The 71,263-nt window shown below is 43.2% G+C and overlaps 2 protein-coding genes across 6 annotated transcripts in view; one reads left to right on the forward strand and one right to left on the reverse strand.

The window, feature by feature from the left end:
- Positions 1-687: 687 nt before the first annotated feature.
- On the reverse strand, positions 688-32,180 carry PCYT1B (phosphate cytidylyltransferase 1B, choline). The gene is made up of 8 exons (XM_050905591.1): positions 32,064-32,180; positions 19,413-19,512; positions 17,904-18,020; positions 14,536-14,687; positions 13,507-13,585; positions 8,958-9,100; positions 6,582-6,770; positions 688-894 (listed from the first exon to the last, which is right to left on the reverse strand). The coding sequence occupies exons 1-8, from the start codon at positions 32,178-32,180 to the stop codon at positions 688-690; spliced, it is 1,104 nt and encodes a 367-aa protein (XP_050761548.1).
- A 16,384-nt stretch (positions 32,181-48,564) lies between these two features.
- Positions 48,565-71,263, forward strand: part of POLA1 (DNA polymerase alpha 1, catalytic subunit) — a 207,725-nt gene continuing 185,026 nt past the window's right edge. For 2 of the 5 annotated variants that reach the window (XM_050905538.1, XM_050905530.1), the window contains exons 1-12: positions 50,274-50,396; positions 51,404-51,500; positions 51,996-52,076; positions 52,862-52,977; positions 53,234-53,296; positions 54,775-54,873; positions 56,756-56,951; positions 57,171-57,360; positions 58,263-58,441; positions 62,506-62,618; positions 63,079-63,195; positions 70,788-70,862. In XM_050905538.1, the coding sequence (XP_050761495.1) occupies positions 50,274-50,396; positions 51,404-51,500; positions 51,996-52,076; positions 52,862-52,977; positions 53,234-53,296; positions 54,775-54,873; positions 56,756-56,951; positions 57,171-57,360; positions 58,263-58,441; positions 62,506-62,618; positions 63,079-63,195; positions 70,788-70,862 (1,449 nt within the window). Of the gene's footprint in view, positions 48,596-50,271; positions 50,397-51,403; positions 51,501-51,995; positions 52,077-52,861; positions 52,978-53,233; positions 53,297-54,774; positions 54,874-56,755; positions 56,952-57,170; positions 57,361-58,262; positions 58,442-62,505; positions 62,619-63,078; positions 63,196-70,787; positions 70,863-71,263 lie in introns of those variants that run through there. The other 3 variants (XM_050905507.1, XM_050905517.1, XM_050905524.1) reach the window with 3 other exon arrangements.

A 71,263-nucleotide genomic window follows, 5' to 3' on the forward strand; every position in this document is an offset into this window, starting at 1 on the left:
AAATACAGCCTGACTCTTTACATACACCCTGTACAGAGGCTTGGTCAACAAGCAGCATTCAATAGCTTGAATATATTAAATGGATTTCCACCAACTCAGCTGGAGAGCCCTCCATTTGACTGGCATGGTTTGGGGTCTGGGGCAGATTTCATTCAAAAAGAAAAAAAGTAAAATTTTATTTCCTGTTTCTGAATGTATTTGCTGCAGCAGTGCCATTTCTTCACGTGCCAGAAGAGCTCAAGGTTAGCAGGGTCCAGTCCGACTGCATCTTCTCCATCCGCAGGCCGCAGCCGTCGCGTGCCTGTGTGCCGGGTCCGGACTGGGAGCCGACAGGGCTCCTCCCGCCAGCCCCACTCGGTGCAGAGTTCCCCGCCGACCCGGCCTGGCTGCAGCAGCTGTAAGCAGCAACAGGAACTTGCACAAAGGTGTATGTTTTTCTGTCAGCCCCCAGTACTGTGCCTGGCAAGCACTGCTGGCCGGGCCTCCAGGCACCGCGAGGGAGTGGGGATGGGATAAGCTCTTCCTGAGATCTCCCTTGCTGTGCTCCAGTCCGTTTTCAGCATCTTCTCCCAGAGCACATTCCCTGCTGTCAGAGATACCCCAGATGTTCCTCACGCTTCTCCCCATCCAGCGGTTGAGTTCATAGCTTGTTCTTCTGTCTCATGGTTAAAAAAATATATCTTTATTTTACTTTTCATCCTCATCTCCCTCGCTCATGCTGCTGAGGGAGGCAGAGGCAGCTTTTGGAGAAGAGGGAGGGGAGGCTTTATTGAAGACCCAGGGCGGAGATGGAGAACGGGATGGAGAACGGCCTCGCGTAGGACTGCTGTTTGGGCTCTGCCGGGGAGAAAAAGCCTGGAGCATTCGGCCGCTTCGTTCCTGGAACATCTGCTTCTGCAAAAGCAAAGTGAAAAGATGCTCTTGGAGTAACGCACAGAGGGGAAGGTATGTCTGTGGGCAGGCAGGCAGGGGCTGCGCTGCACTGTGCCTCCCACCTGGGAGAGACCAGGGAGACAGAGGATGGACCTCTGCTCTGAAGCACAGCCAGTTCAGCCCGCACTTAGCCTTTGCCGCCTCTACTGTGCTCGTAATAACCCATTTTGTACATGACAAGGTTTGTTCTTAGATCGGACACCCCTAGTGTGAGAATCCTGTGTGTATTGTCCTAAGCCAGCTAGGGGAAACTCCCTTTGGATTTTTTGCATGTGTTGGTCACACTCTGTCTCAAAAAGTCCGTTTTCTGCCTGAACTCCCAGTGCTCCTTGTTCCCAGGACCTTTTCCTTTTAGCATGCTGGGATGGACCACCCGTCTCCTGCTGAGCTTCCTGGCTGGCCCAGCCTTTTGTCTTTTCTCCTCCTTCCCTTCTCAAGGGAGGCAGCCCGGTGCCTGCCAAATACTGGCAGCCACTTCCCCAGCTACCTGGAGCAGGCACCACCCAAACCCTTAAATTGGGGGCGGAATGTCAGAATCCAGGTGTCTTTGTTGAAAAGAGAAACTCGTGCAGGCTCTATGTTCTGCTTTGGACTTTATTGTCATTTTTGCTTTGTAAAGCTGCGTGGAGGCCTGCCAGAGCTGGTGGGGTGGAAGAGACCACCTTTTCAGTCCAGCAATCTGCTACACCAGGGCAAATGCTGCTGCTTGTTAGTGCCTACATGGCCTTGCATGTGGCTGCCTGGCTGGGTTACAGGAGATCTAGCACGTACTGCGTGGCTGCTGCAGGCTTCGTGTGGAAAACACCAAATGCGAGTGCCCTGCTGCTCCTCCTGGGAATGGGAATGTCTCAACCTTGGCTGGCGTACCGGGAGTCGGATCGCAGGCGATGCTTGGCTGGAATGGAAGAGCCAGCCCGGGCAAAGTTAAGTTGCCGCTCAGATCTGAGAGCAAAATAATTCTGCAGAATGTATTCTGGGTTTGCCTGCTTGGGCAGCTGCAGTCCACAGACTTTCTCAGCTTGAGTTTTCATTTTGTTCCTCCTCCCCTTCCCCCTGCAGCGACTCTGCTCTGTGATGACCTTCCTCCCAGCCAAGGAGCATGTGGCTGCCCATCTTGCTCTTCCTCCCCCTCTTTGAAACTCAGTATTCCCTGCCAGCGGAGGGGCAGATGCTAGGTTTTCCCATCAGGTTTCTGGTGTTTGCTAATCCCGGGGGTTAACGATCGAGCACAAATACCAAATTTAACTGTTCCTCTGTGAGCTCCCTCACCCAATTCATATCTTTATCACACTGGCCTTTATTAACTTAGTTTTAGAGCCTGGATGTCGCTGCAGTGCAGAATGACAGAACAGTTCCTGCCTGGAGCCACGCTTAGCAATGCCCTCATGCATAAAGACCCACCGCATGTAACCTACCCCTGCACTACTGCTAGGTCCAAAATAGTCAAGACTTCCTAAAATCTCAACAGTTAGCAGATGGTGGTTGCTCCTGATAAATGGTGCCAGGAAGCATTCGGATGGGGGAGGTTTTCTGCTGCTGAGAGCTGTGAGGATCTCACCAGGGCTGGCAAAGCCCTGGAGCCTGCTGAAATTCAGTGGTAGGAGTGCAAAATTTCTCTTTAGATCACAGAAATCGAGGTTTTGTTGGCTTGACTTAGTTTGTTTCATCCTCTCACTGAAGATAACCCCCAACAAAAAAGTGATGCTTGATATCAAGTATCTTTTTCCTGGCCAAGCAAAACACTTTGACTCCCTCCTGCCCCTGGTGCCTTACCAGCCACTTCAAAAAGCTCAGTGACACTGCTGTGCTTCATGGTGTTGTGGTACTGGTGCTGGGGGAGATCGAAGTGTCCCAGCTTGGCTGGTATCCCACGTGGCAGGGAGTACTTGACTGTACCTTGGGCCACACGGGCCAGGGATGGAAAGGAGAATCCCACCTTCCTGCTAAGGCCCTCAGCCAGGCTGTAGGACATCTGCTTCCCGGTCCCTGCTTCAGCAAAGAGCTTGTTGCTTGCACAAGCTGATGTACTCATGCCTTCAGCAGGGTAAGTACCCGGCCAGTCCGAATTGCCTCCTGCCTCCTGCGTTAGTGCTGTAACCACCAGATTGCTGGCTATAAACCACAACTGCTGCAGGAGGAGAGGGTGGTGTAATTCACCTGCCTCCAGAATGACTCTTCCCCTCCAGCTGTGCTCTAGCAGGGTCAGTAAGTCATGCCCTTCGCAGGCAGGGTCTTCATAATGGGGGGTGCTCCTCGGGCCGTTGGGTGCTGAAGTAGAACAAGCGTTAATGGCTTCCTTGAAGTGCCGGAGGGTTAGACAAGGCTGGGTGTGCTCTGGACCTTTACCAGAGGTGGGAAAATAATTTCAAAGCCTCGGTTCAAGCAAGTTCAGGTACATCCAACCAGTTTAGGGAGATAACGCTTTGCTTTTGGCAAACTTGCTACTGGGCAAAAATATTTTGCCTATTTCTGAATTTTATTGCCTACATGTTGATACTCCTTTGCTTTACAAAAAAAATGCCAGCTGGGCGTTACAGAGGACTGCTGCTTTTGAGCTGCTGATTCTTTCAAGGCCGTGCTCAGGTCCAGGCTGCGGATGCACAGTGTGGCCTAAACGCCATCCCTGGGTTCTAGTTGCAACCTGTAAGATTTATCTGAGCCCCTGCTGATGTCTGAGGTGATGCAGCCGTTTCCCAGTGCAACCATCCCCGACTCCCTCTGTGCACTGAGTAGAGGGAAGCTGGCCCTTTGAAGGGACACCTCGTCTGAAGAGACACTTCTGAGGGAGACTGGCAGGGAAACCCTGCCCTGTGAGCTTTGCTTTCTCTCCGCTGACCTGAAGTTCAGCTGCCTGCTCGTACGTGTCTGAGAGGAGGTGGAATGAACCCTGCTGCTTTCCGCTTCCGTGGAGCGGCGTCTCTGCCATTAGGGCCTCCGCACCAGGCTGCGTGGTGGTCCTCTCTCACGCCAGAACAAAAGTTTCACGCCACAGTAATCGTTGTTTCTGACCCCTCTGTGGCGCTCTCACAGAAAAAATACATACAGGGATTGCACAGGTGGGCAAAATTGCCAATGAGTTATAGACATCTTGAGAATTGAAAACTGACATTTTGACATTTTTCACAAACGGGGTTTTTTTTGTGGGTTATGTGGCCCTTACTTTTAGAAAATTGATGCTAGCATAAAGCATATTATAATAATTATTTGTGAAATAATAATAGCATATTAATGGCATGCAAATTACTGATCTAGGAATCCAGCATGCCCATAACGATTCCTGTACTTTTAATGTCAACATTAAAAGCAACTTCTAACTAACAGTCATAAAGCAAATTAATGTTAATAACAGTTTTGATACTAACAGCAAGTTATCATTATTTTAAAAGTCTTTGCTGTTGCCAAGGCTCAAACTGATTTTTAAAAAGCCACACCACCTGTCAGCTCGCTGTCACTGATGCTCTTCCTACAACACTGTGAGGAGATTTCACTCCTCTTGTTCTTAGCAAAGGTCTCTGCGATTGCACCATATTTCCTACTCTGTGGTCAAACACTAACTTCAGAAACAGGAGGCCACCCACAGCTCCTAAAAGACCTTTGCAGAGCAGCTTTTCTCTAATCGAATTTGGTAAAATGTTTTATTAGCAAAGGGTTTTTAAAAATGCCATCAGTGTTGCAGTGTTGAGTGGGTAGAGCCAGGGAATGGGATCAAGCCTTTGAAATTCTTTTCCTCTCTCTGCACAGCCAAACTCATCTTGCCTCCTGTGGGTTTCACATGCTCTGTTAGCATTAGTTTTATTTATTCAGCACCTATGGCCACAGGACCATCCCATATGGGGAACACTTGCCAAGCTCTATGGAGAATAACTTAGAGATGAAGCTTCGTGTGGATGTGGTCAATGCAGGTAAACCTGGGCCTTTCATCAGAAGAGTTACCCTCTTCCCAAGGAAAATGATACTGTCAATGAACAAATTGCTAAATAAGCTATTTGTTTATGTGGCTGGGACCGGTGTTATTCAGAGAACACCTGCCTTTGCATGGGACAGACGTAGCTGTAAGGAGATTTTAAAGATGCAGTCTCTGTTCTGAAGCCTTCACAGCCTTATCTTAAGCTTTTCTCAACTCAGTGGTAATCAACACGGCAAGTCACAGCAGAGAAAAGGTGAGAACACCAGTAAGAGGCAGGTACTATGTGCTTTGGTGGCATTGAGTTGTGACACGGCTGTGATGTGGGCTACTTAATTCAGCAGGGGTCTGTGACTCTTCCTGAGGGTTTGTTTATAAACAAAAGCTCTGCTGAGATCCTTTCAACAGAAGGTACCTTTCGTGATGGGAAGTTGTTCAGGTATGAACTGATAAGAGTGACCTGAGAGAACATTATGTGTGTGTTGGCTCTTTAAAAATATTCCAATAGTATCTGCTTCATGCTAGTCCTAAACTGTTTTTTCTGGCTTGCTGCCTCTATTGACATTTTGCCTCAGACTGTAATCCATGAGCAGTTAAAGCTTTGCACAAGCCTCCTGCAAAGGGTTTGCTTTCAAGTGAGGAGGGAGCTGCCTGACTGTCTGCGCGCCACGGTCTGAAAATGTACCTCTGAAGCATCCTGCTGTTCTGCGAGATTATTTGTCTAGCTCTTACTCTGCTCCCCTTAGTTCACCCTGCACTGCTTGCTGCTCTCCTCCGTGCTTGCTCACATTTCCTTGAACTGAGCAAAAGCTTCACTTGGAGCTTGCAACTAGAGCAGCACGTCCAAGATGATGCCTGTACTGGAGGGTCTGGCTGGGGCCTGGGCTTTCACCAAAACACAGCTAAGCTTTGCTACTGGTTTCAATGTAGCAAAGGGAAGTAGTACAAGAAAAGAAAGCTTCTCAAGGTTTGGCAAGCTATCGGAACTGAAAGATGGGGGCCAGGACTCTTTTGGGGCTCTGAAGCGTCACCAACTCACCACTCAGTGCATGACTTCGGTTTGAGCAGGTAAGGCCCTGGGGTTTCTCCCCAGAAGGATGCTGTTGCAGACTCTCAACTGCATTTCCAAGGCACCTGGGGACCTTTGGTAAATGGGCTCTGTGGAGCCAGCACGTACCAAGGAGAGCTTTGAATGTGCTTCAGTTCCACCTGAGCCTTCCCCGCAGTCAGTTAGATGAGCCTGGCCACTCAACATGTAAAATCATTTCTTGGAACTTCAAATCGCTAGTTTTTGAAGTTAGAAAATTGTCATCTTCTACTGCTGAGTACAGAGCATGAAGAGAACTACTGAAAAACTTTTCAGTGGTCCTGGTTCCCTCACCACCTCCAGTGTATAATTCCTCCTGATGTCTGTGTGGTCCCATTTAGTGCTAATGGGAAGAATAGACTGTATTAGCCTGTTTGCTCGTGTGTTGCTGTTACGCAGCTCTACTGAATGCAGTATTGCATTCAGCATCACACCTTCACAAAAGACAGAAATTATCCCAAAAAAGCCGCAGCCAGAAGTGGCAAATCCTCCCGCTGCAGTATTGGCATGCGTTATTGGATTCAGCAAGCAGGTTTGGCGTTATCCTACTGTGCTGGCTTTCAAAACAAAGACTGCAGCAAAAGAATCTGCTCTTGATCTGTGTTACAGAGGAGAAATAAAAACCACTCAGACTTTCTGGGATGGCAGAATACCTACCCAGGCTCCATCGGGTCCAAACAGCTCTAAAAAGTTGCCAATAAATTCCCTGGACTTTTCTTCCCATTTCTGAATGAGGTCATGGCTCTTCTCTTCCACCTTGTAAACAAATTCTTTTGATTTTTCCTCCACATTCTTGACTTTTTCTTTCATTTTGTCCACTTGGTTTTGAAAGCGGTATTTCTTCTCCTGTTTTAAAAGTGTGAACAGAGATTAATATATAGGGACTTGGAAATAATTAGCCACTGACAGTTGAGAAGAAGAAAAAAATTGCATTAATGTATCTTAATACATATGGCCTTGGTTCACTATTCCCATGTTATTTTTATAAATGCAAATTTAACATTTGTGGAACGAAGCGCAGAAGGTACATATTGAAAAGACTGTCTTGTGTGATTACTGTGTTTAATCCACTACATGAATCTTTCCATATTTTCAAACTGAATGTACTTTGAAAATTATATGAATCTTGTGAAGGATACAAGTGAGAAATTAACAGCTCGAACTTAGCAGTAAGCAAAAGGCAAATCTCCCTGGGTTTCCTAGCAAACGCAGCCCACTGCTGACTTGCCCGCCTGGATGTTAACTTGGACCAAAATGTCTCTTTGGTTGGATTTCTGCAGAGCAGAAGGAAAACTCTCTTCACCTCCAAGCCTGGCCAATACAGGAGCTTCTGGCTACAATAAAGATGTGCGTCGGCTAGTGGCTTGTGGCCAGCAAACTTCACAGAAAAGAGAGCAAACTCCTAATTGCTAAGTCACACAGAAAAAGAGAGGGACAGAGAAGGTAATATTAGGGAGCTCTCATCAGGCCAAGCTTCTAAAATACTTCAGAGTTAAAGGGCTTTTGTCTTGAAATGCTTCTGTGCTCCGCAAACGTACAGTACACCCAGCTAATTAATGCTGTGCCCTTGAAGGTGTAATGGTCTCTGTAGAAACACAGATCACTATCGGCTTTTAATTTCCTGTGAACTTCATTTAATGGGCACTTGAATTTACCTTTAAAACAAATACTGTTTAGTGCTGAGGTGGGTTTTATTCTAGCTCGTGAATCACTAGAATGGTCTTTGCAGGCCACAAGGCCAAACAAAATCCTCAAGGTCTAAAGAAACCAAACTCACTTTGCACCTAATAGGTGGTCAACCCTTCCTTTAGTGAGGAAACCAGCGCTCTTCTGCCTTAGTGAAATCCTGTGTTTTTAATTTCAAAACACAAACAGTCTCTGGTGCAAATTAGTATTTCTGCATTTAAATTACTATAAGCTAAATAACCAAACGCCAGGAGGAACTTCAGGATACATCAGTGTCTGAGACTGGGGGAAGCAGACCTTATGCAACAGGATCTTAACCTCAGAGCCGCTAAAGCATAAATTTGAGAACCTCCAAGGCATCCAGCATGCCTTAATTTAACGCATATTTGCAGTAGTGATCCTTCTGGGTGGAGTACTTACAAGCAGGACTTTTTAGAGGTGTAGAAGACTGAAAAAAAAGCACAGTGAAGTAAATATTTATGCCTTGTGATCTGTGATTTATCTGCCAGACTTCAAAATAAGGAACAAGTAAACAAAACCCTCATGAAATGACACAATTAAGCCCTTCACAAGGGGGTTTCCCAGCTCCAGGGAAGGAGGTGGGAAGTCCTGCTGTGAGCCAGCCCAATCCAAGAGAGATTTCAGTTATATGGGTTATCTTGAGGCCTTAAGTTAAGACTTGAAACGGAGAATGAAGGAAAGTAAACTTTCATTTCTGTTAAGTGTTTATTCATCACTAGAAGATAAGGTGCAGTTCTGTACGTGGAAGCTGAATAATTTGAGCCATCCTTTCAAATGGCGCTCTTGCCCTACCTGTTGTGGCTTCTGATCTCTTCAGCATCATTTACATACCAGCTTCCTAACACACTTCCTTGTCTTTTAAAAACCATTTTTGCTTGCTCTAGTAATCTCACTGCTCAGCGGTTGGTTTTTTGGGGGGGGGGTTATCTTGTCACATTGTAGAGAAAGTTTGGATATCAAAATCTTTGCTCTCCGTGCTGCCTTCTCACAATGGGAATAAAGAAAGAACTCGTGTTTTGGGTGAGTGGCTGAGAAGCCTGCGATGGGGGGATAGGCTCCTTCCTAGTGTGTCATTAAGTCACCTACAGCTCAAGGAGGAAGGGGAACAGCAGCTTTGTTACAAGCGTGAAAGCATAAGATGGAAATTAAGCTGCTAATTAATAGGAGCAATTAAAACTACCCTCAGCTTACCAGTTTCTTTTAAATTAAGTTCTTCCCAGCTCTTTTAAAAGCAGCAGGAGAAAGGTATCCTTTCTTAAGCTTCACTCTACATTCGAGGTCCTAGGAGAGAGTGTTTCAGAAGCAAATGCAGATCAGTGTACTTACATTTATAAAACTAACATTCAGCTCTTTGGCGGTGTATCCTCGTTGGAGGTTGCGCCGGGCGTACACATCATAGTCCCGGACAATCCTTGTGATGATATCCGATGTGGAGATACCTTCGGTTCTCTGCGTTGGTACGAACATTCCTGAGCAAAGTGGGAAAAGAAAGCCCGCTGAGAAAGCACGGCAGGACCAGGCGCTGCGGCAGGTAGCTGAGGGTGAACACAAAAATGCCTGACCAAAGGTAAGAGACTTGCAATTCTGCCTGTCTTATTCCTAATTCTTTCCTGTTGTTCCTGTGTGAGCTTAGGGAAGGCACTAGGTTGCTACACTGTTCATTTTTCCTCAAGTCTTCAGAAAGGCTAAAACTTGCCCTCTTCGCAGTATCAGCTGTGATGTGGAAGTTATTAGACTGACAGGGGCTCCCGAGCCAGGAAGGCTACACCTCACAGTTGTGGCAATTCACTGAGCAGTTCTTTCCATAAGTGTAGCCCTTATTTAATGTTATATAAAGGAGCGGGGGGGGCTGGCTTCCACTCCTGCTATTGAAAGGCCATTTGCGGCTCTCCTGTGTATTTCCACTCTCCCCTCCGCTCCTGTGCTGCACCATCTGATGGTCTTTGTTCTGCTGAGTAAAACAGACCAGCCTCTGGCCTTGGCCAAAGCCAGGAAGTGCCTTCAGGTAAAAGATGCATTACAGTAACTGGAAAACACCCTGGAGGTGCCAGTAGCTGGTAACAGGAAGGTGAAGCGTAATGGTAGTGTGAACAAACATGGATATACCATGGGGACTGAGGGTATCAGTCTCCATAGCCCCCATTTCATGTCCACCTGGCCATGTCAGTGGCTGCATAACCACTCTCCCTGCTCCAACAGATCAGTCCCTAAGAGAACTGGCCATTTATTAATACTGCTTGTATTGTCCTCAAGACAGCTGAGGTATATATGGCTTTTTAATTGCTCCTCATCAAGACAGCATCACTTGAACTGTTAATGCAAGTCACAAAGGCAATAATAGCAGAGTGCTAGCACACCTTGGTTTAGTAGTTATTTAGGGCTACAAAACATTACTACTATCACTTATACGTAATTGCAACATCAAGCTGCTGATGAGAGAGAACTGTGAGATAAGACTGGAAATGGTTTTGCAAAAAAAGTAGTGCTTTGTCTTAAAAGGGTGTTACAGCTACTGGCAAATTAATCCTCACATGCTCACTTGAAGCAGGCAGGCATTGCTAGCTAATTTCACAGGGTTAGAAAAAGATCTGCAGAAGGAATCAAGAAGCTTAGCAGCTTCTTGTGACTAAATGCTATGTGATATTTTTTTCTTTCTGATCTCTAATTAATACTCTGCTGAAAAATAGATTATTTTAATCACGAGCAGGGAGGTTTCCCTGATCGTGCTTTTCAGGCTTGCAGCAGTCACTCAGGAAACTATTCTTGGAAGCAGTGAAACCCACTCTGAGCCAGAAGCCTTTATAGATAGGAGCTACAAGAATACATGAACAAAATCCAAACCCTACACTTGCTAAGCCAAGAGCGGAACTGTTTTCAAGTAGATGCACAAACCCATGTGTGAGAACGTTACCTTTAGTCACTGACTTTGCTTTCATACACTTCATGTGTTGGACTGATTCATGTTTTCCAAACTAATTGTTCACAGATATGCAGAGGTTTAGTCAGCGCACCGTTACCCAGCTCACCATTGTCCATATGCCCTCCCACCCACTGAAGGGAGCAGGGAAGTGGGAGCCCATGGGAATCTACACAAGGAGCTCCACAGTTCCCATCTGCTTCTTTGCTCCCCAACAACCTGATGTGTGAAAATGGGAGTACTGGAACTAAGGAAAATGCACAAATGCATCCACAGCATTGGTCTATTTAAAACAAAACCCCCTAAGAGAAAGGGGAAATTCACTATTGTAATAATGCTGTTCTGGAGTGTTAGGACTATTACAGTACTAGATCTCAAAACTCTTCACAAATAAGGTAACATTACTCCCTGTTTATACGTAACAAAATTCAGCCATACAAGACTGAAGTCATTTCTCCAGCATCTCGCAGTGATAGACACAGGACAGACCACAAGTCCCTGAAGCTCTAAGTCCATATTCCATTCTGCAAAGTTTGCATTTCTCGTCAGGACATGTGCACACTGCACCCGTGCCCAACAACAGCAGAGAAGGATGTGCCAGGTTTGGGCACTCTCCAGCTCAGTCTGGTAACGATGCAGTGACACCAAGGGCTCCTGTCATGTTGTCCTGTGCACTCAGCACCTTATAGAAGAAAAGCAAAATAGCTGCCTGTCCAGCACGAATGCTGTATGTCCCTCGGTGACCCGTCCTTACCAGAGGTACCTTTGTTTTATTGCCTAGTGAAGTAAGCTGGTGCTGGCTCTGAAACTGTAGAACAGCAGTTCCCAAAGGAGGGTTGTGAGTCTGACACCACAGTGAGGTTTACAAGTGGAAAAAGATCAAGAACTGCTGCTATAAAAAGCTTATTCTTTCAGCTCAGGTCAATACATGGTCTACTGCTGTCATTGTATAGCTTGAGAAGGTCACTTTGCACAACGAATTACCATCAGGCAGATTTGCTCTGGAATTTTTTTAAGCCTCCAGTATACATGTTTATGTAGACCAGGAAGAGGAGGGATTCGCCAGGGTTCAAAGCACCACCTCCAGGGAGCAGGAGAAGAAAGGTACGATCAGTTCCTCCTCCCGCACTGTTCACTGTGTTAGGATAGCTGCTGCTGGCAAATAGTGGCTTAACATTATGTCCTCAGATTTAATTCAGCTTCCTTAAACTGAAGAGATACAAACTCCTGATGACTTCAGCATGGTCATGTTCACTGTAATATGGTAGTCAACCAAACTGCTAAATAGTCATGGCAAATGAATTACTCTGGTACTGATTTAAACCCTCTACCAGTGTAGTGAAAAGAACCCTCAGTGCAAATCACAAGTGCATCCTAATGACTCCTGAAGGCTGCCTGTGCTTGCCCGTATTCAGGACTGGGCTGTGTCAAGGAGTCATCAGTTTGCAGTTATCAACAAACGACTGAAGTTGGCTGGGCTGCTGTGGGAACTAAACTAATTTTCATCCGTTCAAAGCTCTTAGTTGAGCACCTAAAATTGTTTTAAAAACCCAGATGGGACTCTTTCTTGACAGATCTGAATGGTTTCCTGGGGGTTATGGCAGGAATTCAGCCAAGGACATCCTTTGTGGTTTTACAAAGTGAATCTTTCTGCTGAGGTCAGCAGTACCTACCGTTCGGGTGTGTATTGGGTTTGCGTGGCCAGGTTTTGGTAGCAGGGGGGCTTCAGGGGTGGCTTCTGTGAGAAGCTGCTAGAAGCTTCCGTTATGTCTGATAGAGCCAATGCCAGCTGGCTCCAAGACGGACCCGCTGCTGGCCAAGGCCGAGCTCATCAGCGATGGTGGTAGCGCCTCTGGGATAACACATTTAAGAAGGGGAAAAAAATACCCTGCGCAGCAGCAATTGCAGCCGGAGCAGAGAGGAGTGAGAAGATGTGAGAGGAACAACTCCGCAGACACCAAGGTCAGTGAAGAAGGAGGGGGAGGAGGTGCTCCAGGCGCCGGAGCAGAGATTCCCCTGCAGCCCGTGGTGAAGACCATGGTGAGGCAGGCTGTCCCCCTGCAGCCCATGGAGGTCCACGGTGGAGCAGATATCCACCTGCAGCCAGTGGAGGACCCCACACCGGAGTAGGTGGAGGCCCTAAGGAGGCTGTGACCCTGTGGGAAGCCCGTGCTGGAGCAGGTTCCTGGCAGGACCTGTGGCCCCGTGGAGAGAGGAGCCCACGCTGGAGCAGGTTTGCTGGCAGGACTTGTGACCCCACGGGGGACCCACGCTGGAGCAGTCTGTTCCTGAAGAACTGCACCCCATGGAAGGGACCCACACTGGAACAGTTCATGAAGAACTGTAGCCCTTGGGAAGGACTCACATTGGAGAAGTTCGTGGAGGACTGTCTCCCGTGGGAGGGACCCCACGCTGGAGCAGGGGAAGAGTGTGAGGAGTCCTCCCCCTGAGGAGGAAGGAGCGGCAGAAACAACGTGTGATGAACTGACCGCAACCCCCATTCCCCGTCCCCCTGCGCCGCTGGAGGGGGAGGAGGTAGAGAAAAGCGGGAGTGAAGTTAAGCCCAGGAAGAAGGGAGGGGTGAGGGGAAGGTGTTTTTAAGATTTGGTTTTATTTCTCATTATCCTACTCTGATTTGATTGGTAATAAATAAAACTAATTTCCCCAAGTCAAGTCTGTTTTGCCCATGATGGTAATTGGTGAATGATCTCTCCCTGTCCTTATCTCAACCCATGAGCCTTTTGTTATATTTTCTCTCCCCTGTCCAGCTTAGGAAGGGAGTGATAGAGCGGCTTTAGTGGACAGCTGGCATCTAGCCAGGGTCAGCCCACCACAGGGTGTAAGAGAACATGATATTATCTCTACTGCTTCTCTCCCAGCAGTTGTGGTCAAAAGGCAGTAAAAGAATTTGAGCTGAGGCTGAAAAGGAAGGTGCTAAAAATGTGAAGTTGCCCTTACCTGCCTCCTTTATGTGTTTGTATACATCATCCGAGCCAGCGGAGGAGTACGGGATGTCATCATGGGCTACAAAGTCAATCTGCCAGTGAACAGAAGAAGAATCACATGCCACCATCACTGAATTTTGGTTCAGTGGGGGTCGTTGTGGAGGATCATCGCTTTTTTTCGACTTCAGCTGACTTGCTTTTGCCATTCTCATCCTAAAGCCATCACCTAGAATATTGCACTAGATTTAGCCCTACAACCACTGTGTTGTATGATCAATTATGAAAGAACAGAAAGCTTGTCTCCAGAAGCACTGCCATTAACGCTTCGCTCTGGCTGGCTCTGTGTGATATTCTGTAGAAAACCTAAGACACCCGTTCCTGCTTTTATTGCTACTGGAAGAGCTAAGTCAAGTGGCAAAGCTTTGGCTGTCAAAACCACGGAGGCAGGATTATTGATTCTGCCTCCTTGGGGCTGTGTGTATATACATGTATACCTAGTACTGTCATGCTGTCCTTTCATCACCCAGTGATGTGGCCACTAAAATACATCCTAGCTAATTATGCTTTTGTTAAGATTCATATATATTGCAAGACAGTCAATAGCAGGTAAGAAATTCTGTCCTGCCTTTTAGAGGACACATGACCTTTATACGTATTTCTGACCAATTATTGCACCTGTTGACATTAATAAGAAACATGCCTTTAATTCAAGACTTTAACAGGACTTTAGTCACTACGTGATAACTTTCCTGGTTCATGATCTCCTTTCCTGAAAGTCAATTTGTGCATAATTCTTCAGTGTTATTTTGCCATTCAAAAATCCCACTACAGATATCATCTCAGCATATTGAGAAAAAAAGGCAAGACAAATATAACATTTTCTGACAAAGATGGAGGCAAGCAATGCCATGTACCTAATTTCAGCGACTGGAATTAACTGAATTAAATAACTTGCTCCAGCTAATAGAATTTCACAGACTCGCTGTTTATTCTCAACTGTCAGTCTACAAAGGGGAAGAGAGGGATAAGGGAAGAAATGTACCTTATGTTTTTCAAGGAACTCGGGTGTCAGTGTCCAGGGTGCATCTCTGATGACCTCATCCACATAACGACAATGTCTGAGGGCTTCATATCGCTCAGTTTCATTCATCACAGTGAAGCCTTTGAATTTATGAGTTAAATCATCACTGCAAACTAAAATATGGAAGTATCAACAAAATGGCTCCACACTCAGTAGAATTAGCATGACCAGCAGTTGATTATTTCCTGATAATTCCATTAAGCACTTAGTTATTAGCCTAGCTAATTTTGGGGTGCTCCAGGGCATCTAAGAGTTCTGCTCAGGGTTGGCAGGTACAACCATAGACTTCTGAGAGATCCTTCCCTTTCTGGAGCTGCAGCCAGAGCCCAAGTGAGATATTGTAGGACATCTCAGGTGGTACAGTACGCACATGTTGAGGCAACTCAATCCCACCATAAGTGGGGATTTCATGGGCTGTGAAATTTCAGGGATGATGCCCAATGCTTCAAAAACAATCAGAAAGTGCAGTGTCGGCAATCACAGAGTACTCGCAAACTTCATGTATCACAAAATGGTCAAGGCAGGAAGGCACCACTGAACATCACCTAATCTAACCCCCCTCCTCACAGCAGGGTCAACTACAGCAGGTTGCTCAGAGCCATGTCCAGTTGAGTTTACAAAGATGGAAATCCCTCAGCTTCTCTGGGCCTCCTGTTCCCACTTTTTGTTCTTATGTAAACAACGCTCTAAACGATGAATTTGCCAACCAAACTCTAAATCACAGCAGAACAGTTTCTGACTAAATAAACACTGACGGAAAACACGTCATGGCAGATTTTATAGGAATCTGTCTCTGAGTTTAGCTTTGAGTTCAGCGGGTTTCATAGAAAGAGAAGTAAGGCTTGTGCCATGTTCAAATGGAAAATCGCAGAAGGAAGCCCCACAGAAAGGACTGGGAGAAGCTGTATGCTCTAGTGGAATGAGCAGAGTTAAAAGTCCAGAAATCCTGCATCTTTAACTCTGGATGTACCAATACTTTGTCACGTTGCTTTTAAAATGAGAGGAAGCAACACCCATGTTACCAGAGGACTATGAAAGTTAGGTATTATCTTTCTACCCACGTAACGTTGCGTAAAACACAGTGACCTGTCCCCACAACTGTAACTGTCCAATATTATAGCTACAATAGTCATTTGACACCCCACATGGAATAATGTGATACCCGTATGGCTGGGTTGGCGGAGGTTGTCCTTCACCACAGGTCAAACCTGTGCCTTTGGATCTCACTTGTCTGTGACACCGGGACAAATAGTAAATGTACTTGACAAATGATAAATGCAACGTTATTAGTGCTGCAGGGAAGTGTGAGAGCAGCCCTACAGCTGCTGCTTCTTTCTAATTTGAAAACATTAACCTATCAGGCAAGGTGCTGGCAAAGATGCAGTCTTTTTTGAGGTCTAAAATGGATGTTCTTGCTGTGATGGCCGTTAAGGACCTTTAAAGTAGGAAAAATGTAGGAAGGCTTAGATAGCCCTGGAGTTCGTGCAAAATTCAAAGCCAGATAATAATATACATATGAATTTCAGCTAGTGAAATGCTACTCTATCCCATTATTGTCATTTTTGATGCCTGCTGACAAGAAATTTAATGGAGATCAAAGCATTTTCAGTAGAAAGATCCCTTCTGAGATTGTATTTATATTTATTTACAGCCTTTATGTTGTCTTAAAGCTACCCTCTCCTGGAAGAAAGAGTCTACTAAAATTATTGGAAAATAGTAATTTTTGCTTGAATTCTGTAGAAAGGTTTGATTTTCTTTTTTGATTACTGTTTGTTCAGGTACAGTGCAGACACAGTATCTGTATTTCCTTTTGATTCTGTCATCCTGCTCTAATGACTGATTTGGGAAGGTATAAATATTTAAAAAAAAAAATCTTAGCTCCAAATAATTGTCTTCACAATGAGAAACAGAAGGGGTTGGTTGTGGTGCCCACAAAGACACATGACACCAGTGCTTTTGCAGCACAAATTGTATGTGGGTGTGGAAAGGTGCCCATTTTTTAAACACGCTAAGACACAGTGCCTTGCTGGGAAAAGGTGCTGATGAGTGCTGGCTGCTTTGTCCTTCACTCCAAAAATAAGGGCAAAGTGAAGCTATGCCATGAATTTCAAAGGAGCCAGGCTTTTGCCCCAGAGCTCCTTCCCTGATCTAGAACACGCCCCACTCCTTTAAAAGCAACAACAAAACCTACATAACTTGCATTTTTTTTAAACCTCACAGTCTTGCACCTCCACTTGCTTCTTCTGCAAGCTATCATCTGGCTCAGCAGGAAAACAAGAGAGTCCTAAATGTTTCCTTCATAGCAAAGGGATGTCTCCTTTCCCTCCCAGGAAGATCAATGGGAATTGCCACAATTCATAAACTTAAGAGTAAAACCGAAAAGTGTGTTTATAGGGAGATTTTGCTTTTCCTCTATGTTGTGTCTTTTTTTCCCCCCTTTCAACTGATTTGGGACAAAGATGCAAAATAATGCATCTTATAAAGTGTCTGAAGGTTGCATTAACATTCGCTTTATCATCACTGCTGTAAGCATTTGAGCGGCTGAAGGTTGCTGTGAAACGTTTATGCGAGGTATATCTCAACCCCAAAGGTGCAGGGAAACTGGAACCGAAATGCGTGTTTATGAGGCCTCACGGAAGTAGGGCTGGCACAGCCAGCTAGGCAGGAAAGAGCCACCCTCTGGTGACTCCTCAGGCACGTACCAACTGCTGAACAGCTGTTAGCCAGCCGCACAGCAAAAAAAAAAAAGAAGATATTCATAGCAAAAAAAAATTATAAGAAAGTAACCTGCCCGGGGACACTTGTGAGCGGAAAACTATGTTCAAATCATGACCTAAATTTGGGTCTCCAATGGTAACAGGCCGAATTTAGCTTCTCTGCTGATATTGAAGGCTGGGTCTGCACACACAGTACTGACCTGGCAGCCAGGGGCCGTGGGCTGTGCCTGGCTGGTGGAGGGACTGAGGAGCCAGAAATAAATGAGTGGTTGATCTCATTCACTCATCTCCATCTTTGAACAATTTTGAGCAAATAACTCAAAAAGGTAAATTATGCAGATGGAGCTATTCTAAGCTCAGAGTCATGCAGGCACCTGCTTTAACTAGAATGGGAATTGTGCCTGTGCTGCTGAGGGCAGAATTTGACTTTTACTTTAATTGATGCAATTGTAAGACATAATTTAAGGCAAATCGCCTATAGAAAGCCCCCAGAGTGAAAGCAGCATTCAAAGTCATAGTGTATAAACAGCTGGGGGTGCAAGCATGGCAATAACTTTCTGATACTGAAGCACAGCAGCAAAAATCCAGCGCAATAAATAACTCTGATCTTACCTCCTACTAATAAGTAGCTATTTGGGAATAGAGTTTTGGCTTGCATAAGAGCTCTAGCATGGCCAGAGTGGAAGAGGTCAAATATCCCATCTGCATAGACTCTGACAGGTCTGTCAACTGTGGAGAAAGAAACAAACAGTGATTTTTCAGACCCAAAACAAGTTGCACTTAATTCTACTGGACAGGTTTTTGTTCCCAGATCAGATGATTATGGAGATTTACCCCAGTTCTGATGTTCAAAGGCACCATGGGTGAACTTGCAGTGTTTTATCCTGCTCATTACTTGTTCTTCTCTGTACTTTCTGCTGTTTTCTCTCAGACTTAGCCTATTTATTATCATCCATCATCCCCATATTCTAATTTAGCAAAAATGTCATCTTCCTGCCTCATTCGGAGTTCCACCATATGTCTTGTTCTTTTTTCTCTGCCTTTCTAGTCAGTTCTGCCTTCTGGATTTTTTCCTTATTTTTTCCTATCATCTCCCTTTTCCTCCCCTCTTGTCTGTGACTTTCTTTTTTGCACAGCTTACCGCTGTAAAAATGTATTGCTTACCTCTTCCACATAAACCTTTCACTTCCCTTTTTTTGTACCTCCCCCAAGCTCTTCTCTTCTCTCTAACGAGCCTATCATTTCTTTTTCTCACTGTCCTCCTGCTATCACCCTTATAACTCTTGCTTTCTGTACGACATCTTCAGCAGCAGCCTCCAGACAGAAAAAGGACTTGCTTTACCAAATGACACGCCTGACAGCTGTGCCACCTCCAAGCAAAAGGACAGCGAAGATGAGAGCAACAGAGCTCCAGCCTCCATGGACTGTGCTTCAGTGCTACAGAGAGATGTCTCTGCTGTCAGGACATCCAAGGGTCCATGGGAGAATGCTGTTCCTTGCAGAGCTGACTGGAAAGCTGCGGCTTACCCCTATAAAGTGTACTACATACTTTAAATAAGTAAAATAAGTAAACAAAGGCTTTTTTAAAATAATCTCCTGGAATTTAGGGGGGCTGAAGTATGTATTTGGGACTTTATGTGAAATCATCCTGTTTCCCCAGCCCAATCACAAATGTCCAGATAAAGAAATCGGGCATGGTTTCTTTGCAAAGGGCAAATGGCCTTTAAGGCCACGTAAGGTCTGACGTGATCAACAAGAACATCAGTGAAAGAAGAGTTTTCCAGCATACAGAGGCAGTATGGGAAGACAATCCAGGAGGTAGCCACTACACAACACAATTTTCAGGATGGCTGGAGTGGGCTGGCAAGTCTTCCTTCCAACCAACATGCAGACATCCAAGAAAACATCAAACTTGAAATGTTTTCTCTTGTTGTTTCTCTAACAGAAGATAATGGTCCTGTAGTTGCTGGTTTCTTCCCCATTACCTGATAGCACCAGATACCAGGCTGGCCTTTCTGCTTCCAAGTGGAAGGCACAAGTGAGCATTGACAGACGTTTGTAAGGGAGAGCCTGTGCTTTGGGAGTGCCCATGGTCCTGCTGATGTAGCTCTCTACACGTACCTGGTGTTCCCAGGCGGGCTTGTGCAATGGTTAGCTTCTCATGGGGGGCTTGGCACTGACAGCTTGTTTCGTCTGCAAATGGAGCAGGTGCCGTCAGAGTCTGGAAGGAGGAAAAAACACAAAGAAAGTCAATTTGTTTTTTCCATCAAGTAGTTAAAGAACCATTTAACTGTGGCAGGATGCTGTAACCAGGCTTAATGCTGGTTTGTTCTCTGGGGATTTTTGGTTTTTGGTCACCCCTGAGCATACGCAATTCACACAAGGTAAAATGATGAGGAAAATAAAGCTTTCCAAAGACATCATGCAACCTAATTCGTTGTCTCTGTTGAGAAGCTTAAGCATTTTTGAGGTGGGTGCAGGTACATAATTTTTCTGTTTGCAGAACAAAGTCAGGTTTGGTGGCCCAAGCAGCTTAATCCATGGTTTGGTCTCAATGACTCCAAAGGCCCAAGATGCAAAATGTATTCTGCTACCTGTAAATAATAGCTGGAAAACTAGTTGGGATTTAGAAAGCTGCAAATGAGCCACCTCTTCACAAGCACCAGTTGCTTCCACTGACATCAGTACAGGTAACTGGGACTACAGGTTCTTTTGTTGTGTTTTTAATCAGAATCTTGTATAATTTTGAGGAGCCTTTCAGAATAAAGGTAAGAATGCAACCAGAAGTCCCACCTAACCACAGCTAACTGAGCTGCAGCTCCTTTCTCTTGTCTGACACATACTGTAATAGTACTAAAATGCTCTACCTGTGATCAGAGCACCACAAGGGTACTTGCTCGGAAGAGTTTATAACCTAAAGATGTAAGAGAGAGAGTGAGGACGTGTGAAGAATGATGTGCCATTATCTGTCAGGAAACTGAATTACAGAAATTGTATTTTCTGCCCATGTCTATGTAGGAAGTTATCAGTGATCAGAACCTCAGATATTTATTATCTGCCATATGGTCTGATATGAAAAAACACGCTTCTACTGCTCTTGGCTTGAAATCTTTATGAAAACATAGCTGAGTTTTGGTTTGCTTTGTTTTTGTGAGATGAGGTGGTGGTTGAGACAAGCCGAAGGAAATCTATCACTCACTTGGCTTCCACCATGATTTAACTGGGACCTCGTGGCCCTGCAGCTGTGGCTTGGTTGGGTTTTGACAGTGACCACTTGTGTAATGTACAGTTGTCATACCAGTTTGAGCACCCGTGGTTGATCGTAACGGAATCTCTCTTCCCCTTTACACTTTTTTTCAGCTTTTAGATGCTGAATGCTTAATCACTGAGCATTTATTTTCTTTAGCATCCCCGAGACACTTTAAGACACGTCATGCCTAATTGCTGCTGAGCTCTGGGCTCACTGGCTTGTTGCATGGAAAGGTTAGAGGACAGTAGTAAACAGCAACAGAGACTTAAAGATTCATATCCACCTCTTTCTGCTGATTTACTATTCATTTTGTTTACCGAAATCACTAACATTTTATGTAGATTTCTTTTTTTTCCCTTCCATTTTTCTTTCCTTTTTTTCATAATCTCAAATGTTGCGGGAAATCATCATCATTAGTATCTTAGTGATGAAAATCACAGCATCTCTGCAGAGACGAAGTTAAAAATGGAGAAACTATGACCAAGTCCAAGTTTCTGTCTGGGTTTCATGGACGGGAACTGTTCATCGGGCCACCCACGCCGCACAGTGTAGAATATTACACATAATCATACCATGCCAGCTCCTTCCTTTATTTTCTAAATACTGTCTTTTTGCTTCTGGCTTTGCGATTGCTGTGTGCTAACCTGTCTTTTTATCTCCAAGCAAGGTCAAGTTACACAGCAACCCATACAGCCTGGTTCCCGCTGGGATAAAGAGGAAGACAGACATGTTAAAACAATAATGGCTATGGTCTGAGGCCTGCAACTGGTAATCAGATCCTAGCTTGGCAGAGGCTGTTTCCTTGGAGATTATTTGAAGAAAATAGGCCTGGTTTGCAGGAAGATATCTTTTCTTCCCCCCAGGCAAACACAGTGGTGCTTTTCATCCATGTAAACGCCTTTGCAACACCAAGATTTTTCTTTCGGTCTCTGCTTAATGGCGAACAACCTCTATTAGCTTCCCATCGGTCCAGCTTTTGTAAACGCTCATCATTAAAGCTCGCTTTATGGCCGAAGGCTTAGAACCAGACCTGCCAATATTCCCATTACTCTGTGACCTCTCAGTCACTGGATATGAAAATACATTAAATACAATAGATTAAAATCAGCAATATTCTATCAAAGCCACATAGAGAAATGCATAAATACCATGTGCTGACAGATCAAGGGAAATACAGCAATAGCTTCCCAATGAGTATCCAATACTATTTCGTTTTATCTGGCCTAGAAAAAATGTTGCTGAGCTTAACAAAAACATCTTATGAGTACAATAAGATGAGACCATTTGGTTTGTATATAAAAGCATAAGACGAAATATTTCAAGAAATGATTAAAAACCAGAAATAATTTATCAAACCTCTTTCAGTTTGTATATAATTACTGGTATTCTTTCCAGTTTCTTGTCAGTAATAACTAGAATTGGGAGAAGAGAGCAAGTAATTTATATAGCAGCTTTTTCATTTTGGTTAATCCATTAAAGTACTTTCAGAAGTTTGCTATAGTTTTGCCAATAATCAGATGGTTAGACAAAGACTTTGTGCAAATGTACTTCTGTCTTTCTCTGACAGATTTTTCCCTTCATTTGTGCGTTCATTATTTTCTAGGCATTTACATTTTGTGATTAGTCAAGCAAGTCAAATTAGTCTTGTATTTTGGACCAAGGTAAGCTTCTGAGATCTGCATCATCCTGTAGCAGGGTGCTCTATAGCCTGTATGAGTTCAGTGATGAATTATCTCATTTTGTTTGTTCAGCAACTGCCTCCTCCATGTATTATTTGATATTCTTGTACTGGAAGCTTCAGTAAATTCATCCGTAGTCACCTATTCCCTGCCTCTCTCTTTTCTCCCCTCAGTCACATTTTCCAGGCTGAAGAGCTTTGCCTCATTTATTTGTTCCTTGTATGGAAGCTGGTCCACAACTTTGATTATTTTTGTTGCCCTTCTCTGTTAACTGCAAGGTGGTTTATACAGTGTTAGAACTGATAACTCTTCCAGTTTCTAGAGTTTTAATAGATAGGAATAGAAAATTATTTACATGGTGCTCGCACTTTGCAGTTATCTTTGATGACATAAGCACCTTACATCTGGTGTCAGCAGGGAGACCTTACTTTCATTTAAGCAGTCCAAATTCCACATTGTTACTGTATTATTAATATGTGGTGTCTAGAGAAAGCCTATTACATGTCATAAATGGAGAAGTCATTGTAATATTAGGACTCGTTAGTGGTATTTACTTCAGAAGTTGTTAAAAAACTCTTGCAATGCAAGTCCTATTTCCTGGGAATGAAGACGCTGCATTCAATTATAATTAAATTCACTTCCTAAAAATGAATGTATGCAAAAGCATCATATCCAATAACCCTTGCATATCAGAAGCCATTCATTCTATGAGAAGTTTAAATAATGTCTTACTTGCGTTCTCACAAATTTGCAAAATAACTGAATGATGCTCAATAAACTTCAGGGCATTAAAAGATGGAAGGTAGGTAAAGGGGGCCTTCCTAGCAGATGCCTCACAGCTCCATTTGCAGCCAGTAACATCTTTGTAACCCCCAACTATATTTAATGAGACAGTAGCCCAGAGAGTAGAATACAGTGTGGCAGGCAGTCCTGAGCTAGTTCTGTGGCCAGGATACTTTATGAAGAAACCCTACATGACAGCTAGAAGCAGCTTATTTTCAGGTGTATCTTGATGCTGCCTTTTTACTATCACTCTTCATAGTCTCTTAGGCTACTGTAGCCATTTAACTTAGCTGCTAGTCAGCAGATAAACATTCATAGCTTATGTTTCCAATGGATTAAAAGGAAAGTGGTCGGTGATTTGTAGAGGAACAGGAGTCATACCGCTGAAATAACAGGTCAAAAGCACGAGAACCTCCACACCCTCTCTTTTGTTTACAGCCTGTAATAAGAAATAATTAGTTGTGTTATTGTTTGCTTGTTTTCTGTATGTTTGGTTGTTGGGTTGGTTTTTTTACACAGCAGCAAGGAAGACAGAAATATTTTTTTAAATGGGCAAATGTAGACCCATTTATGCCATAGTGCATCTGCCATTATAACTCGGCCTGCAGGGTAATGGCATGCAACATGTGCTAACAGAAGGAGCTACTCTTTTCTTTTTTTCTTTTTTTTTTTTTTTAATTTGCATAGCTACACTACCTCCCTCACCACATGACATACAGACAAAAATGTTGTCCTCTTGGTAGGGAGAATAGTTGTATTGTCATCTAAGATTTTGCCATCAACAAAGATCTAAGAAAATTTCAGATCTTGAACCAGTACAGCTACACAGGCAAAACCTGGTAGAGCAGGCTGGGCCTGTGCTTATAAAACAATTAAGCTGGCAGGCAAATTCTGTGGGAGGTCTGATGCTGTAATCTCCTTTTATCTCAGAGGCAGTATTTAAAACAGATAACTGATTTCACTGGAACAAATCACGTGGGTAAGATCTACTCATATGAGGAAAGATTATTTTGGGAACCTGCTCCTGATGTTGGCAAACAATAATTACAGAGCAGGAAACACTGACATCAGTTTTAAGGAACATTTAAGAGCAAAACACTATCAAAACTCTTGAGAAGGAACTAAAAATACGTGCTGAGTTTCTGAAGTATGAATACCCTTTGCAAGTGGAAAGACCATGTTAAGGACTACTGAGGTCTTCTCTCAGAGGTTCAGGGAGTGAACATTGTGAAAAATGAAAATCATGTTGTCTCATGTATTACCTTTAGTAACCTTGACCCAAACAGGTAAATTTATGAGCAATGAAGTTGTAATTGAATGTTACTAGTGGGTGCCTCCAGGTACACTTTTCACAAACAGTTCCAGTATTAGCACGTGTATCAAAATAAAATCTAGCCTGTTCTCCCACAGTTCTGCTGACTCAGGGAGGTGGATGTAAACTAAAAATAGGGCAAACTAACCTAATAAGAGCAATAACTTAAAAAAAAAATCTGTTTGCAAGCATTTCAAATTGCCTTATTCTCATTTGTTTTTTCTGGGCTTTATCTTCAATCAAATATACTTTGCTTGTCATTAAGTCAGTAACGATTAAGTGCAAGATGCAATTACAAATTGAAGATATAATAGAAGAAAAGCAGCTTCCACTGCCTTCTTAAGAAGCACAATGATGTATATGTGTACAGATTCATAGATTATGAAACTAGAACAACTATTATATAATCTAGTCTAATATTTGCACAAGGCCAAAAAATTTCGTGACAAGATTCCTCCGTGACAGCCATGACTTTTGACTGAACTGGAACACGTTATTTAGAAAATAAAATCCATCCTAGAGGTAGGACAGGCCCCAAGTCAAGCAGAGCTCAAGCGAAAGAACTGCTGATGAAGCACCTCAGTCTCCATGAACACCAGCTGGAAAAGAAATGTGACCCTCGGCAGCTTACCCACCTGAGCCCGCTCCCCTGGCACAGCTGGAAGGAGCACTGCGTACAAGTGACCCAGGTAGGGCTCATCGAAAGAACACACCGCAGCTAAGGCGGCGTGCAGCCTGTGAGCCTAGATGTCCTCCTGTCCTGATGGCTAGAGACTTAGCCGAGCTGTCAGATGTCCCGGCACTGAGGAGGGATATGCAGTATTTCAGGATAAAGAAGTATGCGGCTCCTTCCGTAGACAGCTGCATAGGTAACCAGGGCACTGGTTACCAAGTGGCAGCCTGCAGACACCATCACAAAACGGGGACGTTGCAAGGGGACTGCAGAACCAAACTGGCCGTAGTGCATTTGCAATTCAACGCTGAATGGCAGGTGCTTGCTTGCCCTCAAGTAATGCTGAGGGTTGGCCACGGTCAACAGACCAAAAATGTGTAACCACTGCTCTAATGCCACTCTGTGTTTTATTGATCAATCCAGAAACTGGAGATAACGTCAGTTCATATGTTTTGGATTTCTAATACCCATTTCTTTTTACTTGTACATTACTGTACACACCTGATGTATGGCTAAAAGGACGTAACTTCAGCTTTAACGTAGGCAAGGGTTAATGAACTGAGTGACTGTGAATTGGGTGAATTTGGCCCAGTATTCAATCTCTACTTGTGCTTCCACATAAAGATACTTAACGTCTATCAATTATTTCATGCCAGATGTAGGACAGTATTTTATATAAACTGTTACTCAAAGTAGAGCTACCTTGAAGCAAAAAACCTCCCATTTTTCCTCCCGCACAGGAGGCACGTACTCTCTGCAGTTCCCCAGCTGGCAGGCAGAAGCACCCTGGGAAGAACTATTTTCCCACAGGGAGTGCACTGGGCTTCTCTACCAGATCCCTGATTCAACCAGTGCCTTTCACAAGAGCTTTTCACCTTATGCTGTCTGTCTACGTGTGTGTAGGAAAGGAAAGCAGATTATGTGGAAACAAAGGTATAAGCACGTATTGGGACAGACAGTTCTGGCTGCATTGAGTGTCTGTGCATGATCCTGGATGTGCAGTTATACGCTACACATACTTCTTGCCCGTGTAGTTAGTATTTGGCTCCTAATTCTGTATTTCTTCTGCTCCACATCCATGTATGTGTTGGGTTTCTTTTTATATTTTATACATATGTTACGTTACAATGTTGTTTATGTTTTTGAGGAGGGAGCAGAGAGAATCTATTTACAATGGTTTTCTACTCCTTTTTAAAGATCTGATACAAACCTTCATAGTAACGACAACAGCACAGTTTAAGAAATTGGTAATATTCTCCTAGTAAAAGCTGCTTCTAAAATAGCATTGCATATATGCATTTGCAAGCAAGGAATGCAATACATCATAGAATGTAATGTTTTCTCCCTGTGTTTATGTGTCATTTGTGAATCCTGAAAAAATATCTGTAGTTCTGTATATCTGACGAATAGGTATTGCAAAATGTTTTTGCAGAGACTATGGCATTTCAGAACGTATACCACTTGCATGTCCTTTGATGCAGTAAAGGGAAATCAGAGCAGATTTTTGGTGTCTAAGCGCAATTGTTTATTTTTTTTTAAGTACGGCAAAGATTGCTACATGTCCCCAAGTGCAAAACACATTTGGCATGTTTTTATAGGTTTGTGCTTTTATGTAGTAGCCAACATTTATCAAAATGAAAATTAATCCAGAGCAAAACCCAAACTTGTAAAGGACCAAAAAGATACTTGGTCAAATAAAGTCACTTTGGGTTCCTTAAATGTAAGGCTATTTACATATATATTTATGCTTAGTTCCACACTGAAGTAAACAGATGGCAGACCCCGTAAGTCATAACATCACGTAAGAGAGAAACAGATGCATGGGACACTTTTTAACCACAATAAAACCCCCTAAATTCATCACTAGCTCCTCTGACTAAAATTGCGTATACCTTTCAGTGATACAGGAAAGATAAATACGAAGATCTATGGAAGCTCATGGAAATAAAATATCTGAAATAATTCTAGAGGCTGCATCAGACCCTCTCAAAACACTGTTTGCAAATACGAAGGGAGGAAGGCATCCAGGGATGAAAATATAGGAATCCCAGGCATGCACACTTTTCTTGCAATTATTTCAAATTTTGTGCTTAACATTTAATTGCTTAACAGCAGCAACAAGGAAATTGTCTGAAGGAGTCTAGTGCCCCCTTAAACCATTATACAGCTCCAGTGAGTGACTAAAACGTTCTCCTCTACCCTTCAATAAAATAAAAAAAAAAAAAAAGTGTTTTCCAAATGTACTTGAATAATTTGAAAAAATGAATTCATGTATTCTCATTTCTTCTAAAAAATCAACAAAATAAACAAAATGGCTAAAGCACCTGATACCTAAAATGATGTGAGAGCTGTGATCTACAATTGTACCTGAGTCTCATTCTCCAAAGTACTGTAGATTCAGCAGCCCCAAGATATTTGATACGTAATTCCTATTGAACTGTAAAGTCTGTAGCCTCTGAATCTCAAGACACAGCAGTAGAAGTAAATCCAGGCTTGGGAGCAGGCACTGGGATTGCCAGGGTGAACCTCAAATGGCCCTGATGCTTACAGTGCCTTGGCAGAACATGTTTTATCTGCCATATGGATAGGTCCTAAGTCTCCAGTTAGTTTGTCCTTGCAATGGTGATGCTAAGCAGAAAAAACTAGTTGGGTACTTCCACACAGGGCCCCGATGCCATTTCCTGCACAGGCAAATGGGATCTGGCCACAGCTCGAGCTGCCTGAGAACAGGCATCTGACGGTAGCACGGATGTCACGTAAACATGATCTCGGGAACAGGCCAGTATTCCTGGGTTCGCATTGCCAAGAACAGAGCAGACACAGCAAAAAGCACCTATCTGCTTCTTTACGTCATCTTGAAGATAGATTCCCTTTACTTTAAATTCATGAAAACTGCTGCTTAATTCCTGCCTGGCCCTCTACCCACCAATGTCCCCGCGAGCACAGGCCAAACCAACCACCCACCTGTCTGCACCCTGTAGTTCACCAGCTAATTCAGGTGGTTTTCTGCTTATCTGGTTTCTTAAGGTTCCTTAAGTTGTGCCTGACTCCCTGTGTGTTGCAGAAGAGCCTGTATTCCTCATTCGGGCTCAATCTCACACTAGACTCAAAGCACAACGAGGTAGGTACTGCGATGGAAACATACTTTTCGTTGCCCTGCATTCCCTTAGCTGACCTAACCCTAAGGACTTCAGCCAGTTTTGAAAATAAGACGTTGGTACCCAGGTCCCAACAGTACTTTCCCAGATGTTCCCACTGAGGCCTGTGTTGGATGAGAGAGACGTGAAATACGAGGAAAAGAAGCTCTCAGTGTGTTCAAGGGAAAGATGAGACCAAGCAGTAGGTTTTGAAGCTTGTTTTCAAGTATGTTTCGATGTGTATTCAGTTTTGCTTTATCTGCAGCACTGTCCTTATAAATTGCCATTTTTTCCTTTTATGAAAGACACTATCTGGAATTGTCTTCCTGGACAAAGTGTGTTGAAGCGCCTGTTTGTTTCTTTCAGGGTGAGGATTGGTAATTCTCGAGGTGCACACCGATCCTTCAAGGAGCTGCCCACATGTGGGACCAAAGTCTTGTGGGACCAAAGTCAAACTCTTGATCCCAAGGAACAGAAATAAATTATAAAAACCAAGCAAATCATTTCACAAGGCTTTGTACTTACTCTTTGGTGTTTCCTCCTACAGTATCTCTGCCATCCAGTTAAACTAAGAGCTTGCCTCACTTACGGGCCTTTTTAGTACAGATGCACACAGGCAAACCCTAACGCTGGGATTCCCAGGCTGAGATCCACAGCCCAGCAGTGCTCTGCAGCTTGTTGAAAGTTATCATCTGGGGGCAACTGCCATACCTTGAATGTGTGGCATGATAGGACCAGCAGCGATGTTTATCCCGTTTAAAACAATGAAAGCCCCTATGACCAAACCATGGGTATCCTAGAGTTTAAGTAGGAGAAGCAATGCTCACTTAAAAAAATGGATGGGACAGTGGTAGATGAGAAAGTGGCCTAACCCAGCAGTTTGGTCCAGACGAGAAATGGATAAATGCAAAACTATACAAACCAGGATTGGAGAAACACTATTTGTGGGGTTTTTTTCTTGACTACAAAACTGCTAAAATCACTGCAACAGATAAAGTGGCAACTCTGATTGGTTTGTTTCTCCGTTGTGCATTGAGACTAAGGTACACGTGTCACTCAGAGGGAGATTTTCCTGGCATTCAGATACGTGGAAGTTGACAATGTAAAGAAGGCAAAGATTAAGTGAGAGATGGACCCGGGGAATTGACTGAAGCATGAATGCTCATTAATGCCCTAGTGGGTTAAGAAAACCCAAAGAGTGTCTTGGGAAAAAATTAATGGCAATTTATATCACAACAGTACTAGGCACTGGAAAACATCAGGTTTCAATACACATTGAAACTTACCTGAGAATTGCCTTCCATGTCCCCTGTTCTCCTGCTCTTTGAAGGATACAGGGGTTTTCTTTAGTCCTACTGTGACACTTCCTGCCAAGCTAGCAGACTCCATAGCCTAAAATCAGAGGATCTAGTGGCAGATATCCATTAAAAATATTCACAGTTTTAAGGCTTTAAATAAATAATTCTTGTTTTAATGAAAAGGACGACAACTGTTTCAGAAAAGAACTAACCCCCTTTTCATCTTCTAAAATTTGAGCTGACTCTGACGTTATATTTCTTTTCTTAACAAAAATTACTTCTTAAAAATGAGCCTATATTAAGAACTTGAAAGCCCAGATAATTAATTTTAGAGATGCGTGATAACCAATGAACAGCATTAAAAAGTCATCTGTAAATATCACAGACTTTACTTGCCACCAGTTATATCATTCTGAGGTACCAAAGCCATCCTGAGGTGCCATCCTGAAGTCCAGGATAATACAACGATACTAAAATGTTAACTGAGACACCCTCTTTCATTTATATTAATGAAGTAAGTGACTTGCTTACTGGCCCACCACTGTACATGCTGCCTTCAAAGGAGTGGGATCAGAGAAAGTACTGAAGATCTTAAAAAAGATCTGATAAGAACTTGATATCCATGCTATTAGATCATCTGTCAAAGGGTGATTCACTTTAACTCTTCAGGACACCAGCTGTGAATTCTTCTCACTTTAGACATGACTTGACTACGTTTGCTTGCATCACTCCTTATGCCCTAACAAGTACGGTGTATTGCACTATACTTCACTAGGCAATTTTTTTTTGCCTGAAGATAATGAAGATCTGCTGACTGACAAAATATCACTTTATAAGGACACACTTTCCATAAATCTTTATTCAAAATGTCTCCATTGTCCATTATTGGTACTCAGGAAGCTCTAAAACATCATAATGAATTCCTGTTTTGTTCGTGTACTCTAGCTGTCACCTTAATTTCCACAGAAATTATACTGGAATGCATGATACTGTAAATACTGGCATCATATTGTCACTTCTTTCTTTAAAATCTTTTAACATGTCAGACTACATAGAGTAATATATTCAAACGGGTTGTTACATCTGAGCTTTTGACAGAGAAATCTTAGACAGCCTGTACGAACACACTGCAGTAACAACATGTGAGCTAACTTTCCCTATTAAAACAGCTCCAAAAGCCTTCCATGAACAAATTAACAGTCTTCTTTTTAAAGTTGATTCTAATTATAACACTAGGAAGTAGAAAAGATTAATTCAGGTCAGCTCCAACGACTGTTGCTATTTCTTGTCATATCAGAACAACGTCTCAACGTCTCAATAGCGTTGAATTTAATTACTGAAGTTTGATGTTTAAATATGTTTTAATTAGGACTGTGACTGAATTCTGGTGTTAAATGATCTAATTTCCAGTACTAAACTGTTGCATCCATCATGCACTTTCACACCTTGATACTGTCTCTGCATTTGTGTGTGTGCGTATATGTATTGTTATTATTATTTTTCTACTGCCTTGCCAATGGTGCATACCATGTTGGGGAAAGGAGTGATCATTCCTGATGGGAATAATAAAAGGTTTAAATAAGAAGCAAGGAAACATTCCAATTATTTTAAATTAGCACATGAAAAAAGGGCAGCTCTCAGAACCTTAACTCTTGGGGTACAGCAGCCTTGTAAAGTTGCCTGCACGATCTGAGGGAGCCTTCCCTCACCTTTAACCAAAGACCATCAAAGGAGTTTATTTCTACTATCGCTCTCCCGGCTCTCCCTCATCCAGCCGTCCCCCCCAAAACGCAGCTCTCCAAGACTCTCTTCCTTACACATCCCGAATCGAACAGGAAACTCCTCACTGGGCTCTGAAGTTGAGAAAAGTGGGGTTTATCATTCCTGGGTGCACGACACCTGGTCGAGGGGCTGGCCTGCAGGGCTCAGCAGGACCCGGGAGGGTCACTGAGGAGGAGGAGGCTGCCGGCCCCGGCAGGACGCGCCTGCGAGCCGGGGCCGCGGCTCGGGCACCGCGCAGCGGCCCGGGGAGAGGCCGGGACCGGCCACCGCTCCCCGCAGCCGCCTCCTCCGAGTGTACGCTGCTCCGCTGCCTTCATTATTAAAGGCATGCAGCTTTTTTTACTGTAATAGGGCTTTACCGAGTCACATGCTTCCCACTACCTGAGCCGAAATCGTGGCTTTGTACTCCGGCTACTTCATGCGAGCCTTTCACAAATGCGGCAGACCTTGCCACATCATTTCCCAGATGCACCCTTATCCGTCGGGGGCTTGGAGGGATTCTTTCTTTTGCTTTCAAAGAAGGGACCAGAAATTCTGCCTAGCTGTCACTGCACTCCCCGAAGTCCCCACACGACAAAGCACAGCAAGGGCAGCCCGGACGGGATCCGCACCCGCAGGTGCGGGGACAGCCCGCCCCCGCAGCAGCCTCGGCTTTTCCTTTCCCCGCGGAGGCGCGGCGCTACACAAAGGGACGCGCCGTAAGACGGCCCCGGCCTCTCCCTCCCTCGCCCCCGCCCCGCCGCCGCGCCCCCCTCCCGCACTCGCCCCCCGCCCCGCCGCCCCGCAGCGCCCGGGGAGGCTCGGGCGGGAGGGCCGAGGTGGGGCCGAGCCCCCCGCCCGGGGCCGGGCCCGACTCACCAGGCGAGGCTGGGGGCAGGTGTGCTCTAGCTCCTCCATGGCCTCCGAGCGCCGCGCCTCAGAGGGGGATTTCGGGATACCTGTTTCTGACTCAGCATCGGGCGCGAGCACTGGCATGGCCGGCGGCAGCCTCGCCCGCCGCCGCCGCCGCCGCCGCCCGGGCCCGCCCGGCGCGGGGCTCCGCCGTCACGCGCGTGCCCGCCCCGCGGGGGGTCTCCCCGGGAGCCGCTCGGGGGCACGGCCGCCGCGCGTCGCCATGGCAACCGGGCGGCCGCCGCGCCGCCGCCCCCTCCGCGCGGGGGACGCCGCGCTCATTTGCATGCGGCCTCCTGGTTGGCTGCTACCCCCGCCGCGCCACCGCGGCCCCCGGCGGCTCCCCGGCCGGCCCCGGCCCCCGCGGCGGTGGCGGGCCCGCGGCGCTGCGGCCCTCCGCTGGCGGGCAGCCCGCTCGGGGCGCCTGCTCCGGTCCCCCAGAACCGTGTCCTCCCCGCGCCGCACCGGGGCGGGGTGTGCCCTCCTTAGGCCCGGCGTAGTGCCACGCGCCGAGGCGTGCCCGAGCGGCGCGGGCATTTGGGAGGCAGAAGGCGCGCCGAGAGCGCCGCACTGGCGTGTCTCCCCCGAACCCGTGCACAGCTGCACAGCCGGGCCGGGCGCCGCTTCAGCCTACACCTCCCACGGGCCCGCCGGCCCTGGCCGGCCTCCGTGAGTCCCTCACGGTGACCTGCGGTGAGGTTCGACCCGTTCAAAACTGACCGCGGTGATGGGCGGGAGGCGGGGGAGGAGACGGCGCGGGCGGGCGCGGTGCTGAACGGACAGCTCCTGCCCGCAGCGCCACGCGCCCCGCCCCGCCCCCCTAGCTGCGCGGCGGGCCGCCGGGGGGGGGGGCAGCGGCGGCAGGGCTCCCCGCGGCGCCCGGTGCTTGGCACCGCCTCCGGGGGTGGGCCAGGAGCGGCCGCCCGCTTACCCTCCCTGGGGAGGAAAAAGGTGGTGGGTGGGAGCGGCTCTTCGGAGTAGGGCTGAAATATCTGGGCACTGCCGTGTGTTACGTGGTTTTCAGTCAGTGACGTCAAAAGCATTCAGGGGACAGGGGTGTGTTTCTTTCAGAAATACACACTCACTTCGACTTGGGTTGAGTTTCCAGGCAGTGCTTTTGCAAATCTGCGGTACTAAAGAAATAAAGTTGCTTTTTAGTGAAAGGGATTATATCACCGTTCGGGTAAAAATGTTATTCTCTTCCGCCAAGAGGTGGATAAAAGGGCGTAGTCGTAATGCTAGCAGCTCCGTCTACACGCAGTGAAACGTTTCTATCACAGCCAAATACGTGACAGAATTCCCAGGCCCTTAGCGAGGAACGTGGCTCATGCCTGCCCAGGAGTCACGACTACATCGTCAGCCGTGCTGTGCGGCTGTGGCTTCTATACTGCTGAAGCGAGATACCTGGCCTTCTTACTCTTACATAGCAAGAGAATATGATCAAGATAATATAAAGCCAATGCTTTTTAGAACAGAGAGACTCCATTGGCTATTGCTAACCTTGACAGATTCGTTAAAGTGGACTCCAGCAGTACTTAGCTGCAGTGGGCACTGTGAGCATTGTTTTTAAAAATCAGACTTCATCAAGGGACACAAACATTCAAGGCCATCCAAAGCCATGAGGAGTTACAGGAGATTTGTGCCTCAGGGTCATTCCCTAGGACTTGAGAGCTTCATTTCAAATGTCTTATCTTTTGCTCACCTTCAAGGGAGGCCAAGTGCAATACAAAAAACCACATGAGCTATGTGAAAGGGAAAGGGGTAGGTAAGCAAAGAAGAGGAGATGAGAAAGAAAGTAGAAAGAAAAGAGAATGTGAAAAGAAAGAATGAGACAGCAGTCAAGGAAAAAGGAAAATACATGCCAAAAGAGGTGACTGAGCAAGGAAAACAGGTAGCCAAACTAACTAAATCTCACAGCTGAATCTTTTTCTCATAACTAAGTTCCTTTATCAGTTATTCTGTGAGGGCTACTCACACATTATGGAAAGCATACTCCAGGGAAATGATTAAACCATGATTAATGCAGCACTCTGCCCGAAATTTGTAGCTCATTTTCTGAGGAAAAATATTTGCAGGAGCGTTATGCCGTTAGAAGAGTATTTGGACAGCATGGCTGAGCAGTGTTAGGACTAGAGCAGCCAGAGGTAGCAGGTAGCCCTTTTATAAACCCAACCACATAGGCCAGCTCTTAAGAGACGGGCGCCGGTGTGCTGAAGGAGTAGCACGAGGTGCGGACGTATCCGGGGTCAGTGTCCAGCCCTCCCTGACCAGGCGGGTGCGTGGGAATAGAGACGAGAGGGAAACGGACCTTCTTGCAGCTGGATGATTGCCAATAAACTGGAAAGGTAAACTCCCTTGCCTTTTATATATTTGCAGCACAAAAGGGCGAATTTCATCTTTGCTTTCATGCTGAGAGTTTGCTGTTGACTCCAGCTGCATTTTGATTCGTCTTCTATAGAGATAAGTTTTTCCGTATACATGTAGCATTAAAGAACAATGTCTCTCTTGCAGTAGTGTTATCACCTACCTAAGTGTGCCAGAACTTCAAAGTGAAAGTGGAATACTTTTCTTGCTGCTTATTTAATTTCCACCTCTGGGAAATACTTTTTTTTTTTTTCCCTTCTGTTTGAACAGCATGATTAAGAAATGTTGCGTACCTCATTAATAGAGAGAGAGAGAGTTGAAATAATGGCAGAGGGAAGGTTGTGGGGTCTGTCATGCCTATCCAGATAGAACTTGTCACAGGCCATCTTGTCTCTGATGACCTTAGTCAATGTATTGGATATCTTGAATAAGATACCCTAAATTGCATCTTCATCTAGCTGTGGGGGCAAAATGGGCTTTCAAAAGGCTGGAGTGTGTCTTCTTTACTCTCTAAAATAAATAAATAAAAAATAGGTTTGACTGGAGAAGCTCAGCAGATGGTCTTCTGCAAATCCTTACAAGTCAGCCAACTTTTAAAAGAACAGTGGAGCAAGAGCGATGGGTGGGAAGGTTCATGCATCTAATTTCTTTTATGTAACCAATTATCCTGCACCAGGCTGAGTACGGTCTCCTGGGCATCCTCCTGCCATTCCTTCAGAAGTAACAGGGACATATAGCCACTGCCTTTAATGACTGAGCTCTTGGCAACAGCTGCTAGGGCTTGAATAGACATCTGATGGATAAAAATCCTGTCCCAGGGTGCGTAAATTAACATTACATGCAAACAAGCCAGGAAACCATGATCCCAATCCTCTTACACTAATTCCAATGTCTGAACTGTATAGACAGCAAATAGGGAAAAATCTTAGCCATTAGGAAGGTTCTGTCTGTGTCCTGGTTTCGGCTGGGACAGAGTTAACTCTCTTCTTAGTAGCTGGTACAGTGCTGGGTTTTGGATTTAGTGTGAGAATGATGTTGATAACACTCTGATGTTTTAGTTGTTGCTAAGTAGCGCTTATCTTAAGCCAAGGACTTTTCAGTTTCCCATGCTCTGCCAGCAAGCAGGTGTGCAAGGAGCTGGGAGGGAGCAGAGCCGGGGCAGCTGACCTGAACTAGCCAAAGGGGTATTCCATACCATGGAACGTCATGCCCAGTATATAAATGGGGGGGGGGGAGTTGGCCAGGAGGGGCAGATCGCAGCTCTGGCATCGGTCAGTGGGTGGTGAGCAATTGCATTGTGCATCACTGGGGTTCCCCCCCCTTTTTTTTTGTTATATTCCTTTTCATTATTATTATTATTATTATTATTATTATTATATTTCATTATTATTATTGTTAGTATTATATTTTACTTTAGTTATTAAACTGTTCTTATCTCAACCCACGAGTTCTGCCTTCTTTCCCGATTCTCCTCCCCATCCCACCGGGAGCAGGGGTGGGGGAGTGAGGGAGCGGCTGCGTGGTGCTTGCCTTCTGACTGGGGTTAAACCACAACAGTCTGATATGTGGTGGGGCTTTTTCTATACGGAATTTCAGTTCGCAACTGGAACAATTAATTCTCAAAGTATGAAAAATATAAAAAATTAATATGTTTAGGTGTTACATTTAAATCTCTCCTTTCTCAAACTGAAAGTATTATCCCTCTCTGAGCTTCGTGGGCAGCTGAACATTATAGAGACAAATATTCTGTGTAGATTCTTCTATATCTTCAAGCCCTAATTTTTAAATATCTTCTTGCTTTTTTTTTTTTCGTTTTCTATTTAGCCATTCATATTTTTAAAATCTTTTAGTGGAGCATTGATCAGTGCCCACAACTGTAACTAAACAAACTTCAATTCCTTGTCGACACCAGCACCTATAAAACCTCTGTCATGCCTTTACGCATGTTAAACAGATTCAGCAGACTAGCACTGGTAGGCCAACATGGCTGAAATCTGAACATGAATTAATGTGTCCACTTCCCTCAGAGGGGTTCTTTTTCTCTATATTTGATGGATTAAGACAAGCAAGAAGCTTACTTCATCAAACTTACTATATCCAGGTTCATAGCTATGCTGTGTTCACAGCTATAGTGTACGCTAACTGCATCCTTATCTTAAGGCAAAATCCCTAGAAGGAGCAACCTGTACTTGGAAATTGCGAATATGCCCATTAAAGACCTCAAACCACTTGAGCAGGGAAATGACATGCATTTCACAACTACTTAACAAGGAGTGCTTTCTGCTCCTTCTAATGGTAAAGCAGTGATACAGCCTGCTATCTGCAGCAGAGTATAATGACTTACATCCAAGCCACTTGCTAACAAGGTATTTTGGCTTAGTTGCTCACAGTTGTCCAGAGATCTTACTACTACAGAGAAGTCTGTAAATACTCAACAAAGTCTCCAGGCTAAGGACCGCGACATTTGCTTTATAAAAGCAAAGATACTCCATTATTCTGATGTCCTCTGTGACAGCAGGGACTGGAAGGCATTGCAGCCCTTGGAGAATACCATCAAGTGTCTGAAGTGCCTCAGTGGATCGATCTCAAGCACCAGCTAGCACAGCAGAAGTTGTATTTAAAATGGTCTTCGCATGAGAGAGGCTGCAAGAGTCTTCTGACTTACAACCGAATCATAATGAAGAGAAATAGACCCTCATGTAACTTCTGCTCAAAAGTCAGCAGGGAACTGTGGAAAACCAGGGACTGGTATGGTTAAATAGCGTTTGACTTCAAAGCCAAACATCTACAGAAAACATCATAGAATAAATTATTGAATATTTAACAGATGAGCTGAATTTTGCTTCAATGTATATATTTTGGATCCTGAAGGTTTTAATGACTGTCAACTGCAAGACTTTATCAAATGGAGGAATGGCTTATGTCTGGAGCAGATTAGTTAAAATACTATGTTTCTATGTAAGTATGTAGGTATCTACCTATGTCATACTAATTCTAGACATGCTACAATTAGTAGTCAAAAAATAGCAGAAAAAGATTGCTGAGAAGATCAGTTAGTTAAATCACATATTTTTAGACTGAGATTAAAACCCGACAGTGGCAGATTTTTTTTTCCCACCTGCATAGGTGGGAAAATAAAGGGAGAGAACGAAAGGTATGAATTAAAATACACCCTATTGGTTTCACCACCTCCAACATCATCGCTTTGCTGCTTCCATGTAATGTTGTCTGCTACTGTAGCTTTAATTCATTTTTAAGTTGTAGTTTGTCATTCCAGTGGAACGTACAGTGCTTGCAAACTACCACCTTTTTGTTAGAATAAATCCAAAATATTTCCTATTTATGAAAGAGTCTTATAGAATTGTATATGGACTAAATCTATAAGGTTTCTTTTATATGCAATGACAGTCCCTAAATTATGAAAAGTAAAAACATAGGATTTGGTATAACATAATCTTAAACCTGGTTCTTTCCATAATTCCATAGTGGAGATGTGATTTTTAATAAATACAGGATACTTGTATAGAATCAAATTAGTCAATCTTTATATAAGAGTTTAAGTAAAAATGTCATGTTAATTCCAGTATGGTTTATATATAAATTATCTGAAATCCATAAATTCTTGAAAATAGTGGCTTTTGATGATGCCATTCATTCACGCTTTATAGCACTGTTTTGAATAAGTGGGGCTACCCACTTTGGGGTAGGTTCTTTGTGTTCTTGCTTTCATGAACTACTTTTACAAGCACTTTTGAAGAAAATGGTGAGAAATTATGGTTGGTTTTTGACCAAGAGGTTATCTGTCTTCATTTTATTTTTCCACAGTCAGAGAGACGGTCACTTAGTGTGGGTAATGTTAGGTCTGTCTGTCCCGTTACTTGATTGTTCTGTTGTCCTTGCTAATTTTAATCAAGCTTTTAATTATTGGGTTGTCAGGGGAGGATGAAGGATTTCTGGCAGTGGGACTCTCCTGCTGGATGCACAGAGGTTGGGAAGCACTTCGATTAGCTAACCTCTGTTGGTCATTCCCTTCCCAGAGCCCCAACTATCTAGTCCATCCACTCTTACCACTGTTTGTTCTTTCTTATTAGAAAGTTTTTCTTAATGTCTAACCTGAACCTCCATTGCTGCAATCTATTGCCCCTGCTTGCTTTTTCTACTGGACATAGAGAACAGATTTACTCTCTTTTGCTTTTTGTATGACTCATATGGTTAACATTTTGAAACAACGGTTTGAGGATTTGGAGTAGAGAGCTGACATTCAGCAGGTAGGTTGGTATTTTTGTCACGTCTCTCATGACTTTTCTAGACTAAACTGCCCCAGTTGTTGCAATAGTTTCTCATAGGTCATATTTTACAGATCTTCTCATTATCCTCCCTGTTCTATTTTGGGTTCTCTATAGATATCTTGCCGAGTGGTGCAAGCACAGTACTACAGCTGCAACTTTACTGCTATCAAGAAATACAATGCTGAATATCACAGATCTCTCTACTTTATATATCTCAGTATAAACTTTGCCTAAATGATTCATATTCTCTGTCTTGCTTCTTACTGTTACAGAGAAAATATAATTTAAGAAAAATCTCTTTCCTATTTACATTTAAACTATGTTGTTATCCCTCCTTTCTCTTTTTCCCCTCTTCTGGCTTTCTAGGTACGCACTCCAATCTCCTTAAATCCACACAAAGCTAAGACTGCCTTTCTTGCACATATTTGTATTGCACTCACTTCTACCCATTTTCAATCTATCTGGTGCCTTCCTTTTCCCCCAGCTCAGTTTCAAACTGCTTGGATTGATTGTCAGTATTCTGTCACACTATCTTTTCCAGCATTACAAGTCTCCAATACTTTTTTTTCCCTCCACTCTTCTTGTCAACCTTTATCTTCCCATTTGTCAATTTTTCATGCAAATGCCTTCACAGGTCTTTTCCCATACTATTTCAAATGCAAACTTGCCAAGTAAAAGATCAAAAAATCATACTGTAAACTGCATTCAAGTGATTGTTGCGGGTTCACGTTTAATATTTTGGGTACCAAAAACTTAATAACTGGAAGTTTTCATAATCTGGGTAGAGATACACACTTTATTTAAAACAAAACATGTACTTATGCACTGTAAAATTATTATCTGCTAGCTAGTTTAGCTTTTACTAGTTATTAAGAGCGTTTGACCCTAAGATCTTATTTAAGTTGCTTAGAACTTTGCCACCTTTGAAACCTTTGATCTGACATGTTACCGGCTGGGCATCTTCTACCCACTGAGCAGTTATGGACAACTTCTACCAGCATAATGCAGCTGTTTCTGCAAAAGAGATCGAGAATATCCTGCAGATATTTTGGGGGCTTTTTCTTTGAAATATTCAAGAGCTTTCAGGATTGGGAGGAGAGATTTCATATTTGTTTGGAGGTTCGGCACTCATGATGGTGGTGTGCTGTTTTCTATTTTCATGAAAATTGGGCAAATTTGGCCTTGGATGTAAGTCACTTCATATGTGTCAGGACCCTGAGGGCACTAAAAGACCTTGATGGCCCTGACAAGCCTCACCCGGGTCCTCCACCCCACACCCTCTGCCCATGGGCTCACGGGCTCTATTTAAGCTTCACATCCCCATACCTTCTCCCTGAAGACTCTCTCCCTGGATCTGGACCTGTAGCTGCAGACTTATTCCTGGCTTGAGCTCAGCCCTGCCTCATTTCTGTAGACCTGCCTGGTGATTCCTGGACCTGATCCTAACCCTGACCTGCAGGTTGACTAAATGGCTTGACCTTGGACCTGCCTCATTGCCATGATATTGCCTTATGATCTGAACTCTTGATTGGACTGGGACACCGTCTTCTGTTCTGTCCTGCTCACCTTGCTCAGGTACTGTGGGACTGCATCCTGGCTGGTGAGGACCCTGACCTGCTGGCAGTGTGATTCCTCCTTGGCTCTTGGTTTGCCTTCTCTTAAGGAGCAGCTCCCTGGCAATGTGTATGGTATTGGTATGCTGAGTATTCTCTTGGTTTTAGTTACCAAAGTATTTGGAAACCCCATTCGTTACTGAGTGTGGGGTGGGGGGAAAAAAAACCACAACCCCACAAACTTGTTTAGTTTTACAGAACAACTGCCTATGTTCAGTCTTGGGACTTGGAAACTCTGAAGGCCTCTTCCTGTAACAGCTTCTTCCATTTTGCCTAAACTAAGGCAGATCAAGGCACCAAAACTGATTGGAAGGACTTTTTCTCTCAGGTTCACAGTTACTTTCCTGCTAGTGTTCCCAAGGAATAATCAAAAGCATCTTAGTCGGAATGAAAGGAAGGAAAAATTTGTGACTTGCTTGTGTTGGAAAGCAGGATCAGATGCCAGTGGAACAGGGACACACAGGGAGACACCTGAGAAGCACCACAGAATGCTCACTATTTGGTAGATCAGACACAGACAACCCAAATTTGTCATTCACCATTTGTAAAAACTTCCTACTCTCACTTCCCTGTCAGAAAAGATAACCTCAACCACTCCTTTATGATGGTGAACATTACACTGTTTCTGAGGCATTTGTACACTACAGTGATAAGGTTTTTAAATAAAGAAGCACCAACTCCTCCCAAGATATAAGACATAAGGAGGCTAATCATTCTGCTTTGAGTGGGGCATGAATAGCACACAGTAAAAGAAAACCTAGGTCACACTCTGTAGAGTGAAGCTGGAAAGACGTATTAGGAAACAGGGCAACAAAACATCTGTTTTTATTAAAAAACCCCAAACCTCATTTAGTCAAAGGCTACATTTGCTACTTTTTTGATAGACTAATTTAAATAAAAGAGGAGGGTAAGATGCAAAGACTTCTTAAAGAAATTCTGTTTTGTAAAAACAGAATGAGGGAAGATAAGATATAGACTGTAAAGAATCAACTACAGGAAAGGGAGAAAGAACCTCATATGCTTTCTGCATTTACATAGTTTAACACAAAAGCCAAGTTGTCAGGCTTGTATTAATTCCTACCTATCTTTAAAAATTATTAAAAAAAAAAGTCAGTAAAATTATTAATCCTTTCACTGAATAATTTCAGTAAAGCTCAAACCTTACCTATGTGTACTTACCATGCTATGGAAGTCCTAGGACTAATTTTTCACGCTTTGCTCAGGTATGATACTGAAATGAGATTACTGTAATTTGTTTTCATATTCAAGCACAAAATAGCGCTGGTGTTTCTGTGGGCTCTCTGCCATGTTTGAAAGGGGTGGTATGGGCTGTTATGTCAGGCATGTTCTTTTCACCTTTGGACAACTCAGAGGAGTGAGGCTTCACCATTTTCAGAGGTGGCCTTCTAGAATGCTTGTGGAGCATAGAGAGAGAGATGGGGGAGAGGGAGAAGGTAAACCCATCCCACAGATGGTCCTGATGCATGGAACAGGATGGTGTAGAGCCTCCATCCTTGAGATTGCTCAGGCCGTGTCCAGTCAAGGTTTGACTATCTGTTCTATCTGGGCCTGTTCTGATCAGGAGGAGGACTAGAGATCTCCAGAGGTCCCTTCCAACCTGAATTATTCTAAGATCCCACACTTAGACAAGCAAGATGACAAAATGATTTATGCTGCGGTCTTAAGGGGAAGAACAGCGTAAGAGCCTCATAAATCTGCAAGAGGTAGAAAAAGTTGGGGAAGTAGTTATGATTGAAAGATGAGAGGGAAAGTGGAAAGTAATTTCCCAGTTTCTGTATTATTACTTGTGGATTAAATAATTTCTAAGCAGGTAATGAGTTTCTGAAAAATACAGGTAAGAATGAGAGAATTAGTGACCCTTAGTAACAGCTAAACGTCTGTAGTTTTACTGCCCTAGCACAGTGAAATGTTAATGATACCAGAAGGCCAAATACAAATATGGAAAGTGATTCAGTATGTAAGATTTTGTTATAATAAATGAAGGGCTCTGGCCATACGATTAGGTTGACATGGGATCTGTGTCAGTGCTCTGAATGCATTAATAGGCTTTAATAATCCTGACCACCCTCAGCTGAGGTGTCCCCATATCCTGCTGCCTAAGGGCCAAAGAGCCCCACTTCAGTTCAGCCCAGGGCCTTCAGTCCATGCCTGAACTATGTTGTAGGACTGGGTGGCTCCAGCTGTGTTGCAGCTGAGTCTGGCCATGGACCCTCTTGATCTTGACCTCAACCCATGGACTGACTTCCTGCTCTGGCCTAGGACCTGCCTCATCATCATGGACTTGCCTGGTGATTCCTGGGCTGTGTCTGACCCACGTTACCATCACCGGACCTGACCCTGACTTGTGTTTCTGGCTTGCCTGTGGTGATGAGGCAAGTCCGAAATCCTGCTTGATGACCTGGACTCTCGGCTGGGCCTGCCCAGCTCACCTTGCTTGGGTCTGCGGGATGGGGCCCTGGGTGGCAAGGTCCCTACCCCACCAGCCATATCATGTTATCATCTCCCTGCCCTTAGGGAGCAGCTGACCCTTGCTGCACCCCAACAGCTAGCTCAGGCCTTCCTAAGCCCTGAATTGAGCACAGTGGGGCCTGGCCCATGGCTGTGTGGGATCTTCTCTGGTGATTCCTCCTGAGTCATCAGCCTGACCCTGGGCTTTGGTGTCCCCACCATGCTGGCCCCCTGCCCAGCCCCAGCTCCTGAGTGAACCCTCCTCCCAGAGCCCACCTGGCAGCCTCTGGGGGCTGGTCCCCAGGTTTTCTGCCACCCGCAAGTCCCCTCTGCTGTGGCCCTTTCCCAGGCCCTTGTCCCTGCCCTGGCTCAGTGTCCATGAAGTAGCCTGCTGACAACCCACACCGATTAAATCACTCTACAGCAAACCTCTTCTGAACCCAGATGTCTAAGGTGTGAGGACACACCTTGTTTGGGAGGGGGGCTGCTGCCGGGGCCCTGAGGGCACTGACAGCCCTGACCAGCCTCACCTGGGTCCCCTGCCCTCTGCTCAGGGGCTCTGTTTGTGTTCTGGCCTGCGCCGTCAGTCCTTGCCGGAGCTGGGCTATAGGAGTGCTGGTCTCCAGCTCAGCTACAGCTGTGCCCCGGGCTTCCTAGCCTGACGTTGGACCTGCCTCGTCACTATGGACTCGTCTGGTGATCCCCGGGCTGTGTCTGATGCCGGTTACCATCATCGGGCCTGATCCTGGTCCCCACCCATGGGCTGATTCGTAGCTTGACCTTGGGCCTGCCTTGTCACCATGGACTTGCCTGGTGAACACTGGGATGCGTCTGACTCAGGTTACCATCACTGGACCTGATCCCGAGCTGCGTTTCTGGTTTGACCTCAGACCTGCTGCATCACTACGGCCTTGTCTGCTCTGGGTTCTGGGCTGACCCTGACTTCCATCCCCGGCTGCCCTGCTCATGGTCCTCAGGGGCTGAGGGACGAGGCCCCGACTGTGCTGCCAGCCTCGCCATGCTGGGCTCCCCGCCCACAGGGAGCAGTTGGCCCTTGCTGCTTCCCCACGGTGTGAGCACAGCCTTCACCAGCACCAATCCAGCAACAGAGAGTTGTCAAGACTACAACTAGACTTCGCAGCATCTCGTGATGCTGTCCTCCTTTCTGAGGAAGAGACATGAAACGGTGAACGCTGAGAGTATTCACCCATGGAAGCGCATTTGATCTTCAGCCAGGTCTTGAAATGTAACAGCCTCTCTGCAATAAAGTTCTGCTTATACATTAATTGTTCATTTTTGTGCAATTGTAAAGAGAGAGCACTGAAAGTAGTTAAAACAGACTTTCATGCTGTGGCAATAACTATATGCTCTTGAATACCATTGGCATCGGGCTTAATTCTTAGACATTATAATTATGTGAGGGCTCATTCTCTGTGAGTTTGCTCTCACTTGTCTTCTCTATTTAATTTACATATTAATATTTTGTACTTTTCTTCTAGGCTTGAATAGGAATATTGTATTAGGCAAGCAGGTGATGAGATTCTGCTCTCTATTCTGGTTAGTGTAATTCCACCAATTTTGGTTGAGTTACTAGGATTTGCTGTAATTTAACTGCAATCAGAATTTAATGTGTTTGTTTTTTAAAAAAAAAAAGTATCTCTGGACATTCATTCCATAGACCTTCTTCTGTCAGAATGGAAATCAATGTGGTGTTCTAGTTTCTATTTCATGTTTGCATTTCAGAGCCTTAACATCCTAATAGCGACTTTATTGTCTTCATTCTGATGTTAGCAGGTAACTCAGGTAGGAAACTAAAAAGAGCTGTGCGGTGAACAAAAGGCATTTACAGGCCTGGTAAGCAAGGAACCTACCCTTTGAACATAAATGTCTGCATTATCTTTATTAATAAACAAACGGAGAAGCATCTATTTCTTCATATTTCTATCAGTTAACTGTTTACTACCTGTGAAGAGTTTTGAAAACAAAGACCTCTTTGTAAGTAATAGTTTGAGATTTTTTATTTTTAATTTATGTAATCTGTGCTCTTTTAGGAGTTTAGTCCCCCATACAGTTAAGTAATTAATGTTGAAATGTCATGTGAATAGCATAGTTTAGTAAGCAGCTGCTGAAATGAAATAGTCAGAGCTGGATCATATTAGATATAAAAACTTAAGTTAACTGAGTGATAACATGAATTAATTCAGACCAATGTAAGGATTAAAAGTAAGAGAATGAAATGTTCCACGTTTGTAGGAAACATACACATAGAGCATATACACTCATATCCTGAGCACTAGCATGCACACAATTCTCCACAAAGACAGTCTGTACTTAACAACAATATAATAATGTTTAGGCATTTTGAGTTAGACATAGTACAGGTGAATTTGCTACCTCGCTATAATTCATGGTTTACTCACATTCTGTTTTTTATACCACTCCTTTTAGTTTTGACAGTTTTTTTCCATCATCAAAAAAATTACCAACCATAAGCTTAATGTGTAATGTCTGAGTCTGAGAGTTTTAACTTTTTGTCCTACTGTCTTTGAGACAGATCAAGCATGCCCTAGACATAAAAAGGAAGACAAGAATAATCCTCTATACAGTAATTATTTTGTCCATGTAACTTAGGTTTGATACTATACTCCATTTGTACTTTCATATGTTAATATATACTACTGTTTATACGATCTTGGAGCTCTTGCAATGAGTTTACAATATTTTCTATTCATAAATTACGTATTTAAATTACAGCTCTAAGAAAACAACATGAAAAATATATCTTTGTCACCTTTCGTTGAAATCTGGGAGTTTCCTGAGCTTCCTCTTCTGTACCGTGTTTTTGGCTGCCTACCATCTTCGTTACTGTGCTTCTCTTGCACTTTTCTCTGCAGCTATCACACTTTCCTTGAGCGAACCTTGGGTGGCTCTGAACTGCACAGCGAAATTCCCACTTCTTGTACTTAAAGACAATTGAGCAAAGGTCATGCCAAGTTGTTCCTGTATGACTGTCCCAAGGGAGGTTAAAGATCAGCTCAAAGTAGTCTGCTGTGATAAAGCCATTTAGCAGAGGAAGTCCCAAATCTTGCTGGGTTATTGTTCTCTTCCAAAGCAAAGCGCATCCCCTGCCCCCCACTTTTTTTCCCCCTACAGCATTTAAATATGCTTGTTATGCTGTGCTGCGGGAAACAGATGCATTCTTGTTATGGCCAGAGATGAATGTCAGGATTGAACTAGCATTCATGAAAAAGGCTTTTGTTTGATCTGCACTGTCCCACAGTGGAGCTATGGCAACAACTTCAGTTTGGTAAATTAACTGTATCACTGTGTATTGGCTCAAATCATGGAATCACCTGAATGACAAACATGCCACTGTTTGTATGACAGCTGACAGAGTATGGTTTTATTTTACTCAAAAGCATTAAAAACTAGTCAATTCAAAATTCCAAAGCATGTGAAAGCTAGGTATATGTGAAATGCAGTATCACACTATATTTATTCATATTGAAGAATTTCGTGACATTGTTATTTTATGTTTCTCTATCGTAGCTTAAAAAAATTGAGTAACTTCTGAATTTAAACCCCACATCATGCTTGGTGATGTGATCTTGTTTTGTGCATGTGTTTAAAAAAAGAAATAAACCAAACAGTGGATACACTGCACCAAATGAAAGGCCGTCTGTAGGTCAGACAGGCATTCTTCCTGTAGCTGTCAGTGTTTCCAAGGATGCAGGCTTGCTACAGCTAAGCTGATCTAGTAACTAGCTACTGCTGAGAGGGGTGGTCTCATTCTCTCTAGTGCCTGGGAATGGGCATTCTGGCTGTCGGGGTGGCCAGTCTCTTTGGGCACCAGGGAGCTGCCACAGGTGGTTAGGGTGGTTCTTCTGCTTCCATCTAAGACTAGGTCCAGCAGTGAGAGGCAGTGTTGTACTAGGAACTGGGTAGATAAGTTAGAAGGATCAACGTCTGGTAGGTTTTTTTATTTCTCTCTTACCAATGCAAAGGAGTCCTTGTGGAGAAGGAAAATAATTTTCAGTTTCAGAACCATAAAAATTCTCTCTTCTAGCTGGTTGAAAATAGTCTGTATATCCAGGCCAAATAATACTAGTTAATGCTCCTGCAACAGCACATCAGCCGTCAGGACAGAGTCCTATTTGCTCTCAAATGGCTCTGAAGCGTCGGTGCTACCTGCCTTTGTAAGAAGCTGGAGTCAGTGCCTACATATTTTCATGAGCAGCAAATGCTCCCCCAGAAAATTCCGCAAATGAAGGTGGCAAGTTCTTTGGGTAGTGACTGGCCAACGCTGATGTTCTTAGAAAAAAGATCAAGGTTAATCTGTGGTGAAACAGCACAAACCCCACCAGTTTCCTTGGGTTTCTTAATGAAGGCACAGCCAGATAGATCTAAGCCATTTTAGAGGAGAGGACTTGTAAAGCTTCAGTTGTCTTAACTGAGGCTTTTAAAAACATTTCCAACTATACTTGAAACTGAAATATATCCTTTTCTGGACACCGTTCTTGCTCCTCTGCTGAAGGCTGGTGTGTAATACTCTTGACACATGCGAGTGAAGGTATCTCTGTATCATCAAGATGAGCAGAACATACTCCACCTCCCCACCCTGCCAAAGTCAGGTGTATGCAAGGAAAAAGCTGTAACAGGTGTTTTCTCTGAGCCCTCCACGCACTTGGCCTCTTATGAAATCCAGTCTGAATCTATTTTTTTCATGTCTAGCAAGGAAGGAAGAAAAAAAAGGTAAAGGGATTTCAGAAATAGGAGAGCATCCATTACCTTAGCTATTTTGTCACTAAGCTGGCCAACCACTACCTGGCTCTGAAGAGACTAGGGAGTAGTTTACTGAAGAAGTTCCTGAAACTTGTGACAGAGGGTAACAGCTACCTTAAAGATGCAAGAAGAAAACCATGGCTCTTACGGATGTTAGTCATAGTCTGTCATGATCACTCTTCTAGCTTCAGTGGTTATATATTGTTTAAAACCGCGTGGGAAATGCCCGGTTCTCCCAGCAGGGACTGATCTACTGCTGACAATGTTGTTGCAGGCTGTCCTTGACCCTCACGCTGCAGCCTGGCTCCAGCTTTTAGACGACTGCCATCAACTACCACCTTGTCCCGATTCAGGAATGTGCATTTACATTATTTTGCCCCAATTAAGGCACCATACCACTACGGTTTACGGCCCCTACATCCTTGCAGCAGGTGGGAGCCCTGCTGGAGATCCCTCAGATGCAACTCGCGGGATGGCGCTCATCTGCTGCTGCCCTCACACCCCTCTCGGGCCCTTAGGATGAACTAGCGCCTGCAAAGCCGCGGCTCTAGCAGCGGGCCTGGCACGGCCCCACAAACCGCCTGAGGCGGCTGCAGCCGCCAGCGCCAGCCCAGGCCTCGGCCGGAGCCCGGGCCGACAGGCGCCGCAGGCCTCGCCCAGGAAGTAGCTCCGCCTCGCCCGGGGCCTCCTCCCCGCACTCGGCTCCGGGGAGGGGAGCGGACGGAGGCCCCTTTCCGCAGCCCCGCGGCCGCCCGCGCTCCCGCTCCGCCCCACCGGCGGCCGCGGCTCGTCCCCCGCCCCGAGCGGCGGCGCCGGGCCCGCCCCCGCGCGGGGCGGCCGGACCCGGCGCCGCCGCGGCTGCTGATTGGCTGTCGCCCCGGCGGCGGCTCGCGGGGCTCCCGTCTCGCGCCACTTTCGGGAGCCTTGGCGCGAGCGGAGCGCGCGGGCGCCATGGCCGAGAGGGGCGCTCAGAGCCGGGACGGTGAGGCCCGCGGGGCGCTCGCTCGGAGGGGACAGGGCGCGCGGGCGCCCGGGGCGGCAGCCTCCCTCTCCGCGGCGGGGCGGCGGCTGCCGCCATCGTTTCGGTTTTAGGCGGGGGGCAACGGGGCGGCGGGGAGGTGGGGGAGGAGGAGAGCGCGCGCGTACCGGGTGCCCTCGCGCGTGCGGGAGCGCGCGTGCGCGGGGGGTGGGGTGAGCGGGCGGGCAGCGCTCCCGAGAGGGTCCCCCGCCCGCGGGGGGCCGGGGCTGAGCGGCGCTGACCGGGGCGCGGGGGCCCCCTGCCTCCCGCGTGTCCCCCCCCCGCCGGCTTTGGGGTGGCTTGGCGGGGCGGTAGCAGCGCTGCCCGAGCGGGGGGACCCTCTCCCGGCAGGCGGGGCGTGTTTACGCCAAGTGGGGCGGCTTGTGCCCGGCGGCGGGCGCGGGCCCCGCAGCCCCCCCCCTGCCCCGCACCGCTCCCCCGCGCCGGCGCCGATTTCCCCACAGCGGTGAGGCTGGGTTATCCCGGGCGGAAAGGCTGCAAGCTTACCTCCTCACGGGCCGCCAGCTTGGGCACTCGTAGGCTGGGGACGCGCTGGCGTTTCACTGCTGAGGGCACCGGCAGGCGCGGGTGGTCTCAGCTGGGGGTGAAAATACGTTTGTCTCAGGAGGAGCACGTTGCCTTAGGTGCTTGCTTACAGTAAACGCAAAGAATTGACAGAAAATCTTGTATAAATACACCCAAAGTGTTACATCTATGTGGTTCTTCCGCATCTGGTACCAGACAGTGTAAATGGCTCTTTTTAGCCCATCCTAGCCCTTAGCAATACAAATCCTTACTTGTTTGTCTCACCCACACTGCCTAGGTGCAGCTCTACTAACAATTTGGCCTCCTGCTGTCGCCAGGAAGGGACCGGCTGCCTTCTCTGGCTGCCTGGCCTGGCCTGGCTACTTGCACTAGCCCTGGGTCTCCTCTGTCCGCAGCTGGGGTATTCAGCTCATCACACAAAACCCATAGTCTTGTTCCTGGGCTAGTTTTCTGCTTTCATAAGTTGGACTGGGACCATTCATTCTCTGCAGTCAGATAAATGTCCCCCCCAAAATCAAGAGAGAGAAGAAGGTCAAGAGGAGTGGAGAGCACGTTGCTGGGGGGAGCATTGTGAAGGGAAGAAAGTGTAAGAGCAAGTGGGGCAGCAGTCTTCTGCTGTCAACAAATTACTAGTTCGTCTCAGTGTAGCTGCACTCTTAAACATTGTGAAACCACCTAAAAAAACGTTACTGCTTTGTAACAATATAGGCCTTTTCTAAGTCTGTCGGTTCCTGAGTTGTCATGGAGATGTGCAAAATAAAAGAAGCTGGAAATTCCCAAGGAAAGAGTGGGGGGATCCTTTTCAGATAAGGGTTGATAAGATTTGGGAGGTGCTTTGGAAATCTAGGTGGTAGCTTCTTGCTGAATGTGAACCGGCACGAAGTCTGTTTGATCTGTGTTGATCTGAGATCATGCCTTCAGTATAGTTCCAGAATTGGCTTATCAAGAGCCATCTGTGTGCTTTTAGCCAAGTAGGTCTCTGTTCATTTTAAGCAAAACTGCAACCATCTATTAATACATCACTGAACACTAAGTACCAAAGATAACAGCAGCTCATTACTAAACTTATTTCTCTTGGTTTTAATTAATTGCAGCTATGCATGAGTCTGAAAGTTTTGCGGCATCACGTTCTAGACGTGAGAAGAAGTCTAGAAGAGGCCAGCAAGAAGCACTGGAACGTCTGAAAAAAGCCAAAGCTGGTGAAAAAATAAAATATGAGGTGAAAGTTCCTCATCTTTTCTTTTTAATAAAAAGTGAATGTGAGCTGAGATGCTTAACTACCCTTTATACGTATCTAAAAGTTATGAAAAACAAAATCTGCGTGTCAGATCAGCTTTTGTTTTTTAACGGTGTATGTTTTTCAGAATGTAACTGTAATTGTTTTGCTGCTTTCTGCTATCATTTATTTGTTTCTTTCTGTTTTCAAAACTAATACAATTTTATTAACTGCAAGTCAAACATGCTTGATACTGCTTGATAACTATCCCACAGGGAAGGACCAACTTTTAAAATTTAATTGTGTAATTAATGTTATGATAGGAAGTACTTTTTTTTTTTAACTTCAAATGATTTTAAACTTGAAATTAATTTCAAAGCTTTACATGACTGAAATCCATTAATATTGATATGCTACATTTCCACAAAGAAACCAAAATTTAAGTATTTAACTGATAGAACTGAAATCTGGCAGTGTAACATTGGTACTGTCCAATTAATTGTAAAGCCAACAGGAAGTGACTTCCACATTGAGGTGGATAAATCTAAAGAAGCCTGAAGTGCGTAGATCATTAACATGCAAATTTACTCTGAGGCACAAAAGAGCATTTTCAGCATTATGCTTGGGCGCATCAAATCACCTTCCTTTTCATTGAGCTCATCTTGGTGTTGAGACTAGAGCCAAAGGTCAGAAGTCTCCATTGCTAGGATTTTTTGTTTTGGTTTGGTTTGGGTTTTTTTTTTTTTTTGTAATGTGAAATGAGCAATAAAGCAACTCAGTTTCAAATTAAATCTCTACCAGTGCTTCAGCAGATTTTGAGTTTCAGTATACTGTGATAATTTTAAAAATTGATAACTTAAACTGAATGAATAACTGTGCTTACTAGTTGTGAACAATGTAACAGTGTAGGAAACCATGCATTTCTTGGGAACTTTTATGTTCTTACTGATGACCTAAATTAATAACTAATGGTATGGGAACTGTTAATCCTCAGTATACCTTAACTGTAGGTTGAGGAGTTCACAGGTGTTTATGATGAAATAGATGAGGAAGAATACTCCAAGATGGTCAGAGAACGTCAGGATGATGACTGGATTGTTGATGATGGTAAGTTAAGATTAATTTCGGAGTTATTTTGATTATAGTGTTATAACTCAATTAGGCTTCATAATGTTTATGACTTGAGGTAAGTTATAGTTAGTACATTTTTACAAATTGTTTTAGGAGACAAGAAAAAGGTAAGCTTTTATATCGAAATGAATCTTTTGCATTGTTCTCATAGTAGTGTATTAGGATGGTAATGAAAATATTTTTTCATTAAGAACTATTTTTGAAATTTTAGTTCCAGTTATCAGTGATATAACTTTAAAAAGAAGTACTGTAATTGATAATTTCTAATTAAATACGTAATAATATATTTAGCCTAATAGAAGATACAGCTGAGAGTGCTGTAGTTTTTAACACTTTTGCATTTTTAACTTTTGCTCTATATTAAAGGGGAAAAAGTGTTTAAATACGTAAAACTTTTGATTATGAATATATTTAGAAATATCAGAAGACAGAATTTATAATGTAAATTTTTAAAAATTTGTTTCTCTACAGATGGGATAGGTTATGTAGAAGATGGAAGGGAAATCTTTGATGAAGATCTGGATGATGATGCTCTTGCTTCCAATAGGAAAGGTAGGTTGAACATGACCACTGTAAAATGTCTTCCAGTGGCTTTTAAAAGGTACCTAAAACGGGCAACTTCTTAGCATCAGTATGTGGTGAATATGGCCAAATGACACGTGACTTGAAGCTCTGTAGTTCTGCACCTGTGACTGTGGATTTTGTTTAGCCCCCGTGATGCAGAAGATAGAGGTCCACAAACTGAGGTCAAATCACTGCTAACTACTTCAGCGCTACTGGGGCAAATTTGCTTACAGTCTTCTGTGGGATATATATTCGCTTCCAGAACAAATGCATCTAGGAATGATCTTGGTTTCCAAAGCCGGTGTCTAAAGGATGCTTGGTCTCTTTTGCCGCTAAAATACTTGCATGCTTTTAAGGATCTGGGATCAAATGATTTTGCCAACTTCTATGAAGTTGGTGGCAAACTGAGAAATTGAGTCTGATGTTGAGAATCCAAGCCTAGTGTCAAACTCCTGGACACTTGTGTTTTTTCTGGAGATGCTTCCATGTAAAGTATCTTGGTCCTTTTTCTGGAGTATGAACTTGAGTATGCAAAGATCATCTCTGACGTGACTAGGAAAGATAGGGTGCTGATAGGGTTTTGCTTTTTTGTGTGTGTGCATGACAGCCGTTACAAAGCTGGCAACAAATGAAAGATGATTAGTCTTCATTTCAGCAAGAAATGTAAAGGTGGAAGAAATAGACTACCTCAGCTATCTATTCCTGGTAATAACTGGACCCTTAAACATTGAGCTTTTCTGATGTAGAATTCACAATTTTATATTTTTCTGTAGGAAAAGGTGGCAAAACATCTACGGTTGATAAAAAGAACATGAAAAAATCTGTGGTGTCAAAGCCAAACACAATTAAGTCTATGTTTATAGCCAGTGCTGGGAAGAAAAACACAGATGTAAGTTTTTACATTTTTGAATTTAAAGATTTCTAACTTGTTTGCAGTGTTTTAGTGGGAGTGGAATAAAGCAAGAGCTCATTTCAGTTTCTTGTGTCTAGCAAGACATAAACTCCTATTACAATCTCTTACGTATGGAGCATTCCTGAAAACATTGTGTGTGTTTTGTAGAAACCCTTTAGTCATTTGCTACTGGTCTCCTGACTGGGTTTGCACATATAACTAAGAACTGTTTGGCTAATCTCTTCTCCTACAGAAAGCTGTGGACCTGTCAAAGGATGATTTACTGGGGGATATTCTTCAAGATCTTAATGCTGAAGTAAGTATATTAATAAAAACTGCTTGAAACACATTAATCCATTCATTTTTCTTGCTGTGGAACATAACAAGAAAATGAAGTTCTTCCTAAAACTAGACCATCTAAGATTGATTTCTTCCATAGCACATCTGCTTGGTATATTCCATGTATGTGTGCAGTCTGCCTGTCATCTCCACCGTGCAGAAATTGCATGACTGTGTTGGTTTGATAAGCCAAAACTACTATGTCCTGATTAGAGGTGGCTTATATTAATGTGATGTAGAGCCTGTGCTAATGTAGCCTTCTAGGTTTTAGTCAGCTTGGAGTGAAACAGGACTTACCTGCAACTGAATCGTGTATACCATATATGTGTATCACCATGCTTCAGCCAGTATACTGTAGTATATTTCCAACTGGCATGTTTGGGTTCATGAGAGGAGCTGAGGGAGGACTGTCAGCAGATGACGTGGCCTGAACTTCTGTCTGCCTCCTCCTGCTTTCCACAGTTTGCTACAGAGAACCAGATTAACACTTCCTCTGAGTTAGGAGTGCAGGATGGCTGCTGTAGCAGGGCTGGACTGTCTCAAATGAGGCTGTTCCTCGTCATTAATGACTTTTCATTGAGTTAGTGCCCCTTAGCAGGATTTCTTAAAACTGAAAGGATTTCTGACATGTAAACCGTGAAACTGCTGTAGTGGTGAGATACTGAATTGAAATATGTTGTATCATAATAAGCATAATGTGTTTTTACAGAGCAATAAGAGGGTATAGATGTTCCAATGTAAAGTTGTTTCTTGGTTTTGTGCACTTAATATTTTACGCCTCCCTATGATATTTGATTGAGAGTTATAATATCTTAGGCTATCAAAAACCCTCAAATCATTAAGTAAATGCATTTTAATGCTGTCAAATTTTATGGAGCATTGATTAGGGGAAATAATGCTAATAATTACACGATGGCTTCTATTTACTTAAATAGTAGTTAGCTATTGGTTTTCTGGCTTTGTTCTCTAAAATTTCTTTTGTTATTAGCTGTTGATAAGGATGAGTATAAAATGTATGCGTAAATAAATTAAAATGGATTTTCCTGTAGTGTGACAGTGCTGAAACTTCTGCCTTTCTTAAGGCATGTGTGCTCAGTACTACTGTTTCAGCAGACATGAAGAACATCTCATCAGTTATTCTGATACTTGTGCATTAAAGGCACGGGTACCTATTGAAATGCCCACTATTTGAAAACTGTTTCACTTATTGATGACAGTTTTTCTTTCAAACTGTTTACCAAAAAAATCTAGTGTCTGTCTTCATGGGCTGATTGCTCAGATAACTTTTCCTTTTTATGTGGCTGAGTTGTATAGCAGGAGGTGTGTTTTCTTGGCAAATGAGAAATACTGGTGGCCTTCTTTCTCTTTGATGGAAAATGTTACTAACCAAGGCAAAAGAAAACACTAAACAATACCTCTTCATTTTGTCACTTTCTCTTTTCTTTCAATATTCAGACTGTTCAAATAAGTCCACCACCAATTATAATGCTGAAAAGGAAAAGATCTGCTGGAGTACCACTGAATCCTTTCTCTGTGCAGTCCCAAACTCCTAAGGTACAGGAAGAAAATCAAAAAAGTTCTCATTAATAAGTATTAATCTGTATTTTGGTTGATTTGAATACTGTTGTCTTTTATTTCTGCTTCTAGAAATTGCCTTTCTCATTAGCTTCCTTAGCAATGTTACTGTGTAACTTCATGCATTTTTCATCTTCCCCTTCCATGTTAATACACAAACAGAATACAACTCTTTCTGTATCTTTAGTATAGTAGTAGTATATAGCTGTTACATTTGACAGGTGAAACTGTTTCTGTAATGTTAGGTGCATCACATGAAGGTGAGCTTCTGCTTTGTCTCCTTTTTCCTAAGAGTAGAAAAGACCCTTGTGGCAAGGAAAGGATGATGGGAAGCGTAGAAAAGGATAAACGGATCTTCTGGAGAAATGGAAAGCAAATGGAAAATTGAAGCTAAGGATAGAAGTTTACCCTAGTGGAAGATTTTGGAGTGAAAGGAGGGATGGGCTGCTAAGGATGGAAGGCTAGCATTTTGTTAAAAGTTCTGGTAAATGAGAAGGACTTTATAGCTGGAAATACAATGAGATATTTGGTAAGAGTCTGTAGAGGGCAAATGGAGTAGAGTAGGTAAATCTGATTTGTGAAACCTTGTGCAATAGTGACATCAACTCTTATGTTGAAAATAATCACCAGTGGCACTCATTTCAACAGTTGTGTTAGAGCCTAGAAGTAGTTGAAAAAAGGGGGAGATACAATAAGAGAGGATCTTTGTCTTTATGGTGCAAAACAGTGGTCACTTTTAGTAGGAAACATTGAGAAGGAAATTAATTCCCAGACAGGCTGGTCAGATGATAGCTTCTGTGGTCCTAGGAGGAGGAACTGGAGATTTTAGACAATGAAACAGATGAAGAGGATGAAGAGTGCAGCCTTAGAAAATAAATGGGCATAAAAAGCAAGATAGCAGTGATGCTTTCTACTTCAGGAGACAAGCAGGAATACAAGTATGAATAAATTAATTTGTTTGAGCTAGCAAAAAATTGTTGGTGAAGGTAGATTAAATAATGTTTGCTTTCTGTTTAAAGTGAGTGAAGGGCTGAGTTTGGTGTTGGCCACAGTAGAAGTAGCTGTACTGAGATTAAAACCCTAGAAATGATTGCGTGCAACTCTAAATTCTGTGTCTGTAAATCACAGCTTTTCCCAAAGACGAAGGTTTTGGACCTTGCCGCAGGTTAAGGGCCAGTAGATGCAGAGACCTGTTGTTGGTCGTGGTGGAGGCCACTTCATACACATCTTCCATGAGAAGAGGTTCTGTAGCTGCTGCTGTAGTGGTATCCTGTCTGAAAAACGAACTATGTGGTTATTGCCTCAGAGTTTAGGCTTGCAGAGCATGCTGAAATGGGGTTTCTTTGTTTTCTTCACTCTCCCTGTTATGTCTGTAGCATGAAGAAATCCAGTGGAGAAGCACTCTGTTCTCTAGACCCATGGTGTCCTGTAGACATCTTGAACTCATTACTGATGTAAACAGGTGTAAACTGCCATATTGGCCTTCCCCGGTTGTTCCAGGCTGTGTTGCTGCCTGACATATATTGTCACATACTCAGTTGACACAGAGGTTTTACTTTAGGAATGGAGTAGTGCTACGTGGGAAAAATAGTGAAAGTAACCACAAACTTAATTAAATGTCAACCATGGCCTGTTGTAAACTGCTTTTTAAAATTATAGTAGAAACACATCACAGCAGAAATGATACTATAGAATTTAAAGTTTACTTTTCAGGAGTTTTAGCTATCATTCTGCAAAATACGTGGAGCTTTTCCTGTAGCCCTGGTTACTAGTTCTGCAAATAGCAAGTGCTAGGTTCTTTTTTTCCCCTTTTTTGTTCTTAAGAGAATTTTTTTTAACTCATGGCTAAAATGTCTTTCAGGTAATCACCCATATATCAAAGAAAGCTCCTGCTCATCTCAGAAAGGAAGCTCTTCCTCCAGCTTCATTTCATCCTAAACATCCCAATTACACAGCAAAATCTGTCATAGTCTCTGAAAATGAGGATACCAAGTACGTGCAAAAAGCTACAGAAAATGGGGGAATAGTGAAGACAATAGAAGAGAAAGCTATTGAAGGTATCAAAAAGAAATCAAAACACAGTTCTGGAAGCTCTTTAAATATGGCATATTAGTGTTAAAACACTTCTTAGTTTATACTAGTTAGATGCTTAGATAGCTTAAATGTGATATTTTGTTTGTATATTAATACTGTATACTATGTTCATGCATATAGTATGCTATCTATGCATACTGCTGTAGTATACAGTGTGTCATTTTAATGACTCAAGCCTTTAGTTCTATGTGCAGCACTTCCAGATGATGATCAGGGAATGATGGATTTTGATGAGGAGGACTTTGATGAACCTATGGAAGCAGAGCATGTGGAAACTGTACCTGAGACAGCTGAAAGCTTGAAGAGAGACAAGGAAATTGAAAAGAAAGAGACAGAGCAGCTGGAATCAGAGAAGAAAGAGACATCTGTCTTGTAAGAATCTCTTTTTCTTTTTTTTTTTTCCTTCCACCAATAAGCCTTAGATTTGTCTTCATATTTGTCTTTGCCAATGGGATAATTGTGATACAGACAGAATGATGATAATCCTATGTGATGGGTTTTTTTTTGTAGTGATGTTAAAATGGTAATGTTGAACATGCTGAGAGCTACTTAATTGAAAAATACTTGATGTTTTTTTGGATTTAGCACATGACAACAGAACACGTATTTCAGTACATTGAGGTGACTCAATGTGGGTGTTGAAGAATGAACTTTGATGCCAATAAGCAAAAATGAGGAATTGCTAATGATGCTTATTCTAAGCAACTATGAAGGTATTTCATAATGTTAGTTGTAGTTAAAAGTATTGTCGCTAAAAGTAATTTCACATGGTGAACAGCTATGTCTTTGGAAATAGGAAAAAGTTTTTTTTTCCCTGTTTTTTTGATTGTTTGGAAGAATCTTGCATCATATGCTTCCATAACTTTAAACTGTAAAATATTTGAATGATCAAAAAGACTTAAACATTTAATGACTGAAAAGGTAGTTTTATTGAAATAATCTGTTGTTCCCAGTGAGCAACTTGTACAGATGGATGGATATATTTGTTATGTAAAGGCTTGAATGACCAAGGCTGAAATACCAGGTGAATTATTTTTAAAGCCTGTGTGTTGTGTACTGAGAACCGTACTTGTACATGGGTTTCTCTCTTTGTCACTCCATCCTTCTTTTCAGAAGAAATCTGAGGAAACCCAGCTTGTTGGGAATGTTGCTTGGTAGTGGAAAGAGCAACAAATGGTGTGAGAATATAGGGCTGAAAAAAAGCAAAACAGTGGTGGTTATAGCAAAGGCACAAATTTACTTCTTGTTTCTTTCTTCTTCTGCAAAACCTGCAGAAGTTGTTCTCTCCCAGGTATCTCATGTTGGGACAGAATTGATGAGGATGAAGCTGATACAGTAGTGGCAGAAGTTCAGCTGGACCCCAATCTCCTTCCACTTGTGAATGGGGAAAATGATGATCAAGTCTTAAGATTTTATTGGCTGGATGCTTATGAAGATCAGTACAGTCAGCCAGGTAACTGTTCAGTTAAAGGCAGAAAATGCCATTCTGATTCTTCTTATGTAATTGGGATTTTCAGACTTGCCTAAATTATGTCTAGATACCTTGTCTCTCTGTGCTCTGTTACTTTGTCCTGGTTTAGAGTTAGTTTTCTTCCTAGTAGCTGGTACAGTGCTGTGTTTTGGATTTAGTGTGAGAATAATGTTGATAACACTCTGGTGTTTTAGTTGTTGCTAAGTAGCGCTTATCCTAAGTTAAGGATTTTTCAGTTTCCCATGCTCTGCCAGCAAGCAGGGGTGCAAGAAGCTGGGAGGGAGCAGAGCCGGGGCAGCTGACCTGAACTAGCCAGAGGGATATTCCATACCATAGAACATCACGCCCAGTACATAAACTGGGGGGAGTTGGCCAGGAGGGGCAGATCGCTGCTGGGGCATCATTCAGTGGGTGGTGAGCAATTGCATTGTGCCTCACTGTTTTTTTTTCCTTGAGCTTTATTTCTTTTTTTTTTTTCCCTTTTTTTTGTTATATTCCTTTTCATTACTATTATTATTATTTTATTATTATTATTGTTAGTATTATATTTTATTTTACTTTAGTTATTAAACTGTTCTTACCTCAACCCACGAGTTTTACTTTTTTTCCCGATCCTTCTGCCCATCCCACTGGGAGCGGGGAGGGGTGAGCGGCTGCGTGGTGCTTAGTTGCTGGCTGGGGTTAAACCACGACAAACTTGTACATTCATCTCTTGTTTTTCTGCACCTCTGTCCTCAGTGCAGAGCACTATGACTGGGAAAAGTAAGAATGTCATCTCTTGGTCTAGTATAGTAGTAGGGAGGTACAAAGGGAGCTACTAGCACTTCTCAATGTTGGTGACCCATTGGCTGCCTTAAAACCCTGTACACTCCAGGAATAAGCTGATGTTGTTGATTTCTTACTCAGTGGTGCAACAATTGAGCATGCTTTCTTCTTGTGTCTGGAAATGTAACTTAAAATTCTGGTGGATTATTAGACAGCCTGTACAACAGTAGTTGCACGATTTTATATGAAGGAAAGGTATGTCTATCAAGGGAGGAAGGTGGCCTGAAAAATACAAGGTCTATCTAGATCCCTGTATTCAAACTGTCTAAATATTGAAGATTGTCTTTGGATTAACATCCTTAAGATACTTTGTGCAGTTGAAGTGTGAATCCTAGCTCTCATTGTCTTCAAAACTGCGGCATTCTGATCTCAGCCCTGACAAAAGAAGTTGTGTGCACATCCGTTCTAAGCACTTCCCATCCGTCCTCTCATTTCATCAGCAGCTTTAGGATCTTGGGTTTCTAATTTGTGCTTCATGTAGGTGTACCGGAAGGTTCTTCCATATGTTGTTGAAGGTTTTTTGGGTTGATGCTGTAAGCATTGAGTCAGATATGTTTCTTTGTTACACCTTTTGTTGTGAGTTGGGATGCCAAACTTAAATATGAGACTGTGCTGGGCTGAACAGCTTGGTGATGGGAGTGGTAATAATCATAGATATCTTGATGAAATCAATGGCTTTAATATAAAATTGCTACTTTTAAAGACCCCACTATTGTTCTTTTTCCTTTTTTTTGTCTTCTAAGTCAGTGGTTGCTGAATGGAACATAATTATGAAAGGATTTCTGTTCCTCGCATGCAAGGAGTGTTCTTTTCTCATTATGACTTTTTCAGGATTGAATAATAAAGACTGCACCTGTTTTCAATTAGTAATGTAGAACGGAAAATTTTGATACCGCTTTTTGTTTAACAAGTTCGTGATCTTTGTTTATGCCTCATTTGCTGTGATGTCAAATGCATTGCCTGAAGAGTAAATACTATAGCATAATCATAAGACTCTTTCAAACGTAATGATTTTTTGGAGGCTTACTTTTCATAACTGCCTTTACTATCTTAGGCAGAGAACTTGAGAATTGTAATCCTATTAACATTATAAAGAAATAACGAATAAAAACTGCCCTTTCTTTCCCCTCTGCAAGACATTTTCACTGTCTCTTGACTTTGCTTGCCTTTTGGTTCATTGGTAGCATGATCTTTCTTTTCACAGACTTTGTATTTTATAAGCTTTACTCCCATTTTTAGTTTTTTCTTCTTTCCATAATCAGGCTTACAGGGGATAGGGCCCGATATCTCTTCTCTCATTTCTTGGTTTAACATATGAAATGTCTCTGAAAACTCCTTGAAGTTAGCCCTGCTTTTATTGTGTGTGTGGGGGGGGGGTGGGGGTGGTGTGTGTGTGTGTGTATGTTTGACTAGGTGACCTCCAAAGGTTCCTTCCATCCTACATTACTCTGATTCTGTGAAATCTGGGGATTGAGACCACTTATTTGTCCATGCTAGAGCTGATTGAAGTTTGTCTTTGCAATCTAGGCAGCCTTTTACCCTGTCTTTGACTGGCTCATGCATCCTTCTTTCTACCTCACGTGCTTATACGTGTGCCTCTGACAGGTTAACTTCTCCATGCTCTTAATATTGCCAGCTGTTCAAGCGACCAACTACTGTTTTGTGGTCTCGCCCATAGTTTCATCTTTCTGTATGATACAAACCTAGCTGAGTTTTTTTATCCCTTTTAAAGAAAAAAAAAAAAAATTTGCTGGGGACAAGAACTTCATCTTCCCTGTCACTTAGATCTGTAATTTGAGCTCTTTCTAGATCCTTTTATTCAAACTGTCTAAATCTTGAAGATTGCCTCTTTATTAAAATCCCTAAGATACTTTGTGCAGCTGAAGCTTGTATCCTTGCTCTCATCTTCAAAACCACAGCATTCTCTGTCCTTGACAAAAGTAGTCTTGTTCACATCTATTCCATGCACTCAAGAAATGATTTTTCTTAGCCTGTCACTCTAACTCTATCATCCATCTTAGTGCATCTTCACTGATTTATCTTTGATCTAATGGAGTAAGAAAGGTGCCTTTATATCTGATAGATCGCGTGGCAAAGATAAATTGTAACTCTTAACCAAGGACTTGTTTGTGCATTGTCAGACCAAGGAGAAACGCAGGTTCCAAAATCTTCTTTATGTGAAACACTGTTTCTGAGACAGTCTCAGCTCTGATATTTCTGATTTCATCAATAGTAGTGTACTGTAGGAAGAGTGTCTTTCATGTAATCAAATTCCAAATTATTTGGAGTTTGAAGGGAACTCAGGTGAAGCCAAGTTTTTGAATTGTACTTGGAAGTTTATTTTACTTGTAATTCACAAACTGTATGTGAAAGTCAGCTAGCTTTGTTCTATGTTATTTCAAAGTTTAACATCACTTGATTAGCAGTTTGCAGCATTTTGTGCTAATGCCAAGTTCTCTGTGGCTCAGAGATGTGCATGTACAATAATGACGTGGTCCACAGTGAAGTCAGTTGCACTAGTCCTGCTCTATATAGGCTTTCTGAACCTTGGTTAGAAAGTTGTAACCTTGGTTACAACTGCTCTCTTAGCATCCAGGATTTCTTGTGATGCCATACATCTTTCAGTGTCCTCATTTGGTAAAAATGGTTAGTTGAAAACATTTACAGTTGATCAGCTTCCAGTTGTCTTCAGAATGTATTTCTACAGGTTTTATTAGTAATGGAGTCTTGATCTCATGGTACTAAAGTGTAGGAAAAATGATTTAATTGTACTGGTCTAGCTGAAGAATGAAAAATTGTAGATAACACGTTTCAGGAGGGATTGACAGCACAGGCATTCTGATTATCTTCAGCTTTCACTGACTTCTCTCTCCTTCCTCCCTCGCCCCATGAATTATCAAACTAATGTATGTAGAAATGGAATATCAGAACAGAATTCTGAGACTGGCTGTGTGATGCCATTTTGAATTTCACATGTCAAGGTGTTACTATAGTGATGGAGGTAGGAGCATGAAGAACTATACAGGTATCTATTTGTAAAGCTGGTGTTTAAAACAATTTAGAATGTGCTGATACATCGGAAAGATTTGTTGTTCAAGGACCTGAACCAGAAACAGTTGTGTTTCTACGCAAGAATACCTAATAAGCTGCTTTAAGCAACATTAAGAATGATTAATTTAAGAATTGCATATTGAATTCTTTGCTCTGCTCTTCTTCCTTAGGTGTGGTATTTTTGTTTGGCAAAGTTTGGATTGAATCTGCAAACACCTATGTCAGCTGTTGTGTGACAGTGAAAAATATTGAGAGAACTGTTTATCTGCTGCCACGTGAAACAGTAAGTATATCTTTGAGCATGTCAAACATAAGTACCTTTCATTCTGCTTATGGCAGGTTATGAGTCTAGTAGTGTGTTTATGGGAACTGTTGAAGCCAGTGTTGTCTGATGTAGGTGGTAAAGTTAAGTACAATGTACACACGGTGTATCACATGTGAGATGCACAGTAGAGCGTTACTGCTTCCCCCCAACCCTAACTAACAACTGCAGACAAATTGTTACCTTTGGATTTTCTGCTTAGGAAATAAAGTTGTCGCGAAGTATTATTAGAAAACTTAGTGCTTTTTAAACACTCTGTTTCAAATAATGTTTTTTAAATTTGGGTTTTCTTGGCTGATTGCATTGTAGATTTCACTTAAAGAAGAGATACATGATTCATAATAGCAAAGCAAAATTCAACTTATTGATCATGTCTGCTGCATTTTTTGTTAATTTGTAAAACCTGACTTCTGTTTTTAAGGAAATCGACCTATCCATTGGCAAAGAGATGGAGACTCCAGTAACTATAATGAGTGTTTTCAAGGAATTTAATGACTGCATTTCACCAAAGTATAAGATTATGAAGTTCAAATCCAAGGTTTGTCTACAAGCATCCTATTTGGTCGTTTTCTGTTGTTCTGGTTCGTAAGGTGAGAAGTCTGTTGAAACACTGTCCAGTGGGGGAGGTCATGCTGAAATGCAGATATATAACTCCTGACATGTGTAAGTGTACCTGCTTGTAAAAGCCATCCCAGTGTCTTCCCAAAGATCCATGCTCCTTTAAGAACAGTAAATCTGCAACGCGATTGTTCCACCAGAAGTTTAAACTTACTGCTTTTGAAAATACTCATTCATTAGTTTCTTTGAAACTGGGTTGAATGTCAGACTCGCTTGCTTGCTTGCTGAGCTATTTTTGAGAATACAGAACAAATAGAAGTTCTGATACCTAAAGCCTAGGTATCAGCTCATGGTGTCAAAGTTTAAAATGAAAGATTGTGTTGTCCAGCAGATAGGTCAGTACACTGGGATTAGACTGCCTTTGCATTTGACCAGGTGTCATATTGAACTTTATCTCTTGGCATGTCTCATCCTTCTTCTCACCCTTGCAGATTTATCTTTTTAGAATGCGTGCTGTTCAGAGCATGGATTGTCATAGTGGATTTATACAGGACATAACAAGTTGTGAGGACTGTCATCCAGTCTTGAAACTTAAGCTGTTCTGGGCTTACAGTTATGGGCAATAGTGTTATAGTGTTATTTTGCTGTGTTCTGTTTGCTCAACAAATCCTTAAAAGAACATTGGAAAAACAAAATGTTGCTATAATGGAAAATTTGCACATACAGTAATAGAATATTTGTCATAAGTCTGCAGGAAAAGAGTTGATACTGCTGATAGTGTTGCGGATTTGGACTGATTTGTTTGCTAGTGTGAGAAAGCTTTCTTGTTCACCTACATAGAGCATTTGTCTTTTGGCGGGGGGGCGGGACGGCAGAGGTGGGGAGTTTGTGTGGGGAAAGGTGGCAAACATGCAAGTTAGAGGAAAAGATTTGTTCCGAGTGAAGTGCTCAGAAACTTTTCCGTTTCTTGAAGTAACGTCATTAGTCTGGCAAAGCTGGTTTTCATTGTAATTACTGGGTGGTGTGGAATTAGTTGTAACTTTTCCCAGGCTGGCAGTCTTGTGACTTTGTAGGATTTGTTCCTGAATAGTTGATCAGGAAATGGGATGGCAAGTAAAAATGCAGGAAGAATGGAATTTAACAATATGTAAATAAGGGAAAATAAAAACAAGTTCATATGGTAATTCAGGTTGGAAAGACCCTCAGGATGTCATCTAATCCAAAGCTAGAGTACTTCTGAAAGTTTAAGTTGTGAAAGTGAAAATGTGAGCAGTGTTTCTCAAATGGCAAAGTCATGCCAGACATGACATCTTTTCATCAACATGTAGCTTAGTGCATTATTTACATCATTCAGGGAAAATGCATGTGTCATTAGTATTTTGTCAAACTTTTTTTTGTTTTAGCTTATTTTCTCTCTCAAAACTGATGCAAATTTAGCTTTTTCAGTTTTCTCAGTATTATTTCTCTTGCATAGTTGATTATAACTTAGTTGTTACATATGGGGATCAGAAAGGAATGAATTTAACAATAGGTAAATAACAAGTTTGTAATAGCTCACTGTTCAAAGACCTTTTCAGGAATGAGGGAGGAAACTCAGGGAAATCAGTTCTTCATTAAAAGAGAGGATACAAACACTTGTACTCCAGGAATGGAGGGAGGGGGAAAGGCCTTTGAAAAGACACAGATCTGCTAACAGAATCTTGGGAAACCTCCACCTGTTCCATGGTGTGCTAAGGAAGAATAGTGTGAGTGAGGTAATGGAGTAATGTAGTTTAACCTTCAAAGATGGCTTTTAAAAATCAAGGTAAACCATATGCAGGAAGTATTTGAACCATTATTTCTGATGTTAGTTCAAAGCTTATCAAATTTTTACTGAGTTTACACAGAGCTCGGGGTGAAAGACCCAACTGTGTTGTCTGGACACATGACTACAGTGCATCTGGGGTCCTTGGGTGTAACACAGCAGTGATCCCTAGCAGGAATAGGGAAGTAGCAGCACGAAGGCAATGTTCAGATCTTACCTAGAATATTACCACATTTGATCACCCTGATGAGGAAAGATTAACTCAAGCGACAACAGGTACAAAAGATGGTAATTAGAAGGATGAGACAAAAGGAGAATCAGTTATACCAGAGATAACTATGAAAGAGCTTTAATTTTTTTTTAGCCTAGTAAAGTGAAGAATAAAAAGACCTTTTTGCTCTCTAAAAACATTAAAAGGGGATGAGCAGCAAGAAAGCTATTTAAAGGACAGTTTTAGCAAAAGAACAAATTTATAAATTTTAATTCATGAATAAATTAGGCAGGATAGTTGGGGGTGCAGAGAAGCTCTGGAATAACCTACCAGAATTGTTTCTGAACAGTAAGAATTCAAATTCTGTTTGAATTCATCAGACTCTTCAGTAAACTGAATTTTACTAACGTGGTAAAAGGCTATCCAGCTTTATTTTGCTGGCATAATTTTCTGCTGATTTTGATAGTTACTGCCTCCTGGAAGGGTTTAATGAGAACTGGAGCTAGCAGGAGAGTATGGCACTAGTAATGTGGGAGATAAGAGAAGAGACAGGATTAGAGAGCAGGGCTGTTGGTGGGGCCTTTGGAGGATTATTCGAGGAAAGTATTACAGTAACTCAGCTCTTCCAGCTTAACACAAAATTGACCGTGAACAAGTCGCACCAAATCTGGCCAGGCTTACATCTCTGCAGCAGGGTGTCCTTTTGCTGCCTGCAAGGTAATTGTGGAAGTAGTAGGGTTGTCCCATTACTACACCCTCCTTTTATTCTTCTCTGAGACCTCAGTTTGCCCGGTTATATACCTTATTAATCTGTTTTTCCTAAGGAGTCTTCATCTTCCTTTTCATTGCAGTTATACCACCAGAGATGTTGTGTTGTTATACAGCCCTTGCCTCTGTGTTTCCATAGGGGTGTGCAGGGCTCTCAGATTGAAATGGTGGTGGCACTCAGCTGAGTGAATGTTCCAAAAAAGTGATCTCCACACAGTTGTGACTGTATGTGGTTAAGACCTAATATGCTTTAGAAGAACTTCCCTGTTCTGTGACGTGCAGCCAGTGTTCCACTACTGTGTTGTTAAGGGTTGGTGTTTTGAAAGATTTTTAAAATGCTAATGGCAATATTGCTCAGGTGAGCAGAGCACTCGTGAGCAGTGCATTCAGAGTAACATGAAGTCTCAGTTTTGGCATAGTACTGTGAAACTGAGAAACTCTTATTCTTCCATCATTAGCTGGAAATCAAAAAGGTTACTAGCATACCTACCATGTACCCAAAGTTATTTTATTCAGAATACCCAGTTTTGTGATGATGTGGAGAGAGCCAGTATTTATACACTGAGACAAGTTGTTCTCTGTGCGTGTGTGTGTGTGCATCTTGGCCTTGCCAGCACCAAACTTTGTCCCTGCGAACAGATACACTTAAGCCATATCATTTCCTCCTGCACCTGCTGCTAATTGTAGCTTCAATGGGTTGCACTGCTGCCAAGTTAGCAAGTCTTCACAAATCAATTTGAAAGCAGCCTTACTCCACTTAGGAACTTAGCAGCTAATCACTGCTGCTCATTTGTGCTCTCTGAAGGGCCACTTGAAGGGCAGATTACTCTGCAGCAAAGCATTCATTCACTGCAGTTATGACCAGACGCTTGTGTAATTGAGCTGAGCTCTGTGGAATAACGCAGATGAATCACTGCAGCATACTATTTTTACACTATGTTCAGCTTGCGTTTGCAACAAGAACTTGTTTGAAGCCTGAAGGTTTTTTTTTTTTTAAATTAAAAAAAAAAAGGAAGGGGGGCACCAGTAATCTGTGCTAAGAGCAGTGCATCGCCATCTGTTATGTTACAGCTATGATGTGCTGCTCGTGTGAGGTGTTGCTTTGGCTCAGCAGTTCAGATCTACATTTGTGTGCTAATTTATAACGCTGTTCTGACTTCATAGTGGTGCTCTTGTACCAAGTTATATTACTCTTTTCTGCTTCTATGTAGCTGTTGATGCCATAGTTGTTTGGATTTGCCTTCCTCCTATTTATAGCAGAGGGCCCTCTCCTCGCCTACCCAGGCTTTGCAGCCTTAAAACCGCAGTGTTATGAGAAGTACCAAGCTTAACTGTTCACTGTAGTGCTCTGAGGGAGCTATTTCTGATGCTATTAATTTAAGGAAAAAAAAAAACAACCACCCAACCCCAAAACCAAATAACTTTGAGTTTATCTAACTGTGCATGTATTTTGTTTATTTGTAAATTTTATTCCAATTTATGGTGACTTTGTTTTTTCTTGTTAAACTTACTCTAGTGGTATATTATGCTGACTCTGTGTATAATGTGCTGAACTTAGTGCACTGTCCAGTGAAAATATGTTTTTTAATTTAAGGGGCCTCTAGGAATTCTTGTAGTAAGAGTAATCTTCTAGCATAGTTATGGCATAACATAGTAAAAATAATATATAACAGTGGTGCAGATGGTTTGTGAAGTATTACAGGGCAGAGCATACATATTACAGGGTAGAGCATGGCATTTCAGCAGGTACCATAGCATTGTTGCACAGGATATTGTAATTATTTGGAAAATGAAGGTAGTTATTCTTAGAAACTGACAAGCTGTGCATGTTGTGGAAAATCATTATTGTTCTTGAAGAAAGCAGAAGTGATACTTAACTTTCAGTAAAGTTGTACTGAACTTGAGACTGCTTTAACTGTCTTTGTCAGAGACACATAAACAAACTTGACTACTTTCTAGTAAAACCCAAGTCACTGAAAATGAAAAATACAATACTGTCATAGAAATGATTCTGTTCTAAGAATGTAATAAAGTAAACAGCTGGCAGATGGTTGGGAAATCAGCTCTCTTGGGTGCCTCTCTGAAGTGTCGATACACTAAAGCATGCAGTATAAAAGGAGGAACTGTGTGCAGTTACAGGGCTACGATCTCATTGGGATCACAGACATGTGGTGGGATAGGACGTAGTTAAGCAGGACAGGCTGGGATGGCAAGGAGGGGGAGTCCCTTTTACATGTCAGAGCAATGGGAATGCATGGAGCCCTGCCTAAGGATGGGCAAAGAGCTGGTCAAGAGCTTATGGATCAGGATTAGAGGGCAGACTAATGAAGGTGACATCATGGTGGAAAAGAAAAGCCAAAGCCCACCTGGAGTTGAATCCGGTGAGGGAGGCAAAGAGCAGTAGGAAAGGCTTCTATAGGTACAGGAGGACTAGGGGATGTGGTGACACAGGGCATGGAAAAGGCCGAGATACTCAATGTCTTCTTCACCTTGGTCTTTACTGCTAAGTCCAACCTTCAGCAATCCCTGACCCCAAGAGACCGGAAGGAAAGCCTGAAGCAAAGACGACTTGTCCTTGGTGGAGGAGGATCTGGTTAGGGAACATTTAAACAACTTGGACAGACACAGGTGCATGGGACCTGATGGGATGCACCCATGAGTGCGGAGGGAGCTGGCCAATGTCATTGCGAGGCCACGCTTGATTATCTTTAAAAGGTCATGTTGATCAGAGGACTAGAAGAAAGCAAATGTCAAAGCTATCCTCAAGGTGGGCAAGGACGAGGAGATTCCAGGGAACTAGAGGCTGGTCAGCCTCACCTCAAGCCCTGGGGAAAGGTAATGCAGCAACTCATTGTGAAAACAACTGTTTTCCAGACACACAAAGCACAAGAAGGTGCTTGGGAGTGTTTGGTGTGGATTTACAAAGGGGAAATCGTGCTTCACCAAGCTGGTAGCCTTCTGTGAAGAGATGACTGGCTTGGTGGACAAGGGGAGAGCAGTGGCTGTTGTTTATCTTGACTTTAGTAAGGCTTTCAACTCTCGTCTCCCATAGCATCCTCAAAGACAAACTGATGAAGTATGGGCTAGGTAAGTGGACAGCAAGATGGACTGAAAACCGGCTGCACTGCTGGGCTCCAAGCGTTGTGATCAGCGGCACACAGTCCAGCTGGAGGCCAGTCCCTAGTGGCGTACCCCAGGGGTGGCTACTGGATCCAATCCTGTTTAGTGTCCGTGTTAAGGACTTGGATGATGGCGCAGAGCACACGCTCAGCAAGTCTGCAGACAATACAAAACAGGGAGGAGTGGCTGATACACCAGATGGGTGTGCTGCTGTTCAGAGGGACCTTGACAGGCTGGAGGTGTCTCATGACCTACAGGAATCTCATCAGGTTCAAAAAAGGGAAATAACAAGTCCTGCACCAGGACTGGAATAACCTCAGACACTAGTAGATGCTGGTGGCTGACTGGCTGGAAGGCAGCTTTGGAGGGAAGGACCAGGTCATCCTGGTAGACATGAAGTTGGACAAGAGCCAATAATGTGCCCTTGCGGCCAAGTCGGCCATGGGCACCCTGGGCTGCATGAGGCAGAGCATTGACAACAGGTTCAAGGGAGGTGGTCCCTCCCCCTTATGCAGCCCTGGTGAGACACGTGTGGAGTGCTGCATTCAGCTGAGCTCCCTGGTAAGAGAAAGGTGTGCACATACTGGAGCAATTCCAGCACAGAACCGCAAAGATAATTACAGGGCCTGGAGCATCTGTCATGTGAGGAGAGGCTGAGAGACCTGGGACTGCTCAGCCTGGAGAAGAGAAAGTTTGGGGTGAGAGATTGGTGGTGCGAATCTTATCATTGTGTATATACATCTGATGGGCAGGAGTAAAGGTGACTCTGGCAGACTCTTCTTATTGGTGCCCAATGGAGGACAACAGCAATAGGTACCATTTGAAACACATGAAATTTATCAGAACATAAACCACTTTTTTACTGTAAGGGAGGTCAGGCACTGGCACAGGTTGGCCAGAGAGGCTGTGGAGTCTCCATCCTAGGGGATGTTCAAAACCTAACTGGAGAGGGCCCTGAGCAACTCGCTCTAGCTGACCCAGCTCTGAGCAGGTGGCTGGACTAGACAATCTCTGGAAATGCCTTTCCATCTCAGCCGTGTTGTGATTTTGTGGTGGTCTGCAACCACCAATTCTCATGAGTATGTCTGAAGCCTGTGAATTTACAGAACGTTTCTGAGTTTCCTTGGCTATTAAGCTTGTATGTTTTTTGTTTTGTAATGGTTAGTGTCGTGGTTTAACCCCAGCCGGCAGCTAAGCACCACGCAGCTGCTCGCTCACTGCCCCCCCCCCCCCCTGGGATGGGGGAGAGAATCAGGAAAAAAAACTCGTGAGTTGAGATAAAGACAGTTTAATAGGACAGAAAGGAATGAAAAACAATGATAATGATAATAATAATATGACAATAGCAATACTAAAAGAATTAAACTATACAAAGTAAGTGGTGCACAATGCAATTGCTCACCACTCGTTGACCGATATATATACTTGTAAGTCAATTCTGTAGAAACTCTTCGTGCTAAGAAAACCTAAAGGGATTAAATACAGGTACTAAAACATTCTTACTATCTTTAGATGGTTATAATGAGTTGCAGAATTGCTAATATATGATCAAGCCCATGATATTTGAGATGCGTCTTTTAGCTGGCCTTTATTTCATTAGCTTTCTTATTGGATGGAATGAATATTCAGTTGGGAGGTATTGAAAAAATAATATCTTTGTTTTATATAGAAAGTGGAAAAATATTACGCTTTTGAGATCCCGGATGTTCCAGCAAAATCTGAGTACTTAGAAGTTAAATATTCGGTGAGTATAATTAATCTGATGAAAGACCGTAACTTGCTTTCTTACCTAATTAAGAATTTTATGATTTTACAAAAAAAAAAATAAAAAAAAAAAAAAATTGCAGGATTTGATCTTTAGTAGCCAGTGGCTGTACCTCTGTTGCAATGTGTAGTTAGTTGCTCATTGTCTTGTAATTTAAAAAAAAAGAGGTTAATACCTAAGCTTGTGGCCTTTTTTGTTATCATTTGGTTGTTGGTCCATTTTGTTATCGTGTTGGTTAGTCCTTAACAAAAACAGTTCATTAGCGGGTAACCTATAACATTGATTTGTTAGCGTAAGCCCTATTTGTGTAAATAAAGCATGAGGGGAAAAAATACTTCCTACAACTACTGCATTCCTCCTACCTTCTCCCCCAGTTATAA

The sequence above is a fragment of the Gymnogyps californianus genome, chromosome 1, assembly GCF_018139145.2.
Source record: "Gymnogyps californianus isolate 813 chromosome 1, ASM1813914v2, whole genome shotgun sequence".
NCBI lineage: Eukaryota > Metazoa > Chordata > Aves > Accipitriformes > Cathartidae > Gymnogyps > Gymnogyps californianus.

Excerpts from the sequence above, each read along its gene's own strand:
- PCYT1B (XM_050905591.1), bottom strand. The coding sequence starts at position 32,180 with ATGCCAGTGCTCGCGCCCGATGCTGAGTCAGAAACAGGTATCCCGAAA. Across the intron at positions 9,101-13,506 it reads CAAACACATAAAGGAGGCAG|GAATGTTCGTACCAACGCAG; the intron begins GTAAGGGCAACT and ends CACTTTGCTCAG. Across the intron at positions 6,771-8,957 it reads TGAATGTTAGTTTTATAAAT|GAGAAGAAATACCGCTTTCA; the intron begins GTAAGTACACTG and ends CTTTTAAAACAG.